General features: G+C 33.6%; 11 protein-coding genes and 1 pseudogene across 13 annotated transcripts; 8 read left to right on the forward strand and 4 right to left on the reverse strand.

Moving 5' to 3' along the window:
- Positions 1–2,678: 2,678 nt before the first annotated feature.
- On the reverse strand, positions 2,679–2,767 carry BDCG_17958 (annotated as a pseudogene). Its single transcript has one exon. The product of its transcript is annotated as a tRNA-OTHER (tRNA).
- Positions 2,768–12,137: 9,370 nt separating this feature from the next.
- BDCG_17959 (uncharacterized protein) lies at positions 12,138–12,680 on the forward strand (the record flags this gene model as incomplete). Its single annotated transcript, XM_045426998.1, has 1 exon — positions 12,138–12,680. A coding segment is annotated over one exon (543 nt), but the record flags the coding sequence as incomplete, so codon positions are not given.
- Positions 12,681–27,504: 14,824 nt separating this feature from the next.
- Positions 27,505–28,163, forward strand: BDCG_17960 (uncharacterized protein; the record flags this gene model as incomplete). The annotated part of the gene is made up of 3 exons (XM_045426999.1): positions 27,505–27,582; positions 27,722–27,787; positions 27,837–28,163. 3 exons carry the CDS (start codon positions 27,505–27,507, stop codon positions 28,161–28,163), a joined length of 471 nt encoding a protein of 156 aa, XP_045282898.1.
- Positions 28,164–28,208: 45 nt separating this feature from the next.
- Positions 28,209–29,811, forward strand: BDCG_17961 (the record flags this gene model as incomplete). 2 transcript variants are annotated; one of them, XM_045427001.1, is made up of 3 exons in its annotated part: positions 28,209–28,697; positions 28,755–29,094; positions 29,201–29,798. In XM_045427001.1, 3 exons carry the CDS (start codon positions 28,209–28,211, stop codon positions 29,464–29,466), a joined length of 1,095 nt encoding a protein of 364 aa, XP_045282900.1. In that variant the 3' UTR covers positions 29,467–29,798. The 2 variants fall into 2 exon arrangements, with proteins under 2 accessions (XP_045282900.1, XP_045282899.1); XM_045427000.1 differs by having other exon boundaries at positions 28,209–29,094; positions 29,201–29,811.
- Positions 29,812–30,236: 425 nt separating this feature from the next.
- BDCG_17962 (uncharacterized protein) lies at positions 30,237–30,470 on the forward strand (the record flags this gene model as incomplete). Its single annotated transcript, XM_045427002.1, has 1 exon — positions 30,237–30,470. One exon carries the CDS (start codon positions 30,237–30,239, stop codon positions 30,468–30,470), a length of 234 nt encoding a protein of 77 aa, XP_045282901.1.
- A 182-nt stretch (positions 30,471–30,652) lies between these two features.
- Positions 30,653–31,030, forward strand: BDCG_17963 (uncharacterized protein; the record flags this gene model as incomplete). The annotated part of the gene is made up of 1 exon (XM_045427003.1): positions 30,653–31,030. The coding sequence occupies one exon, from the start codon at positions 30,653–30,655 to the stop codon at positions 31,028–31,030; it is 378 nt and encodes a 125-aa protein (XP_045282902.1).
- A 770-nt stretch (positions 31,031–31,800) lies between these two features.
- Positions 31,801–32,016, forward strand: BDCG_09309 (uncharacterized protein; the record flags this gene model as incomplete). Its single annotated transcript, XM_045425098.1, has 1 exon — positions 31,801–32,016. One exon carries the CDS (start codon positions 31,801–31,803, stop codon positions 32,014–32,016), a length of 216 nt encoding a protein of 71 aa, XP_045273661.1.
- Positions 32,017–32,597: 581 nt separating this feature from the next.
- Positions 32,598–35,786, forward strand: BDCG_17964 (uncharacterized protein; the record flags this gene model as incomplete). Its single annotated transcript, XM_045427004.1, has 7 exons — positions 32,598–33,351; positions 33,421–34,426; positions 34,494–34,673; positions 34,740–35,050; positions 35,104–35,290; positions 35,336–35,408; positions 35,457–35,786. The coding sequence occupies 7 exons, from the start codon at positions 32,598–32,600 to the stop codon at positions 35,784–35,786; spliced, it is 2,841 nt and encodes a 946-aa protein (XP_045282903.1).
- Positions 35,787–36,664: 878 nt separating this feature from the next.
- Positions 36,665–37,201, forward strand: BDCG_09312 (uncharacterized protein; the record flags this gene model as incomplete). The annotated part of the gene is made up of 1 exon (XM_045425099.1): positions 36,665–37,201. The coding sequence occupies one exon, from the start codon at positions 36,665–36,667 to the stop codon at positions 37,199–37,201; it is 537 nt and encodes a 178-aa protein (XP_045273662.1).
- A 703-nt stretch (positions 37,202–37,904) lies between these two features.
- Positions 37,905–39,696, reverse strand: BDCG_09313 (uncharacterized protein; the record flags this gene model as incomplete). The annotated part of the gene is made up of 6 exons (XM_045425100.1): positions 37,905–38,225; positions 38,405–38,788; positions 38,850–38,914; positions 38,966–39,145; positions 39,202–39,601; positions 39,685–39,696. The coding sequence occupies 6 exons, from the start codon at positions 39,694–39,696 to the stop codon at positions 37,905–37,907; spliced, it is 1,362 nt and encodes a 453-aa protein (XP_045273663.1).
- A 17,932-nt stretch (positions 39,697–57,628) lies between these two features.
- Positions 57,629–58,400, reverse strand: BDCG_17965 (uncharacterized protein; the record flags this gene model as incomplete). The annotated part of the gene is made up of 2 exons (XM_045427005.1): positions 57,629–57,916; positions 58,248–58,400. 2 exons carry the CDS (start codon positions 58,398–58,400, stop codon positions 57,629–57,631), a joined length of 441 nt encoding a protein of 146 aa, XP_045282904.1.
- A 2,690-nt stretch (positions 58,401–61,090) lies between these two features.
- Positions 61,091–61,357, reverse strand: BDCG_17966 (uncharacterized protein; the record flags this gene model as incomplete). Its single annotated transcript, XM_045427006.1, has 1 exon — positions 61,091–61,357. One exon carries the CDS (start codon positions 61,355–61,357, stop codon positions 61,091–61,093), a length of 267 nt encoding a protein of 88 aa, XP_045282905.1.
- Positions 61,358–72,089: the final 10,732 nt, after the last annotated feature.

Here is a 72,089-nt window from a genome sequence, read left to right on the forward strand (position 1 = left end):
GTTACTATTTTTAGACATTTTAAGGTTTTTTTTAGACTATTTTTAATTTTTTAAAAAGTAACGCTTTTTGGTAACACTCAAATGAGATTTAAAGTCATTTAAAGTAATAAAAATAATTTAAATTGAGAAGTGGAAATCATGGTCTCATTTGAAAAATGTGACAAGAGTAGACAGTAAGTCCCACTGAGACAGTATGGGACTACTATCTAATGTTAAAACCGTGTAATGGGATCAGTCGAATTGGTAATGGGACTATTAAAAAATCTGGTCCTGGTCCCAGACACGGTCACACGGTCAGTCTACCTGCGAGATTGATATGAACTCATTTCATCACATGTAGAGCTCATAGCATAAGAGTCTGTGAGAACTTTCATGTCATACCCACCTTGACACAGCTATCACAAAAGAAGCTTGTCTTGAGATCTCTAATTCATATACTAAATAGAGGATTCTTTGCTAGTGCTATGATAGCTTTTATATAAATATAGTCTAGATTAGCATGCCATTCTGTGAGTATCTTAATCACTGAGTGATCATCAGATTAATTGTCAGATTGATTGATAAGCTTCTGATTCAGATAATTATTAATTGTTACAAAAGTCAAAGAGCTACTGTATTCATATAATTTCATGATATAATGAATTGCCATGCTCTCATGATTTAAGTCAACTTCTTGCTCTCACTTGATGATTCTATAGATATTAGTCTTGAGAGTGTAAATAGTGTTAAGAATCACATCATTGAGAAATCTTATGATGAAGTAGAATGATGATGAGAAGAATAGTTCAAATCAGAAGCCTTGATCTTCTAGCTTCATAAACAACAGTAGATTAACTGTGAGATTGAGAATTCAATGAATCTCACAGACAATGATATCATTATCTTTTAATTTTAGAATAATCTCTTCAATCTCCTTGATCTGTTCTTTGTCATCATCTGCTGTAGTAACTTTCAAATCACTCTCATACATCTTTCATCTGCTAAGTGAATTCTTCTCATCTGTCATGTTAAAGCTCACACATGTATCAAGATATCAAGGCTTGAACATGATCTCATTTAACATGGAGAATGCAATAGCAGTATTCATATTAAGTTAAGAGTTTAGAAGGTCTGAGTTCTCATTCTTCTTAAGATCTGAGTTCTTATTCTTATTCTTCTTCTTATTTCTTCATCTGCAGCTGTCAGTGTTCTCACTACTCACTGCTGTGATAATCTTATTCTTATTCAACTCTCTTCAACACTCTGTTACTAACTCAGAGTATAATCACCAGCATATATTCTTCACATATCTAGATAATTCACAGATCTTGCACTTGAGAGTGAATGAGTTAAATGTAGTTATATTCAATGTAGTGATAGTAATATTCACTCATTGAGACTTCAGACACTCTGTGTCTTCTATCTTGCTTATATGATTTATCAACTGCTTCATCAAATCATCAATGTTGATATTTGAGATAGAGTCTTGACCTGTGGTAAAGAAGTCATCTAGCTTAGTCTTAACAAATATCTTTTGATAGTCTCACAAGTCATTAAGAAACATATCATGATAGAAGTCATCATGATCATCCATGAGCTTCTTATAACATGTAATAAGATAGTAAAATCTCCTCTGATAAATGAGATAGTTATTATTCTTAACATATAACATGACCAGCTCCTTGATAACATTCATACATTTCTCTGCTAATGAGATAGTATACTCTGTCTCTATCTTCTCTTATAAGGCTGCTGCATTATCTGGCTCTAGAGTGTCAATAGTAGTTCAGACAGGTTCTAAGAGTGATTATATTATACATTAATATAGAGTCTTCATACACACTAATCAACACTCATTCTCTAGAGCTGTCAATTCTTCAGATGACACTTGCTGATTCTTTATTAAGATATCAGTTTCATCAATCATCTTCATGTCTGTCAAGATATCAATCTTTCATGTTTAATAGTTAATTTCATCAAATGTAGTAACAGTTTTTGTATCTATCAAGATCTGTATCTTCTTTTAATATTTACAGATCTTTCACTTCATGTTACTTACTGAGATTTCACTGTCATTGCTATCAGAGTTCTGATGTGTAGTCATTATCATCTGCTAGCAGAATGTAAGTAGGTCTGTGACAGTCATGATTATAGTGTCATTAGCACTGAGAATAGACATTATAGACATTGTAGAGCAGAGTGTTTTATCTGAGCTATCAGTAATCTCAGAAGCTTTGCATTCTGATTGTTTATCAGCATATTCACTTTCACTTGAAATCTCTATGATATCATCTTCTTTCACTAAATTATATTGTGTACATTCTTCTTCTTCTTCAGAACTAGACTTGTTCTCTTCTTTAACTGAGTTAAATTCTGAGACTTTTGAATGTGATCTGAGTGTTCTTTTATACTCTTATTATTATTATTATTATTATTCTTTCATTATACTCATATGCAAGCGGAGCTTATGATGAGTCCTTGCGTGATGTTAAATACAGGCCAAGTGTTGGTTATACAGGAGGAAATACAGGTGTTGAGACCACATCAAGATAACAAGAACATAGGAAATACAAAGAAGTGACAATTAGATACATGCGATAATAACTTCTCAGCCCAGAAACATAGAGCAATTTATTGAAGCGATTTGTACACCTCTGTATTTATTAGAAACCTGAGGTGCTTGAGTTCCGGATTTAATGTATCCCCTGCGGGTTTCGAACCCACATGCCTTGGTTTCCCACGCCAAGGCACTACCAGGTGGCTGCATTAACCATTCGGCCACCGGGGCTCTTTTATACTCTGATAGAGGTGTTGAGAGCAGTCTGCTCATTGAGACCTTTAAAGAGAGATGAAATAAGAGATAAGATAGCTCTTAACTCTTCAAAAGATTGTGTACTACTGTTTTTGAGTCAATGTTTATCCTGCTAACACAGGTCAAAACAAATTCTCTTAATATGCAGTAATATCATATTCTTTTGAAAAAAAAAAAAAAAATTCTCAAATCATCAATGAACTCATTCACTTGCTAATACAGCATTTTTAATGAAAAATGTGTAATTCTTTTAAAAATGTGCTATTCAGGCCATAACCTGTGAAATGGTTGATCTGTTGTATTCATGTAGAAACTAGCTAATCTATATACGCTACGCTACGTCACGTACCACGTTCGCTAGGGCGACCGCTAGGCGGCTTCCGCCCAACAAAGAAAAACCAACTTTTCCGTGCAAAAAACGCTGTAACGTGACCTCATGTGACATCACATGCACCCCATCAAAAATCCATGAATACGTAGTGGCGCCTGTCAATTGCATCACTCTATCTACTCTCTATCATCATCACCGCCTCTAATGCCCTGTAGCACTTTCTATTACTTTCACTTCATACTTCTTTCTTCATCTTATTACTCACTCTTATCATCTCTATCACCTCTATTATCTCTATCACTTCTATTATCTCTATCACTTCTATCATCTCTATCACTTCTATTATCTTTATTATCACTGTCTCTATCATCTCATAGTTCTCTCTATCACTTTCACTTCATATCTCTACTCTACTCTTATCTTATCACTTACTCTCTTATCATCTCTATCATCTCTATTATCTCTACACTTCTTTCACTCTGACTCTCTCTTATCATCTCTTATTATCTCTTACTACCTCTATCATCTCTATTACCTCTATTATCATTACTGTCTCTACTGTCTCATAGCACTCTCTATCACTTTCACTCTCTATCTCTACTCTTATCTTATTATTCTACTTCTCTCTTATTATCTCTATTATCTCTCTCATTTCTATTATCTCTATCACTTCTCTCTATCATCTTTTTCACTCTCTAGTCTCTCTATTATCATTATTATCTCTACTACTCTACAGTCTCTTCTATCACTTTTACTATCTCTACTTCTCTCTTACTATCTCTATTATATTTTGATCTCTGTATTTATAGTATATACTGCTAAATACTCTGTAATAAAATCTCATATAATGTTATATATATCTCTTTGAATTCATGAATAAGATTAAATAGCTGACTCTACAGTCTGTACAGCTCTGATTAATCTGATAATAATGATAGAGATAATACAGAGTGAAAGAGAGTAGTAGAAGAAGTAGAGATAATAATAATAATAATAATGAGAGAGTAGAGAGTGAAAGAGATAAAAAGAGTAATAACAGTGAGTAGAGATAGAGAATGAAAGTAATAAAGAAGATTGTGAGATGATAGAGATAATAATAATGATAGAGAGAAATTACGAGGCAGTAGAGGTAATGATAATGATAGAGAGAGTAGAAGATGAAAAAGATGAAAGAGATAAAAGAGATGAAAGAAGTGAAAGAAGTGAAAGAGATAATAAGAGATAATAAGAGAGAAATAGAGAGTGATCTGAGAAAAGAGTGAAAGTAATAGAGAGATAGTGAGACGGTAGAGACAGTGATAATGATAGAGAGAGTAAAGAGTAAGAAGTGAAAGAGATAGAAGAGATGATAGAAGTGATACAAAGTAATACAGAGTGAAAGAGAGTGATAGAGAGAGAGAGTAATAGAGATGATAGAGATGATAATAATAGTAGAGAAGATAGAGAGTGATTCAGAGAGAGAGTGAAAGTGATAGAGAGACTGTGAGACAGTAGAGATGATGATGATAATAGAGAGAGTGAAGAGTAAGAGATGATAGAGATGATATGAAGTGATACAGAGTGAAAGAGAGTGATAGAGAGAGAGAGTGATAGAGATGATAGAGATGATAATAATAATAGAAAGAGTAGAGAGTAAGAGATGATAAGAGATGATAAGAGATGAAAGAAGTGAAAGAAGTGAAAGAAGTGAAAGAGGTGATAAGAGAGAGTAAAGAGAGAGTAGAGAGTAATTGAAGAAGAGAGTGAAAGTAATAGAGAGAGCTGCGCAAGCAGAAAAGTGAGTGTAAGTGAGCATTTGATGCTTGTTTTAATTAAGAAATCTATTTCAATTCAGTTCATTTCTGAAGTTAATTATTATTATTATTATTATTCTTCAATTATAGATGTATGCAGTCAGAGACTATGACATCTACCTGAGAACTTTAGTTCTCAGGGTTTTTTCTATGTCTGTAAAGTTAACTATTATACATTCATCAATTTCAGATATGCAAAATCAGAAAATTCCAGCCCAGAATACAAAAACTGTTTACAAATTGCAGTGTTTTAACATCTTTTGATACTTTGAAACCATTTGACAATATCATGACAAAAGAAAAGAGAAAAAGAACACAGTCTCAAAGATAGACACATTAAATAAATAGATAGAAAGAAATTGAAAGAAAAAGATAAAGAAAAAGATAAAGTAAAGAGAGACTATAACAAAACAAATTATTAAAAGAGAGTGTATAGCTGTTTTAATAGACTATATCTGATTAATTTCCTCCTCTTCATACTCAGATAATTCTGAATTTAGCCATTTTCTTATAGCTGCTTGAGTTTCTGATAGAAAGTCTATTAAGTATTTAATTCCTGTCTCAGTTAAGAATAAGAATCTCATATTTAATTGATTTAGATCATACTTCTCTTTCAATCTGACTCTGAGACTATTGTATAATGCATAGTACATTATAATATACTCAGAATTCTCATTTATATTGCAGAATAAGCATTCTATTAAGTCAAATCTATCATCAAATCTTTGTATATAAGATTTGAAATAGCCATGTCCTAGTTTCAGCTGTATTATAGATGAGAATATTTTCTTTTTATATTTAATTAAACAAGATTTTCACTTGAGTTTTGTTTCAAATCTTGAATAATGTATACTCTTCTTTTGTTTCTGTCAGCTTTCATTTCACTTGTCTAAACAAGATTTTTTTATTTTTCTCTTTATAAAAGACCAGGATATAATTTTTTGAATAGATCTGCTTAATTCTGCACCCTTTTTTACAGCTGAATCAGCCAATTCATTATCATGAATATTCATATGAGCAGGAACTTAGTGCAGATGAATTATCAGCTTTGATATTCTTCTCTTTTGAATTTTCAAAACAGAGTTTAAGATCAGTTCAAGATTCATTTGATCATTATGAATCTGACTATTTTTAAGTCTTTTTAAAGCAGCTTGACTATCAGAGAATATCTATATCTCTTTCAAATAATTTCCTCTTTTATAAGATTTTATTTCAATGAGTTTGAAAGCTTTCACTATTGCAAATAGTTCAGCATCAAAGACTTCATATTCAGAGTCTAGATTTCAGACATCTGAGATAAAATTAATATTATCTTCAGTATAAGCAATGTCTGCATCTAATCTATTCAAGTTCTCATTTTTTAAGTCATCTGAATAAACCAGAATAGAGTCTTTTATATTGATTGTAGAAATTCTCTTCAAATGCTGTTCATATTCTTTCTCTTTTGATAGTTCACTTATTTGTAAGTCTATAAGAGATTCAAGCTTTTCTCTTCAGAGAGATAACTTCTCATGATCAACTTTTTCAACATTTAAAGAAGAAAATTAATTTTTAATCAGAGAGTATAGTCTGTACAGTTGAGAAGACATTTTCTTTAAAGAATTATTTTCATTTCAATCAAGAAATCTATTTCAATCCAGTTCATTTTCAGAGTTAATTAATGAAAATGAAGAAGAGACTCTTTCTCTGATTATATAATTTAAGCTCATCTTTACAACTCTCAGAGTATAGTTTATATAGGCCTTTTCAAATCTAATAGCAGGAGAAGAAATTGAAGCTTCAATTTTCATTGTTTTAATAGAAGATGATTTGAATACTTTCAGAATTCTTCTCAAGACTCTTTTTTGCAGACTTTGAAAGAGTTCAGTGAAATTCTCTTGATTATTTCATCAAACTTGAACTTCATAAATCAGCTACTGATGTAATACAGGCTATATATAACTGTCTTATAGCCTGGAAGAATAGATCTCTCTCTGTATTTGATAGTCTGATTATGTTGTTCAATAGTCTTTCTGTCTTGACAGTTCTTGTTGAATGTAATATTTAAAATTCAACTTGAAGTTTAATCATACTTCTAATTATTTGATATTTACACTGAGTTTAATCTCTCTATTTAAAAGAGTTAGAGATAGTTCTTTCTCATTGAGTCTAGAAAAGAAATGAATTTACTCAGTTTTATTCATATCAAATTGAATTTGATTGATATCTACTCTAACAAAGATTTTCTTTACAGCTTCTTCAATTACTTTCAAATTCTCTTTGATAGTTTTTGAGCTGTAGACTAGATCAATATCATTCATATAACTCAGAGATTGCACTATTCTCATATTTCTATTTTTGAATAGATATGCAGTGTATATTATAAATAAAATGAGTGAGATTAAAGATCTCTGTGATACTTCTATTTTTATCTCAGTCTTGTCTTATTTCATTCCATCAAAGAAGAGTTGTATAATTCTTTTAGATATAAAACAGTTAACTCATTTTATTAGAGAAAGTGACAGTTTTAATATCTTCAATGTCTGAATTAACTTTGACTTTGAAACATGATCAAATGCTCTCTTTATATCAATAAAAACTGCAGTTGAGACCAGATTCTCATGTTTTACTATTTGAATATTATAAACAACTGAGAGAACAGTGTCAATTGCAGAACACTGTTTTCTATCTCTCATTTATTCACTGAATAAAAGAGAATCATCTATAGAGCTTATAAAAGATAGTTAAGTAGCTATTATCTTTTCTAAAATCTTTTCTAAACAGTTCAATAGAGATATTACTCTATATAACTTAGAAATTGAAGTTTTTCTATTAGATTTTATAAGAATCACTTCAGTGACTTCTCTTCAGCATTCAGAATAATATTCATTTTTCAAGAGATTGAAAAAGAGCTTAAAATATTCATTCTTTAAGTAGGAATATGTATTTTAAATAATCAAGTAATTAATTGAATCAGGATCTGCAGCAGTTTTAACAGAACTTGAGAAGATAGCTGACTCTAATTCATCTTATATAAGATCAGATCATTCTCAGTTATTTTCATCAATGTAGTTGAGAAGTAATATATTCTCTTTCTCTGAATCTGAATCTGAGTCTGATGAGTTCTGAAAGAGAATTCTCATGAAAGCTTGACATTTTTTCTCAAAAGAGTTTGCTGTATATAATTCATTCTGAAACTCATATTCTAAGGCTGGAAGTTTTGCTACACTTCTTATTTTAGTATAGTTAAAAGCTTTAAAAATTTCCTTCTCTTATGCTTCTTCAAGAAATTTATTCCAGCAGTCTGTTTTAGCTCTTTTGATATCTGAAAAATATTCATTTCTGACAGCTTTGAACTCTTCATCAGATATTATATCATTTTTTCAATCTCTTCTAGCAGTAGCTAATTCTTTTCTTTTAGATGAGATATTCTCATTTCATCAAGATTTTGAATACTCAGAAGATTTTCTTTTTGAAATATTATCTCTAACACTTGTTAGAATAATAGATGTAATAAGCTTCACTCTATTCTCAAGTATTTCATTTGAGATATCTTGATCAGAATTTCAATATAGCTCATTCTGTCTTTCAGATTTTAGCAGTTTTATACTTTTTTCAACTGCTTTTCAATCAGCTTTTTCAAAGTTATACTGATTAGAGAGAAGAGGATTTTCACTCATTTATTTTTCACTTAGTTTAATATCAAATTGAATAATCTCATGATCTGATCCTGATGTCTCATTTGAATTAATAAATCAGTTTACAAGTCTTCTTTTCATTAGATTTTATGATATGAAGATTAGATCTATAATAGACTTCTGTTTCATGTCTTTTCTAAAGAATGTTTATTAATCAGACTTATTAACCAAATCTATTGAATGCTCAAAGATTTATTCAATCAGATTATCAGCTCTCACTGCTCTCTTGCATTCTGAATTTCATCAGAGATAATGTGTATTGAAATCTCCTGCAATTATAGAGTTTCTTGATAAAGTTATATTCAGAAATCCTCTATCAATTATTCAGATATTGTTATTTTTCTTCAATGACTTTTTATTATAGATATTTATGAGCTGTATAGTATCAAACTCATTTTCTTTATCTATAATATCACTCACCAGAATATCAGAGTCAGACATGATATCAAATCTTAGATTAAATTAATATCTTGATCTCTTTCTTTCATAGATCACTACTCTTGACTTTATCTCAGACTTTTGAGATAAAAAGCAGTAGTAGCTTGAATGAGAAATAATATATTTTTGCTCAGCATCAAAATTCAGCTCCTGAAGCAGTATAAAATCAACTTTTTATTCAAATGCAATTTGAAGACAAGAATAAATACAATTTGAGTTTCTATTCACATTATTTTGAATAAATGTGATTTTTAAAGAGTTTTTAAACTTTTTTTATTGTTTTTATTGTATATTTATACTAAAAGAGAGTAGAGTAGAATCTAATCACTATCATCAGATAGTAGATTATAACTATTCTGAAAAGTAGAAATCTCAACTGCTTACATTATATCTAGTTTATTATCAGAGTCATTTCTCAATTCTCTAATCTTAACAGAAGTTTGAGAATTCAAGTTCTATTTACATTTAGCTGAAGAGTTGAACTTTGAAGACTTAGATAATTGAGAGTTTCTTCTTTTTGAGCTTGCAGTTATGAGTTTACTGACTTAACTCTTCTCTTCAGTTCTAGATTAACTTTGAGCTTCATCTTTTCTTCAGTTCTTTTGAGTTCTAGAAGTAAACATACATTCTTTTGAGCTAGATGCATGTTTTTCTTTACAATTAGAGCACTTAAGCAGAGTATATTAACAAATTTCATCTCTTTTTAAGTATATTTCATATTTATACTCACTAGTTTTATGATCTCTGGCACAGAATGCACATTTTAAGTCTCTAAAATATGAGATTATAAAGTGTTCATATCTTTGACAGTTTGAACACTGTGTTTGAGCTTTGAGATTCATTCTTGAGTCTTTGTATTCATGAACTCTCATTTTCAAACCTGCTACTCTTACTTCAGAGATCTTTGACTGTTCAAGTATTTTTATATATACTAGAACAGAGGCATTTCTTCTGCTTTATCTGAACTCAATTGAATTTAATCATACAGACTTCTTTCTCAGTTGAATAGAGTTGTATTCTTTCAATTCATTTTTGAGAAGTAGCATTTCTTCTTCACAGTCAAAAATTTCAACTGAAATATTATAAAGAATGAATTTATCTCACTTTTCATCTCTTTCAGATAGAATTGTTATATTTAACAAAGATTCTACTGTTGACTTTCAGAGATTCTTATTCTGAATAAGAAATTCAGCACTGAATTCAGACATTGTAGTCAGAATGATGAAGTTTTCAAAGAATGATGATTCAATTGAAGTTATAACTGATTTTTGAACTTTAATATCAGTCATCAACTGAGAAAAGAACTGCTGATTAATTTTATTTCTAATTCTGAAAATGAGATTTAAGTTTAGCTTGTTTCTTTGCAGAATGTCCTGATTTGAGACTTTGAGAATAAGTCTTCTATTTTTGAAGATTTCAAAGTTTTTCTCTTTTTACATTTTCTTTTTCACTTTTCTATGAATAGAGACATGAGTAGTATTCTTCTCAGTTTTCTCAGGATTTTGAGCAGATTTTAAGACAGCAGATTTAGAGATAGCAGATTTAGAGATAGCAGATTCAGCTGCTTGAGCATATGTTTTCTTCTGATTCAAAGAAGAAGAAGAAGAAGAAGTAGAAAAGAAAGAAGAGTAAACTGAAGAGTCAGTGATTGTATTAGAAATTTTCAAAGTTTTTTAAACTGTGTTTGAAATTTCAAGTTTGAACTTGATCACTTTCTGTAGTTGTCTAGCCTGAGTATGAAGAATTAATAGAACTTCTTCATTCATCTCACTCAGATACTACTTTTCAAAAATTTTACTTGCTTTTTCAAGTTTCTGTATTTCAAGAACTTGTTGTTTCTCTATCTCTTCTTTCTTTCTTCTCTTCAGAATTTCAATCTCAGAAATAGTATTTGAGAAAGCATCTTTCTTTACATTAACTGAGTGTACTTCTGAACTCATTATTCTTACTCAATGAAAAGTTGGTCAGACTAATTCAATTGAGATATTTATTAAACTCTTTTTGAATTGAAAAGTTGATCAGACTGTTTCAATTAAGAGGTTTCTAAGTCTGTTTTCAATTGAAAAGTTAATCAGACTATTTCAAAAGAAGAATCACAGACTTTTGTGTATAAAACACCTGATTTTTTTCACACTAGTTCAGTAACTAGGTTAGATTTTTGAAGAGAATCTAATAAACTAAAATTGATTTTTAAGATAAATTAATAAAATCTTTACAATCTCTTTCTTGAGATACAATGAGAAAAAGTATGATATTAATTGATAGTAAATCAGATGATATGACAGTTTTTGAGAGAAAAACTGATAAAAAATAAATCAATTTTTTACAGAGAAATTGATTAAAACTATTCAATTTTATTCTAAATTATTCAATTCTTCTCACACAACAGGTGTGCAACTCAAATCAGTTAATAAAAAGTGTAAAAAAGAATTAAGTATTAATGAAAGCTCTTCAGTCACTGAAAAAGTAATTCTTACTTAAAAGAATATGAAATTATGACAGAAAACAACTCTGTTTTTAATTCTTTGTAAGAATATTGTATAAAACTCAGAGAAAAATACCTTACTTTTTTAAGAGAAGTAAAAAACTATTTCTAAAATCTTTTTTTTGTATTAACTGCTGTAGAAGAATGAGATAGAAACTGTTAAGATATGCACTACTATATACTCTCTATCAAGACTTTCTCTCTTCAGAGTCTTGATATTATAGAGAATATAAGTCTGTTTCTATATGATAATATAAATATTGTCAGCAGAATGTAGAGGAACTGATTATTTATATCTCAAAATAGAAGACTTTGTCAATGATTATATCAATATAGAGTTAATTCTCAAATTCAATAGAAATCTAGTATTGCTGTTCTCAATTCCTTGCAGAATCTATTGAATATTGAGATATTAAAACTAGATTTAATATATCTCACTGTGCAGGGATCAAAGACTCAGTCAGATCTTGAAATATACTGATTTTATAGTTGTCATATCTGCTTATTATGTATTGAGTACAGTTGCTGAGGTATCTTTTTGTACTTTTCTGTCAGAGATGAGCCAGATTGAGAGAGGTGGTATAAGGGTGAGACTTGGTGTTGATGTTCAGATGCACTGAAGACAGACTGCGGAGATTGCACTTCAGAAGTGACTGTTGATTATATGCTTGATATTATCGTCAAGGTATCTTTTTGTATTTTTCTGCCGGGGATGGGCCAGATTAGGAAGGGCGGTACAATGGTGGGACTTGGCATTGGTGTTTTGAAACATCAAAGATGGACAGGGTTTTCGCGGAGGTCGCTCCTCAGATATCTCCACAACTACAGATCAGGGATCTTCCAAAATCGAGAAGATTGGTGCATATGGCTAGGTCTCTTCACCTTACAATTTGTATGGCACTTTGGCCCGGGGTTGTGGTGTGGTAGGGGAGAATGGGGGATACTCCCACACAGGAGTTTCGAACAACGTCCGGTTCACATTTGGCTGGATAACTCCACCACCACACAGGGTATGCGGTCGGCGATGGGGTCAGAATGCTCGTATGATCGAGGGCTTTTCGATGGATCTATCGGCGGGTTCTTATTCGAAAAATTGAGCGAGTTCGTGGTGGAGCGGTTGAGTGTAAAGTGGGCTAGCTCTATTAGTTACATGAGAGATGTCTGAAGTTAATTAATAAAAATGAAGAAGAGACTCTTTCTCTGATTATATAATTTAAGCTTATCTTTACAACTCTCAGAGTATAGTTTATACAGATCTTTTTAAATTTAATAATAGAAGAAGAAATTGAAGCTTTAATTTTCATTATTTTAATAGAAGATAATTTAAATACTTTCAGAATTCTTCTTAAGACTCTGTTTTACAGACTTTGAAAGAGTTCAGTGAAATTCTCTTGATTATTTCATTAAACTTGAATTTTATAATCAGCTACTGATATAATATAGACTATATATAACTGTCTCATAGTCTGAAAGAATAGATCTCTCTCTGTATTTAATAGTCTGATTATATTATTTAATAGTCTTTCTATCTTAACAGTTCTTTATTAAATATAATATTTAAAATTTAACTTAGAGTTTAATTATACTTCTAATCATTTGATATTTACACTGAATTTAATCTCTCTATTTAAAAGAGTTAGAGATAGTTCTTTCTTATTGAATCTAGAAAAGAAATAAATTAACTCAGTTTTATTTATATTAAATTGAATTTAATTAATATCTACTTTAATAAAGATTTTCTTTACAGCTTCTTTAATTATTTTTAAATTCTCTTTAATAGTTTTTAAGCTGTAGACTAGATCAATATTATTTATATAACTCAGAGATCACACTATTCTTATATTTCTATTTTTAAATAGATATACAGTGTATATTATAAATAAAATAAGTGAGATTAAAGATCTCTATAATACTTCTATTTTTATCTCAGTCTTATTTTATTTCATTTCATTAAAGAAGAGTTATATACTTCTTTTAGATATAAAATAGTTAACTTATTTTATTAGAGAAAGTGATAGTTTTAATATCTTTAATATCTGAATTAATTTTAACTTTAAAACATGATTAAATACTTCTTTTATATCAATAAAAACTATAGTTAAGATCAGATTCTCATACTTTACTATTTAAATATTATAAATAACTGAGAGAATAGTATTAATTATAAAATACTATTTTCTATCTCTTATTTATTCACTGAATAAAAGAGAATTATCTATAGAGCTTATAAAAGATAGTTAAGTAGCTATTATCTTTTCTAAAATCTTTTCTAGACAGTTCAATAGAGATATTACTCTATATAACTTAAAAATTGAAGTTTTTTTATTAGATTTTATAAGAATCACTTCAGTGACTTCTCTTCAGTATTCAGAATAATATTCATTTTTTAAGAGATTAAAAAAGAGCTCAAAATATTCATTCTTTAAGTAGAAATATATATTTTAAATAATTAAGTAATTAATTGAATCAGAATCTGCAGCAGTTTTAACAGAACTTAAGAAGATAACTGACTCTAATTCATCTTATATAAGATCAGATTATTCTTAGTTATTTTCATTAATATAGTTAAGAAGTAATATATTCTTTTTCTCTGAATCTGAATCTGAATCTGATAAGTTCTGAAAGAGAATTCTTATAAAAGCTTAATATTTTTTCTTAAAAGAGTTTACTGTATATAATTCATTCTGAAACTTATATTCTAAGACTGAAAGTTTTATTATACTTCTTATTTTAGTATAGTTAAAAGCTTTAAAAACTTTCTTCTCTTATACTTCTTTAAGAAATTTATTTCAGTAGTCTGTTTTAACTCTTTTAATATTTAAAAAATATTCATTTCTGACAGTTTTAAACTCTTTATTAGATATTATATTATTCTTTCAATATTTTCTAGCAGTAGCTAATTCTTTTCTTTTAGATAAGATATTCTTATTTTATCAAGATTTTAAATACTCAGAAGATTTTCTCTTTGAAATATTATCTTTAATATTTATTAAAATAATAGATGTAATAAGTTTCATTCTATTCTTAAGTATTTCATTTGAGATATCTTAATCAGAATTTTAATATAGCTTATTCTATCTTTCAGATTTTAATAGTTTTATACTTTCTTTAACTATTTTTTAATCAGCTTTTTCAAAGTTATACTGATTAGAGAGAAGAGAATTTTCACTTATTTATTTTTCACTCAGTTTAATATTAAATTGAATAATCTTATAATCTAATTCTGATATCTTATTTAAATTAATAAATCAGTTTATAAGTCTTCTTTTCATTAGATTTTATAATATAAAGATTAGATCTATAATAGACTTCTATTTCATATCTTTTCTAAAGAATGTTTATTAATCAGACTTATTAATTAAATCTATTGAATATTTAAAAATTTATTTAATTAGATTATCAGCTCTCACTACTCTCTTATATTCTGAATTTTATTAGAAATAATATGTATTAAAGTCTTCTACAATTATAGAGTTTCTTGATAAAGTTATATTCAGAAATTCTCTATTAATTATTCAGATATTATTATTTTTCTTCAATAACTTTTCATTATAGATATTTATAAACTATATAGTATCAAACTTATTTTCTTTATCTATAATATCATTTATCAGAATATCAGAGTCAGATATAATATTAAATCTTAGATTAAATTAATAACTTAATCTCTTTCTTTCATAGATTACTACTCTTGACTTTATCTCAGACTTTTAAGATAGAAAGTAGTAGTAGCTTGAATAAGAAATGATATAATTTTACTCAGTATTAAAATTCAGTTTCTGAAGTAGTATAAAATCAACTTTTTATTTAAATACAATTTGAAGATAAGAATAAATATAATTTAAGTCAAAAAATTCAACCGCTCCACCACGAACTCGCTCGATTTTTTGAATAAGAACCCGCCAATAGATCCATCGAAAAGCCCTCGATTGTACGAGCATTTTGACCCCATCGCCGACCGCATACCCCGTGTGGTGGTGGAGTTATCCAGCCAAATGTGAACCAGACATCATTCGGAACTCCTGCGTGGGATTATCCCCCATTCTCCCCTACCACACCACAACCCCGGGCCAAATTGCCATATAAATTGTAAGGTGAAGAGACCTAGCCATATGCAGCAATCTTCTTGATTTTGGAAGATCCCTGATCTGTAGTTGTGGAGATATCTGAGGAGCGACCTCCGCGAAAACTCTGTCCATCTTTGATGTTCCAAAACACCAACGCCAAGTCCCACCCTCGTACCGCCCTTCCCAATCTGGCCCATCCCCGGCAGAAAAATACAAAAAGATACCTCAGCGATAATATCAAGCACATAACCAACAGCCACTTCTGAAGTGCAACCTCCGCGGTCTGTCTTCAGTGTATCTAGACATCAACGCCGAGTCTCACCCTTGTACCACCTCTCTCAATCTGGCCCATCCCCGACAGAAAAGTACAAAAAGATACCCCGGCGATAATATCAAGTACATAACCAACAGCCACTTCTGAAGTGCAACCTCCGCGGTCTGTCTTCAGTGTATGTAGACATCAACACTGAGTCTCACCCTTGTACCACCCCTCTCAATCTGGCCCATCCCCGGCAGAAAAGTACAAAAAGATACCTCAGCAACTGTACTCGATACATAATCAGCAGTCACAATAACTATAAAATCAGTATACTTCAAGGTCTGACTGAGCCTTTGATCTCTGCACAGTGAGATATATTAAATCTAGTTTTAATATCTCAATATTCAATAGATTCTGCAAGGAATTGAGAACAGCAATACTAGATTTCTATTGAATTTGAGAATTAACTCTATATTAATATAATCATTGACAAAGTCTTCTATTTTGAGATATAAATAACCAGTTTCTCTACATCTCACTGATAATATTTACATTATTATATAGAAACAGACTTATATTCTCTATAATATCAAGACTCTGAAGAGAGAAAGTCATTATTATTATTATTATTATTATTATTATTCTTCCATTATACTCATATGCAAGCGGAGCTTATGATGAGTCCTTGCGTGATGTTAAATACAGGTCAAGTGTTGGTTATACAGGAGGAAATACAGGTGTTGAGACCACGCCAAGATAACAAGAACATAGAAAATACAAAGGAGTGACAATTAGATACATGCGATAATAACTTCCCAGCCCAGGAACATAGAACAATTTATTGAAGTGATTTGTACACCTCTGTATTTATTAGGAACCTGAGGTGCTTGAGTTCTGGATTTAATGTATTCCCTGCAGGTTTCGAACCCACATGCCTTGGTTTCCCACGCCAAGGCGCTACCAGGTGGCCGCATTAACCATTCAGCCACCGGGGCAAAAGAGAGAAAGTCTTGATAGAGAGTATACAGTAGTGTATATCTTAGCAGTTTCTATCTCATTCTTCTACAGCAGTTAATGCAAAAAAAAAAGATCTTAGAAATAGTTTTTTACTTCTCTTGAAAAAGTAAGGTGTTTTTCTCTGAGTTTTACACAATATTCTTACAAAGAATTAAAAACAGAGTTATTTTCTGTCATAATTTTATATTCTTTTAAGTAAGAATTACTTTTTCAGTGACTGAAGAGCTTTCATTAATACTTAATTCTTTTTTACACTCTTTATTAACTGATTTGAGTTGCATACTTGTTGTGTGAGAAGAATTGAATAATTTAGAATAAAATTGAATAGTTTTAATCAATTTCTCTGCAAAAAATTGATTTATTTTTTGTCAGTTTTTCTCTCAAAAACTGTCATATTATCTGATTTACTATTAATTGATATCATACTTTTTCTCACTGTATCTCAAGAAAGAGATTGTAAAGATTTTATTGATTTATCTTAAAAATCAATTTTAGTTTATTAGATTCTCTTCAAAAATCTAATCTAGTTACTGAACTAGTGTGAAAAAAATCAGATATTTTATACATAAAAGTCTGCTATTCTTCTTTTAAAATAGTCTGATCAACTTTTCAATTGAAAACAGACTTAGAAATCTCTTAATTGAAACAGTCTGATCAACTTTTCAATTCAAAAGAGTTTAATAAATATCTCAATTGAATTAGTCTGATCAACTTTTCATTGAGTAAGAATAATGAGTTCAAAAGTACACTCAGTTAATGTGGAAAAAGATGCTTTCTCAAATGCTATTTCTGAGATTGAAATTCTGAAGAGAAGAAAGAAAGAAGAAATAGAGAAATAACAAGTTCTTGAAATACAGAAACTTGAAAAAGTAAGTAAAATTCTTGAAAAGCAGTGTCTGAGTGAGATGAATAAAGAAGTTCTGTTAATTCTTCATACTCAGACTAGACAACTACAGAAAGTAATCAAGTTCAAACTTAGAATTTCAAACACAGTTCAAAAAACTTTGAAAATTTCTAATACAATCACTGACTCTTCAGTTTATTCTTCTTTCTTTTCTACTTCTTCTTCTTCTTCTTCTTTAAATTAGAAGAAAATATATGCTCAAGCAGCTGAATCTGCTGTCTCTAAATCTGCTATCTCTAAATCTGCTATCTCAAAACCTGCTTAAAATTCTGAGAAAACTGAGAAGAATACTGCTCATACTTCTAGTAATATAAGAGTGAAGAAAAAAATGTAAAAAGAGAAAAATCTTCAAATCTTCAGAGATAGAAGACTTATTCTCAAAGTTTCAAATCAGAATATATTACAGAGAAATAAGCTAAACTTAAATCTTATTTTCAGAATTAGAAATGAAATCAATCAGCAGTTCTTTTCTCAGTTAATAACTGATATTGAAGTTCAAAAATCAGTTATAGCTTCAATTGAGTCATTCTTCTTTGAAAACTTCATTATTCTGACTACAATGTCTGAATTCAGTGCTGAATTTCTTATTCAGAATGAGAATCTCTGAAAATCAGTAGTGAAATCTTTGTTAAATATAATAATTCTATCTAAGAGAGATGAAAAGTAAGATAAATTCATTCTTTATGATATTTCAGTTGAAATTTTTGACTGTGAAGAAGAAATGCTACTTCTTAAAAATAAATTAGAAGAATATAACTCTATTCAACTGAGAAAGAAGCCTGTATGACTAAATTCAATTGAGTTCAGATAAAGCAGAAGAAATACCTCTATTCTAGTATATATAAAGATAATAAAACAGTCAAAGATCTCTGAAGTAAGAGTAGCAGATTTGAAAATGAGAGTTCATGAATACAAAGACTTCAGAATAAATCTCAAAGCTCAAACACAGTATTCAAACTGTCAAAGATATAAACACTTTACAATCTTCTATTTCAGAGACTCAAAATATGCATTCTATATCAGAGATCATAAAATTAGTGAGTATAAATATGAAACATGCTTAAAAAGAGATAAAATATGTCAATACACTCTGCTTAAATACTCTAATTGCAAAGAAAAACATGCATCTAGCTTAAAAGAATGTATATTTATTTCAAGAACTTAAAAGAACTGAAGAAAAGATGAAGCTCAGAGTAAATCTAGAACTGAAGAAAATAGTCAAGTCAGTAAACTCACAACTGTAAGCTTAAAAAGAAGAAACTCTTAATTATCTAAGTCTTTAAACTTCAATTCTTTAGTGAAATGTAAACAGAATTTGAATTCTCAAACTTCTGTTAAGATTAGAGAATTGAGAAATGACTCTGATGATAAACTAGATATAATACAAGCAGTTGAGATTTCTACTTTTCAGAATAGTTATAATCTACTATCTGATGATAGTGATTAGATTCTACTCTACTCTCTTTTAGTATGAATATACAATAAAAACAATAAAAAAAGTTTAAAAACTCTTCAAAAATCATATTTATTCAAAATAATATGAATAGAAACTCAAATTGTATTTATTCTTATCTTCAAATTGTATTTGAATAAAAAGTTAATTTTATACTGCTTCAGAAGCTGAATTTTAATACTGAGTAAAAATATATCATTTCTCACTCAAGCTACTACTGCTTTTTATCTCAAAAGTCTGAGATAAAGTCAAGAGTAGTGATCTATGAAAGAAAGAGATCAAGATATTAATTTAATCTAAGATTTGATATCATGTCTGACTCTGATATTCTGATGAGTGATATTATAGATAAAGAAAATGAGTTTGATACTATACAGCTCATAAATATCTATAATGAAAAGTCATTAAAGAAATATAATAATATCTGAATAATTAATAGAGAATTTCTGAACATAACTTCATTAAGAAACTCTATAATTGTAGAAGACTTCAATACACATCATCTCTAATGAAATTCAGAATGTAAGAGAGTAGTGAGAGCTGATAATCTGATTGAATAAATCTTTGAACATTTAATAGATTTGATTAATAAGTCTGATTAATAAACATTCTTTAGAAAAGATATGAAACAGAAGTCTATTATAGATCTAATCTTCATATCACAAAATCTAATAGAAAGAAGACTTGTAAACTGATTTAGTAATTTAAATGAGACATCAGAATCAGATCATGAGATTATTTAATTTAATATTGAACTGAGTGAAAAATAAATGAGTAAAAATCCTCTTCTCTCTAATCAGTATAACTTTGAAAAAGCTGATTGAAAAGTAGTTGAAGAAAGTATAAAACTGTTAAAATCTGAAAGACAGAATGAGCTATATTGAAATTCTGATCAAGATATCTCAAATGAAATGCTTGAGAATAGAGTGAAGCTTATTACATCTATTATTCTAATAAGTGTTAGAGATAATATTTTAAAGAGAAAATCTTCTGAGTATTCAAAATCTTGATAAAATGAGAATATCTCATCTAAAAGAAAAGAATTAGCTACTGTTAGAAGAGATTGAAAGAATGATATAATATCTGATAAAGAGTTCAAAGCTGTCAGAAATGAATATTTTTCAGATATTAAAAGAGTTAAAACAGACTGCTGGAATAAATTTCTTGAAGAAGCATAAGAAAAGAAAGTTTTTAAAGCTTTTAACTATACTAAAACAAGAAGTGTAGCAAAACTTTCAGTCTTGAAATATGAGTTTCTAAATGAATTATATACAGCAAACTCTTTTGAGAAAAAATGTTAAGCTTTTATAAGAATTCTCTTTCAGAACTCATCAGATTCAGATTCAGATTTAGATTCAGATTCAGAGAAAGAGAATATATCACTTCTTAACTATATTGATGAAAATGACTGGGAATGATCTGATCTTACATAAGATGAATTAGAGTCAGCTATCTTCTCAAGTTCTGTTAAAACTGCTGCAGGTTCTGATTCAATTAATCACTTGATTATTCAGAATATATATTTCTACTTAAAGAATGAATATTTTGAGCTCTTTTTTAATCTCTTGAAAAATGAATATTATTCTGAATGCTGAAGAGAAGTCACTGAAGTGATTCTTACAAAATCTAATAGAAAAACTTCAATTTCTAAGTTATATAGAGTAATATCTCTATTGAACTGTCTAGAAAAGATTTTAGAAAAGATAATAGCTACTTAACTATCTTTTATAAGCTCTATAGATGATTCTCTTTTATTCAGTGAATAAATGAGAGATAAAAAACAGTGTTCTGTAATTAACACTGTTCTCTCAGTTGTTCATGATATTTAAATAGCAAAGTATGAGAATCTGATCTCAACTGCAGTTTTTATTGATATAAAAGAAGTATTTGATCATGTTTCAAAGTTAAAGTTAATTCAGATATTGAAGATATTAAAACTGTCACTTTCTCTAATAAAATGAGTTAACTGTTTTATATCTAAAAGAAGTATACAACTCTTCTTTGATGAAATGAAATAAGACAAGACTGAGATAAAAATAGAAGTATCACAGAGATCTTCAATCTCACTCATTTTATTTACAATATACACTGCATATCTATTTAAAAATAGAAATATGAGAATAGTATAATCTCTGAGTTATATGAATGATATTGATCTAGTCTACAGCTTAAAAACTATCAAAGAGAATTTGAAAGTAATTGAAGAAGCTGCAAAGAAAATCTTTATTAGAGCAGATATCAATTAAATTCAATTTGATATGAATAAAACTGAGTTAATTCATTTCTTTTCTAGATTCAATGAGAAAGAACTATCTCTAACTCTTTTAAATAGAGAGATTAAATCCAGTGTAAATATTAAATGATTAGAAGTATAATTAAACTTTAAGTTGAATTTTAAATATTATATTTAACAAAGAACTGTCAATTATTATTATTATTCTTCAATTATAGATGTATGCAGTCAGAGACTATGACATCTACCTGAGAACTTTAGTTCTCAGGGTTTTTTCTATGTCTGTAAAGTTACCTATTGTACATTCATCAATTTCAGATATGCAAAATCAGAAAATTTCAGCCCAGAATACAAAAACTGTTTACAAATTGCAGTGTTTTAACATCTTTTGATACTTTGAAACCATTTGACAATATCATGACAAAAGAAAAGAGAGAAAGAACACAGTCTCAAAGATAGACATATTAAATAGATAGATAGAAAGAAACTGAAAGAAAAAGATACAGAAAAAGATAAAGTAAAGAGAGACTATAACAAAACAAATTATTAAAAGAGAGTGTATAGCTGTTTTAACAGACTATATCTGATTGATTTCCTTCTCTTCATATTCAGATAATTCTGAATTTAGTCATTTTCTTGTAGCTGCTTGAGTTTCTGATAGAAAGTCTATTAAGTATTTAATTCCTATCTCAGTTGAGAATAAGAATCTCATATTTAATTGATTTAGATCATACTTCTCTTTCAGTCTGGCTCTGAGACTATTGTATAATGCACAGTGCATTATAATATGCTCAGGATTCTCATTTGTATTGCAGAATGAGCATTCTATTGAGTCAAATCTATCATCAAATCTTTGTATATAAGATTTGAAATAGTCATGTCCTAGTTTCAGCTAGAACTGTCAAAGCAGAAAGACTATTGAACAATATAATTAGACTATTAAATACAGAGAGAGGTCTATTCTTTCAGGCTATGAGACAGTTATATATAGCCTGTATTACATCAGTAGCTGATTATAAAGTTCAAGTTTGATAAAATAATCAAGAGAATTTCACTGAACTCTTTCAAAGTCTGTAAAACAGAGTCTTGAGAAGAATTCTGAGAGTATTCAAATCATCTTCTATTAAAGTAATGAAAATTGAAGCTTCAATTTCTTCTTCTACTATTAGATTTGAAAAGACCTGTATAAACTATACTCTGAGAGTTGTAAAGATGAGCTTGAATCATATAATCAGAGAAAGAGTCTCTTCTTCATTTTCATTAATTAACTCTGAAAATGAACTGGATTGAAATAGATTTCTTGATTGAAATGAAAATAATTCTTCAAAGAAAATATCTTCTTAACTATACAGACTATGCTCTCTGATTAAAAATCAATTTTCTTCTTTAAATATTGAAAAAGTTGATCATGAGAAGTTATCTCTCTGAAGAGAAAAGCTTGAATCTCTTATAGACTTATAAATAAGTGAACTATTAAAAGAGAAAGAATATGAATAGTATTTGAAGAGAATTTCTACAATCAATATAAAAGACTCTATTCTGATTTATTCAGATGACTTAAAAAATGAGAACTTGAATAGATTAGATACAGACATTGCTTATACTGAAGATAATATCAATTTTATCTCAGATTTCTGAAATCTAGACTCTGAATATGAAGTCTTTGATACTGAACTATTTATAATAGTGAAAGCTTTCAAACTCATTGAAATAAAATCTTATAAAAGAGAAAATTGTTTGAAAGAGATATGAATATTCTCTGATAGTTAAGCTGCTTTAAAGAGACTTAGAAATAGTCAGATTTATAATAATCAAATAAATCTTGAACTGATCTTAAACTCTATTTTAAAAATTCAAAAGAGAAGAATATCAAAGCTGATAATTCATCTATACTAAGTTTCTGCTTATATAAATATTCATGATAATGAATTAACTGATTCAGCTGTAAAAAAGAGTGCAGAATTAAGCAGATATATTCAAAAAATTATATTCTAGTCTTTTATAAAGAGAAAAATAAAAGAATCTTATTTAGATAAGTGAAATGAAAGCTGATAGAAATAAAAGAAGAGTATATATTATTCAAGATTTGAAATAAAATTCAAGTGAAAATCTTGTTTAATTAAATATAAAAAGAAAATATTCTCATCTATAATACAGCTGAAACTAGAACATGACTATTTCAAATCTTATATACAAAGATTTGATGATAGATTTAACTCAATAGAATGCTCATTCTGTAATACAAATGAGAATTCTGAGTATATTATAATACACTGTACATTATACAATAGTCTCAGAGTCAGATTGAAAGAGAAGTATAATCTAAATTAATTAAATATAAGATTCTTATTCTCAACTGAGACAGGAATTAAATACTTAATAGACTTTCTATCAGAAACTCAAGCAGCTACAAGAAAATGACTAAATTCAGAATTATCTGAATATGAAGAGGAGGAAATCAACCAGATATAATCTGTTAAAACAGCTATATACTATCTTTTAATAATTTGTTTTGTTACAGTCTGTCTTTATTTTATCTTTTTCTTTCAATTTCTTTCTATCTATCTATTTAATGTGTCTATCTTTAAGACTGTGTTCTCTTTTCCTTTGTCATGATATTGTTAAATGATTTCAAAGTATGAGATGATGTTAAAATACTGCAATTTGTAAACAGTTTTTGTATTCTGAGCTGAAATTTTCTGATTTTGCATATCTGAAATTGATGAATGTATAATAGTTAACTTTACAGATATAGGAAAAACTCTGAGAACTTTTAGTTCTCAGATAGATGTCATAGTCTCTGACTGCATACATCTATAATTGAAGAATAATAATAATAATGTCTAAGAAACTGAGTCTTGTTAAATGTAACTATGAAATCTATAATAAGAAACTTCTTATAATTGTATACTATTTAGAAGAATGAGACTCTGAACTCTGAAGTATCTCTGAATTTGAGATAATCATAGATTATAAAAATCTTAAGTACTTTATAATTATTTATAAACTTATGAAATAATAGATATAATAATCTAAGTTTTTAAACTGCTTTTATTTTACAATATACTATTATTCTAATAGTCAGAACTTAATAACAGATGCTCTTTATTATTAATATTATTATTCTTCAATTATAGATATATACAGTCAGAGACTATAACATCTACCTGAGAATTAAGAGTTCTCAGAGTTTTTCCTATATCTATAAAGATAACTATTGTACATTCATCAATTTCAGATATGCAAAATCAGAAAATTCCAGCTTAGAATACAAAAACTGTTTATAAATCACAGTGTTTTAACATCTTCTGATACTTTGAAACTATTTGACAATATCATGACAAAAGAAAAGAGAACACAGTCTTAAAGATAGATATATTAAATAGATAGATAGAAAAGAATAGAAGAAAATAAGTACAGTAAAGAGAGACTATAACAAAATAAAATTATTAAAAGATAGTATATAGCTGTTTTAACAGACTATATCTAATCAATTTTCATCTCTTCATATTCAGATACTTCTGAATTCAGTCATTTTCTTATAGCTGCTTTAATTTCTGATAGAAAGTCTATTAAGTATTTAATTCCTGTCTCAGTTGAGAATAAGAACTTCATATTTAATTAATTTAAATCATACTTCTTCTTTAATCTGACTCTGAAACTATTGTATAAGACATAATATATTATAATATACTCAGAATTTTCATTTATATTACAGAATAAGCACTCTGTTGAATCAAATCTATCATTAAATCTTTATATATAAAATTTGAAATAATCATATTCTATTTTCAGCTGAATTATAGATGAGAATATTTTCTTTTTATATTTAATTGAACAAGATTTTCACTTTAATTTTATCTCAAATCTTGAATAATGTATGCTCTTCTTTTGTTTCTGCCAGCTTTTATTTCACTTATTTAAATAAGATTCTTTTATCTTTCTCTTTATAAAAGATCAGAATACTGTTTTTTAAATAGATCTGCTTAATTCTGAACTCTTTTTTACAGCTGAATCAGTCAATTCATTATTATAAATATTTATATGAGTAGAAACTCAATGCAGATGAATTATCAGTTTTGATATTCTTCTCTTTTGAATTTTCAAAACTGAGTTTAAAATCAGTTTAAGATTTATTTGATTATTATAAATCTAACTATTTCTAAGTCTTTTTAAAGTAGCTTAATTATCAGAGAATATTCATATCTCTTTCAAACTATTTCCTCTTTTATGAGATTTTATTTCAATGAGTTTGAAAGCTTTCACTATTACAAATAGTTCAGTATCAAAGACTTCAGATTCACAGTCTAAATTTCAGAAATCTGAGATAAAATTGATATTATCTTCAGTATAAGCAATGTCTGTATCTAATCTATTTAAATTCTCATTTTTTGAGTCATCTGAGTAAATCAGAATAGAGTCTTTTATATTAATTGTAGAGATTTTCTTCAAATACTGTTCATATTCTCTCTTTTTAGATAGTTCACTTATTTATAAGTCTATGAGAGATAATTTATAAACACTCTTTAAATAAGAATCTATCAAATTCTTAAAATTATATACTATCTATTAACTGTCTATTATTCTGAGACTGATAATATATTAGAATAAATAATTCAGACTGTAAGAAATTATCTTTATAAATTTTATAATTATTTATAAAATAATTAGTATAATCTGCTTTTATATACAGAAATTACTATTAATGAATAAGATGTTATTTTAATAGATATAAGCTTATTCTTTCTTATACACAGTTATTATATAAAGATATTAAATCTTTTAAAGACTGTATAATTTATACTAAATCTCTGCAGTTTAATTCAGATTACTGATAATATAGTAATAAAGCTTTAAGATATCTGTATCTGAGCAGAGATCTTTATAATAACTAAAAAATAAGATTAAGAGAATTAAATTAATATTCACTGAGACTCTACTGAATAATATAAGATAAAAGACTTAATATAATTAAATCTTAAAAATATATAGATTATATATTTATCTTATACACTGAATTATTATTATATCAAGTATAAAGTAATAGAAGTTCTAGATAGTTATAACTACTATCTTAATATATTATCAGAGATTTATAATATCTTTTATATAAGCTTACTCTGCTGTATTATTACTGATCTATTCTCTTCTTAACTAACTTCTAACTAACAGTTATCAGATATTATAGAAGAAGATAATAAGCTTGAGTAAGAGACTAAGAATATTCTTAATAACAGATCTCACAGCTGTAGTTAATAATATCTTATAAAATGAGCTAAGTATAATTATCTGATCTAAACTCTGAGTTTTATATTATTTAAAACAGTGATTCTTGACTGATAAGAACTGCTTCTGAAAAGAAGGAACTAATGTAATGAGCTGTGCTCAATCAATTATATAAACTATTTCATTACACTTCACAGATTTCAATCACTTCATTCTTGAACATGTCTACTCTGATTCTCAGTCATTCTCAATCACTGATCCTCAGCCACTACTAACACATATAGATTCTTCCGCCCCGAAGCTCCACTGCGTACACCACCACATACGCGTATAAATATCCACTTCAATCATCAATTCTCACACTTTCTCTTTCTTTTCCTTCTCTAACATTTTTCTCTTTGTTATATAAGACCTATAAATATTATACCGATCTATTCGGCGTAGGCCTCTTACACTCAGAAGCCTGTTTGAACAGCAGAGACCCTTGCTTATACATAGACATTTGAGTCTACTCAGTTCATGACATCTGCATTATTGTTCTTTGACACAGGTGTATGAGTGTAATGTCTTCTATCACTGTTCTATATATCCTTGAGCTTGATAAGACAGTCATTCAATGTCTGGAGTTGTATGCAGAAGCCTTCATAAGTCTGGTCTTTTGTCTACACTTTGCGCGTGCCAAGCCATAATTGGGAAACAGATGTCAACACCTCGAAGAATTCATATTTGAAAACCAAACATGCAACAATGGACCTTTCTGAAAGTCTTAGGCATTCTAGCGAAATAATAAATAATGTTGTATGACATCAACACTAGCGCGAGCAACCAAAATGCCAGACAGTCAAGACACAATCTGGACACAGTCGTGCATTAGGAATGTGGAGGCCCGTAAAATTATCGAAGGATCAGTACGTACGGGGCCTCCACTCTATTGTCCCTAAACACAACACCCAAAAACCTAACTCACTCCAGCTTCAACATGGAAAGGCATGAATGGGTGGGTAGTTCCATCCTGATGACATGTATGGGCTGGCTAACCATCCTTAGAAAGAGGATATTCGACGACGTCTATTTGAACTGGGTCAAGTCCTTGAGGGACAGAAGGAGTCGAGAGTTAGTAATCATCTGTCCTGATTAAACTGGGTACTGATTGAAATGCCAGACCCTTGGTGAATATTTCAAAGGTGTGAGTGCCGACCTGGTTAGGGACAGGACTTTGAACTTCGATGATTTTCAGCAATACTGGTCTCGTCACAAACGGCGTGCTGCTTTAAGGGATGTGAAAAGGCGAACCTCAACACGCGACCGACATGCTCGGGACGACAATACATCCAGACAATTTGAAGACGAGAGCGATATTGATGAGATACTTTCCATCACAGATACTTGGGATGTGCGATCAGATGAGCTGGAGGCATTGAAGGATGATGTTCGGCAATGTCTGGATCAGGATCGAGACTTCTTCAAGCTTTCGGAGGCATCTACGTAACACCAGGTTAGAGAAAGGTCTTTCTCTTCAGCTGAGGATGAACTAATGAATGGGAATCAGGTCGAAGATACTTCTGAAGATGATCTTGTTGAGGCAGTAAAGGCTTTCAATTCAGTTGAAAAAGACGCGAATGGTGCCTACCGGGTTTTCAGAAAGCAGGTACTGGCCTTGAAGCTTCGGGCATTAGAGGCTAATGCCGGAAACTATTGTGCTGGGAAAAGTATTAAGCGCGATTCACGCGTAATAGTTTACGTTTCGGAGAAGTGCTGGTCGAATCTTCCTTCTACAGCACAAAAATCAAAGACAACAAATCTCGCACGCTGGCGTGGTCATGGAGAAAAATGGCTTTCACTGGTAGAACCTTCAATACCTATGTCTTTCCGCCATATCCCAAGTGACCATCGGTGCTTTGGCGACTTTGAACGACGACGTCGGCAGACTCCAGAATTCGATGCTGTTATCAGCACGTTACAGGCCGTGTGTATCATTCCTGACTTGAGGAAACTATGGTGTCGTCAATTGATCCGGAAGCGTGTAGAGTCTGAGCATCATCCAGGGCGCTGTTTTTGCAAGAATACTGACTGTCCGGAGACTGAATCTATAGGGCCCCAACAGTCTGATCCTGCCATGACAACCAATGCTGAGGACTTAGCCGCGCAATCCAGCCATGTTAGCATCACATTCATGCCCACTGGGGGGCAGATGCGGCGTCCCTCGAACAGGTCACATCATTCTTTTATGCGTCAAAGGCACATTCGATCCGCACTGGCAGGATCCAAGCGCCCGCGTACCCTTTCTGATGATGATGAGGAGGAGGAACGCGGTCCCTCTCCCATTGTTGGTGGTGTGAGCATTTCGCTTGCCAATAATAACGGTCGGCCTTTGGTCTCGAACATTCCAATGCCATCAGCTGAAATGCTGACATCTCACGGTAAGTCCCAATTTATCCCCACACTACAAGAGGCGCAGAGCGGTTTGTGTCCTGGATTGTCACGCCTGTTGCTTCTTGCGAAGCATAAATTAACTAAAGCATATAGTTCCGCCATCACACGTCGATCCTTGTGGGGCTCTTGCTCAGCAAGACTCATGTATTGAGTCCATGCGACGAGCAGAGTTCTTTGACCTTATGCGGCAAACGAACACAGCAGACTCTTTATCACAGATGAACCTCGATCTTTCACGGCAAACGAACACAGCAGACTCTTTACCGCCGGTGGACTTCGATCTTTCGCAGCAGATGAACATGTCAGACTCTTTGCAGCATGAGTTTGATCTTATGCAGCAATCAATGCTGATGCAGTAGACAGATAATGAAATTTCATTGACTCAGGAGCCAGTTAATATTATTATGTACAAGGAATGGACTGATCATAAGGCGCATAAACAAGCCAAAACATCCCGTAAAACATTATTCAACATCCAGTATAATGAATGGCCCCAGTTTACCGTCTGTCGGGATCTCAAGATTGCACCGCCCGTAAACATCATAACATGACCTTAGCTCCACAGATGTTTCATTAATCTTCACATCTCCGCGCACATAGAAGGGTATGAGCATCATGTATGGTTTTCCAACAGTGTGTATTCCCGGGAAAAAGACCGTAACATTACGCCTGCATTTTTTTGACTTTCTCGGCCTATATTTGCTTCGATCGGCGGTGGCGCTCTGTATAACAGTAAGGAATGGCCGCTTGTTGCATCATGGGCGCGCTTACTTCTTGGTATATTTTCTCGGCTTCGGTCAAGAGCTGCCACCCAGATCCGAAAATGGCAAGAACCACATAGTCATAGCCAGATGTTTTAGGGTGTGTGAGGTCATTCGCGATACTTTCATGGTTGTAACTTCGCAAATTGCTCACTCACTGTGTTAAATGAGCATTTTGGCGGTTCTACGGAAATGCCATCAAAGATGAGGTCACGTTTGGTTTCGATCGCGTGACCGCAAAAGCTTGGCGTGCCTCTTGACCAAATCAAAAACAACTGAGAACCCTATCAATGCATAACATACCTTCGATGCTTGCATTCCGGGCCGTGCCACACAAGGCAACATCTAGGGCTATTTTCCATCCAATCATGTCACTGAATCTCTTAAGCATTTATTGTCTTGGCATTCAAGATGGCTGTGTACAAGCAGAGGTTATTGGATATCGCGATATCACCAACATTGCTGAACTTCGGGGCGGTTTGATCTTTGAACAGCGCCACAGCTTTCAAAGCACACCCTCTAGCACCAAATCCTCTTTGAACCAATCATTCGCATGGCCTTCCACTCGGCCTCGTCCGAGTACCAGCGAAACTTTGTCATAGCTGAGGGCGAAACTGCATCCGTGACATGCGTGGTCAAGATCATGCGCTGAGAAGCTGTGTTTTGGTAGTTCGACAATAGAAAGAGACAGCGTATTGACAGAGGTTGCCGTGAAACAAGGCCAATGTGCGGAAATTTGATTGTTAAAATGAAAGGCATGGGAAATCGTACCTCTTAGTTAACCATGATAGAAAGTCGAAAACTTCTGGGGACTGGCGAGCGATGTTCAGCAATCGGTTTGGATGTGGGTTCGCTGGGAGGTCACCAAGCTACAAGGTCAAAAGCTGAGGTAGTCCAGTGTTCAGAAAGAGCGAATGGGGCCCCAGGGCTTTCCACTCCATGGTGCACGACAGTTGGGCAGCAACCAGTTTCGCCAGCAAAATTGGTTGGGGTTGGATCAATGCCCAACTCTTCTCCCAAGTATCGAAGGCGGGGCACAATCGACTGCATAATGCTAGACTCCAGCGGAGCTCGAAAATATGTCGAAATTAAGTCGAAAAAGTATCAAAATGTCCATCTTCAAAAGTTCAAGTGGGGAACGGAACAATTCTCGTCCCACTGAGGCTGGATGGGAGACAACGGCAGCTTTGGGGTGCCTTTCAAAGCCAAAAGATGATTGTCTTTTGTCCATCTTCTGCCATTGGAGATACCATCTCGGAATTTGGTCACGACATAGTCTCATGTACACACAGAAAAGGCTAAGCGATAGTACTGTTGGATGGAGCCAAGGACTTCTGTCTTCACGGCCTAGAATGTTTGATTTTCATTGGGTGGTTTTGCAATCTCAGGCGACAGATGCGGGATGACGGAGCAGGCTGGAACATGCCATTAGAAGAGTCTGCAGCGTCTCCAGGCACCTCAGGCAAATACGGTACCACCAAGCGGGCCGCAACTGGATTTTGACTTGCCCTGTTCTTCGGACAAGCTCGCCAAAGAAGGCCTAGGATGATGTCCTTGTCCACGATGACACTTGAACATAACGACAGGCCATCCAGAGCAATACGCGATGCGATGGAAAAAACTAGCCCCAATCAAAATAAATTTGTTATCGAGGGACCGGTATGATGTGTTCTCAGCCAATCATGCCATTCCAATCATGCCATTGCATCTTTGAGGCATAACCTCATTTATTATCCTGGCATGCAAGATGTTTGCATACAAGTACCAGTCTTGGGTTGGTCAGCACGTCACTGTCGATGAACCATGCCATGGTGAAGCTATAAATCATCTGCCAGCTCAAGAGGCACCTGTTCATCAGTGTTATTGTATTCTTCAGACACTTACCCACCTTAGCCAGACTTTGTGACAACTTCACCACTGCATCTACCCACAATGTCTGGCATTGATCCCAATACTCGAAGGGAAGTCAATAAAGCAATCATCGACTCCGGGGCCGCCATTGTTGGACAAATGGTTGCCGCTGCCAACTCCTCTGTTGAGAAACGTCGTAGGAACAAAGAGGAGCGAGAAAGACGCGAGGCTCAAGTGAAGGCTGCCAAGGAGAAGGCAGATGCCGCTGTTCGTGCTCAACCCCGCCCTTTCAAATGACCTTGGCATGTACTGACAGTTTCTAGAAGCGCGGCATATCTGGCTAGACATGGGCTACTCAAGAGCCTGGGCAAGACCCATGGCCTCACGTGTGGTCTGCACTCTTGCCTTTACCAATCTTGTCAACCTAAGTGGCTAACAGCGGAAAGCACCTGCAGCAAGAAGGCTCTCTCTACTGTCGTGCCCGCAACATTCTCATCATTTGATACTGTCTTTACTGTCTCGGACATTTTACTTTGCAGCCTGGCTGGGAGAGGGAGAACAAGGGCTTTGGTAAATCTGTGCTCCTTGGGCAACCAATATCAACTGTTTCTCTCTGAAAGTACTTCTCCATTTCAATTTAGTCAATAAAATGGGCAACTTTAACCATTTCCAACACTTTAAAATGTAAGAGGATACATTTAACCAAATTCGTACGGTCAATCTAGAGTCTTTGAGCATTTTCAAATTGGTTTATTGCTGCAGGGAAGAAATTCCTTGGCGTAGGGTCTGGTATCTCTTGCGACTACAAAAAAAATACTTGGGGCACTACTTTCTGTTTTAACCCACACCGCCAGGGAGTTTTTCCGCCCGAAGTTTGAATGCACGCCAAAACCTCTCACGTCTCGCAACCAGCTCCCTTACCAGATTTGTGTTCACCCCAGTGCGTGCTTAACCCCAACCATTTCTCCGACTTTATGGATACCAACGCGGTTATCGATCTCGTCCACGAGGTGCAGGGCCAGCTCTGGGTCGACAAGGTGAACGAGACTCACAGAACAGGCCGACTCTGCCGGTGGGTGTCGACTTTCCATCCCCACAATCTTCCCTGTCAACTCGACGGCACCTTTCACCATGGTGCATTTAATGCCGGCATGAAGATGGTCTTCAGCGACGGCACTGCCTGGATGATCCGTTTCCCTCGTGTAGGGATGGTCAGTGACAATTACGCCGACGAGAAGGTTGCCATGGAGGTGACCGCCCTGAGTCTTATTCGTAACAAAACTACCATTCCTGTCCCCAGAGTCCAGGCATGGGGTGTTGCTGCCGGCAACCCACTTGGTTTGGGTCCGTTTATTATGATGGACTTTATCAACGGTGTGAGCCTCAGCGACCTTCTCAATAATCCCAATGCCGAGCGCCCTACTAGACTCATGAGGGAGGATATCAATGATAGTGATATTGAAATTATCTACCGGCAATTGGTGAATTATCTGCTTCAGCTTTTCAAGCTTGATTTTGACCGGATTGGTAGCTTGCCATGGCCGGGGGTTGACGCCCAAAGCGCGACACTGGCACGCCCGCTAACCTTTAAGGCACATAGTATCCTACAAAATGGAGGAGTCAACACTTTTGGTATGTCATGTTGCTTTCCCCTTCTCTCTCTAAGCTTGGATGTACATTCACTAAACAAATGATTTATAGGCGACCGACGCCAGGGGTATACAACAACAACTGAGTATTTTCAATATGTTGTTGGGCAAGACTGGGCGCAGCTTGTTCAGCAGCCAAACTCGACTGTTGGTTTATACGATGCGAAAAACAAATACATGGCGTTTCAGGTTCTAAAAGCCCTGATACCTGACTTAGTCAATGCCAAGTATGACCGTTGCAAGTTCAAGTTGATTTGCGATGATCTTGGTTTGGCCAACCTGATTGTTCGAAGCAAGAAAGATCTCACCGTCATTGGAGTAGTGGATCTTGAGTGGTCATACGTTGGGCCTGCCCAGTTGTTTGGCTCGGCACCGTGGTGGCTTCTTCAAGACAGACCTGTCAACAGCGCATGGGATTGTGAGGATGACAAGCCGCCCAAGATTGCCGCCCGGTACTTTAAGTGCCTAAAGTCTTTTATACGAATTTTAGAGGAGGAAGAGGAAAAAATTCCAGGACATGAAGAGAGAGAGCTCTCTAGTCTTGTCAAGTGGTCACAAACCTCTGGAGCCATGTGGCTGCACATGCTCCTCTCTTCCGGCTTTAATGATTATTGCAGCTTTCCTTTTACACAGCTGCGCCGACATTTTCACACTGAGTGGCTGAAGCGCGAGGAGGAATTTAACAACACGGAAGAGCTTGAGGCATTTGCGGTGCGGAAGGTGAGCGAGTTGGAAGAGTATGATCAGGCCTTGGAGAAGAGAGAGAAAGATAAAGCGCTTGTCGACAGTGGGATGATGACAAAGGAGGAATTTGTTGCCAATACTCTGACATCAGAGTCAGACTCTCCCGCCTGGTCCTCATCGTTTGTAGTCAACAATGAGGCGAGAAATGACAAGGGGCTGTTCCAGAAGGTAGCAGCTACCTGGCTCTGGTCAGTCTTCTTCTGGCTCGAAGAAAGGCCACAAGCCCATGTCTCGCCACACTGCACCTTTGCAAAGCGATCTCTACAGCAGCTTTCGACCCTCAAACGAAAGTTCCTATCATGCGTGCAGCGCATGTGGGCAGCAATCATCTTAGCCTGTTGGAGGATTAGTGCCACCATTCGCCCAACGTGCAGACTCTAGCCATCGCCGTGGGATGTCCATAATCTCGAAGTTTTACGAGCTCGGCTGCACTTACATCGACTGTGACGGGAGATCTCTTGGGAAGGCTGGAACTCATATCATGATTGAGAAGTTTCAGGCCTGCGGCCCATCCATATGCTGCCAGCATTTCCACTCGAATACCACCCCGATCAAGCAGGGGTAAGGCAAAAGTGTATTGAATGCGGGAAGAAATTTTGTGGGCTAGTTAGGACGCATATCCGGCAGTGTAACGGAACAGCATTTTTCATGCACAAAGGGAAGCCAGTGCAGGTCAAGGTCAACAGACATTGGCATCGATGCCGCATTCTTCTACGAATTTAATCCCAATTATTACCGCCCGCGTGTTGAAATATCTAGCTCAATGAGGTCAGACACCAACGGAAATATTTGGTTTGACTTAGGCGAACTCGAGGAGGAGCAGCATATGAAAGAAAAGGAGAAATTCAGGAGGACAGACAGCCTCAACATGACTGATGATGATTATCTGATATGTTGTCCCTCGGTTCCCGGCTTTAGTTTCGCGGAGAATGATTTCTGTAAGCCCTACCCTTCCATCCTAATTTTCATAGCAAGCCTGACACAGTTCTAGACGAGTTTGCTGTTGATGACATTTGTGATGTCAAGTGGTCACCTGGTCTTCTTGGGAACCTAACAATTCCTGACAAGAAGAAACGCACACTAATGGCCCTTGCAAGAACCCGCCTGGAGGTTGTCCCTTCCCTTCCATTTGATGATTTTGTGGCGGGTAAAGGGCGTGGCTTGAATGTTCTTCTCTAGTATGTCTTATAGCCTTTGATTTGTTACGCATGCTAACGACTCAGTGGCCCGCCGGGAGTGGGCAAGACTCTAACTGCCGAAGCCATGTCGGAGTATTTTGAGCAGCCTCTTCACCTGGTAAGACCAGTTCCCGTCGAGGGCCTGTAATGTAGACTAACCTTTTAGATACCCGCTGCCCAATTGGTCGCGAATCCTACTAAAGTTGAGGACAATCTCACTCGTATCTTTCAAATCGCTAAGCGGTTCGATGCCCTTCTTTTGTTAGATGAAGGCGATGTCTTCCTCGGACGCCGGGCATCTATCAACGCATGCAAGGACGCTACTGTTACAATATTCCTTTGCAAGCTGGAGTACTTTCAAGGAATCTTTTTTCTCACAACGAACCGGGAAACAGAGTTCGATGAGGCAGTCCTTAGCAGGATTCATCTGAAGATCAGATACAAAAAGCTGAGCCAGCCTCAACAAAGGGATATATGGAGGCACTTTATCTCTTGAGCATGTACGCATCAAGGACCAGCAGAGGTGGGTGATATGGACCGCCTCGCGAATTTAGACCTCAACGGGCGGGAGGTAAGTCTGAAGAAACCGTTTCGGTTCGGGTCCTGGCTAAAATTGCAAGTTAGATCAAAAATCTCATGTCCATTGCACATGCGCTTGCGACGGATGATGGCGGCTGTGTTAACTATAAATATATTGAGCAAGCCTCAGTCTCAAACGAGGAATATTCTCGAGAGTTTAATCGTGTCAGTACCATGTACAGCTGACGGATCTTTGTATGGTTTCACATTCCTCTTGGTTCATTCTCCTTATTTTTTTTGTTCTGATGATGGACTCGTCCACTAGTTCTGAGCTGTAACTAGTGTCTTTTGCGGAGCTAAAATAGTACTGGTTTATACTGAATGCGGCCCTGGAGAATTTGCTGTGAAAGATGTCGAGCCTAGCCGTTTCTCAACCACAGCATTCGACCTTTCACTCTCCCTGGGGATTAGAAAGAAGTGATTCAGTGCCTCACTGAGAGCCGAGTCAACGTGCCGAATGAAGCAAGCTTTGACGATGTTATTGAAGATCTTGCCAGCAAAGCTCGTCCGCTGATTGAGACGCTCAAGTGCGGAAGGCTGCTTGCGACTATGGGTGTTCGATTGCCTTGGAGGAATAGCGTCAGAGAGCTTTGATATCAACAAAGAGAGCCTCTGGTTTGTTTCTGTTGTCCTTGAATTTCTTCTGGTGAACCGCGAGCAGCTCGGATTCGACCCTACCGTCGTCACCCATGGAACAAAGCGTTACATCACAATCAAGAAGGACGGCGGGAAGTAACAGCTGGTCATTGACGAGGTCATTGGGCGAGCGCGCTGTGTCGCCGGCCGGGCTACCACATGCTGGAAGGTACATCGCGAGGACGAGCTGCAAGCCCGCAGTATCCAGAGCGCGACGAGGAAGGGGAGCTTTTGTATGAAGCAGCGGCTCATGGGGTGACCCATGTCGCCCGGTACTACCACCATGAGACCGTCCGCGTCGACGGCAGGGCTGATGACGTCTTGGGTATTCGAAAAGGCCTACTCATCCCAACGACAGGCCAAAAGAGAGCTGGCGCAAAGCCTGCCTCGGGCCGGAGCAGGTCCCGCCAAGCACATAAGGACTCAAACAGCATTACAGGGCAGAAACGGTCTTCGGAATGTGTGGACGCAGCGTTACCCCCGCCACCCAGCAAACGCACCCAGTCAAGCTCTCCGACGAAACACCTGACCGACGGAAAACCACAGAATCGTGTGCACCGCCGCGTTGTTGTCCGGGACTACGGGAAACATATCTTTGAGAGTAGCTCAAGGATCGCGTTGCTTGTGGGTATATGTCTCTTTACCAGAACGCTGGCCTCGTGCAAAGTGATATCTCCCACCGAAATCTACTTGTGAATGAGGACAAGGATAACCCTTCCTACCGGGCATTCTTGATTAACCTCGACCTCGCGATCAGAGTGGAACGGGATGGCTTCTCCCAAGCGCGCGGTAAAACCGGCACAAGGGCATTCATGGCGATCGGCGTGTTGTTTGGAGAAAAGCACTCCTTTATGCACGACCTTGAATCTTTTTTTTGGGTGCTCTTTTGGGTATGCATTCACTATGATGGCCCTGGGAAGGGAAGGGACGGGTGGTCAAGGACTTTGAAGAGTGGAACTACGTCAACACAGACAAGCTGGCCGGGGCGAAGAAAAGAGTGATCAGCAATGAAGAAGACTTTCTCAGGATTGTAGAGGATAATTTTACTCTGTTTGATCGGCCATTGGTCCGTTGTGTCAACCGGTTACGCCGACTTGTCTTCCCTGATGGCGGACGGTGGAAGAAGTTGAATCCCGATCTACCAGGAAGCCATGATCAAAGAGCTGCAACGTGTGCAGGAAGAGCAGGATGTTGTAGGCGAGCAGTGATATTTCTTGAATCATTGTTCTGGAATATCTACAGGCCAAAGTTCTCTATTACTGTACATTTCATAGTCGTACTCTCGATGACATTCCCGATGCTTCACAGCCAGGGGCCTTTCTAGCGGCACACATCAAGTAGATGTCCAGCCACTGCCAGAAACCAGCAGCAGAGAATTACATCTCTGCCCCTGCATCATCTATCTTATCACAACTGGTAGCGCGGGTGTGGCAGCAGCGGGTTCCTTCGAATGAGCGCCTCTCTCCGCGTCTTTGTTTCTAAGTATCGAGTGCCGCTGGCGCAGCACCGCCGCTCCTTGAGCATACCCAGTAGGTGTTTCCTCCTTGAGAGTCCATCGCCGCGGCCTTTCTCCATATCCCTTCCTCCTCTTGCTCTGCCCGCACCGGATCACCTCGGTTTTCTCACCCAGACCTGGACTGACACTCGGCCGCACACACTCTCTGAGTCTACGCCACGTCGACAGGAGCACTGGCTCCGAAAACGTGTTCAGGAGGGTGATCTACAAGTTGAATGGATCCCCAAAAATTCAATGCCCACGGACGGCGCATAGGGACATAAGTGAGTCTTAAAAGAGAGTTTTTTAATCTACTTCTCTACCCGGGCCTTCCTTGGCCTGCCTGCTTTCTTCGCCACTCTTTTTACATGAGGGCTCCTGCACACAAGTCTCACTCTTTCTACCTCGTCAAGGGGGAACTCGTCTGCGGGCTCCCAGGTGGAGTGCCACGCAACGCGAACGAATGGTTTTCCATCTCTCACCTCATAGCCGATGAGGCCTCTGTATTGCCAAACCAGGCTGCTTCCATTCAGCGGACGGCTGCCCCTTGACGTGCCATGATGTTCAGCAGGGGAGATCGGTGGAATGTCCCTCTTTGGCCGCTTTGGTTTGCGAGCAGTATCGTTGGTCGTGCAGGTCATATCAACCACCTCGATGGTGTTGTATTCACCACCCTCTAGCCTGGATGCATGTTCACGCTTGCGTTTGGACGCCCGAATGAGGGGGACTGCATCATCTTCTTCCGATCCATGCTCTTGCTTGACCATGCGTTCCAAAGACACCTTGGACTGTTTCTGGTTACTTGGACCATCCAGTAGTCTTCCCAGAGATAGTATCTGACTAGGATACATCGCCCCTGGTGGTGGTCCCGTCTTCCAAGCACAGGGTGTCATCGGTGATTATGATCGGCGTATCTGGTGTATATTAGAATCATAGAGACCAAAAATATGAATAGACATTATTACCTTCAGAGGCTCCAGGCTCTGCCGGTGTATGAGGGTTTATGGTTCGCAGGGCGGATTCCACATCTTTAGAAGAATGCCGTGCAGGTGGTGAGGGTAGCGACATGGCCAGCGTGGTTCTCTCATTAAGGGTCTCATGCAAAATACTGTCATTGGTACCAGCATCCCTAAGGATCGCTTGATCTGATATGTTTAGATTAGAATTGCAGAAATAGATTCACAGCTTCGAAAAGACCAACCTTGGCTGTCTTGAAAGCAGGGAGCCTGAGTCTCCGGTATCTCCTCATCGTACATTTGGTCATTCCAGCCCCTATTGCCAGACGACACATGGCCCTGTCGAGCGCCCTTGTGTTCATCGGGGAAACTGGTACATATGAGAGAATTACGAATGGCGTCGGCCGAGACGGTGGTAGCTCGTGTATTCGTCCTTGATTTTTCATGGCTATTTTTGCCGGCCCAAGGGGAGCACATTCGCTGACGGGACGTTTCGTCAGAATCAAAATAGGTATCAACATCTGGCATGCCACGATCATCATCATCGGAGAAAAGGCCGCAGAGTGGATCTTCATCATCGCTGGCTGGCCCACAGGCTGGCCCACAGGCTGGCTCTGAGGCAGTGAGGGCGGTGGCGATTCCATACTTGACGTTTTTATAATTTGTATAGGAGATGTTTCGTGAGACTCCGAGGCCTTTTTTGTAGAGTGACTGATTTGGAAATTCACAGTATCGTTCATTTTTACGGCCTTTAGTGGTTCGTACGGGATGAAACGAAGGGCTGGCTGAGAAGCAGGAAACACCATCTGAAAGCTGTCCATCTTCTCAATGGTGCGTATGAAAGATTGAGCAGAAGAAATGTAAAAGTGGCGGAAAACACAGCAGTTTTATGTTGCTATTGAGGTTGGACGTCCTGGCGGCAGAGAACTCTCTCAGTTCCTCCCGTTCCACAGGCCCTAGAACTAAAGCTATTTCAATGTAACCACATGTTGAGTGCCTCCATTCCTGGACGGAAAAGCTGCCCCCAGGCGAGGTAGAAATGGCGACTCATCCAATCATGACCCGACCGTCCCACACTCATTGATCCATGGCGAGCTGAGCAATCCCGGGAACGACAAAAATGCCTTGCGGTCTCCGCGGAAAGGAAGGACTTTCGGGCTTTGTCCGGGAAATGAAAGGCGGCGCAGCCGCTGGGTTTCAATACTAATGCAGGAAACCCACCTTGCAACGCAAGCTCGCTTGCGAATCACAAGGTAAGAGCAAGTTCTCGTGACAATGTGCGTGAGGGGCTAGCCAGGTAGTCTCTGCAAGCCTTCCAGCTACACCCTTGTGACAGCTAAAAAGGGGTAGCGTGACCAGAGATTCGCGTCCCATGATTCAAAGTCGATCCGAATGAAGAGGCCACGTCAGCAGTCAGGGCCATCGCCCGGATTCTGCCAGGCAGCCTCAATTGTCCATCCCTGCGCTGCGACAATAGCCACTCTGATCGGAAAAGGGGTTTTGATTGCTCTCGATGTAGCCAATGGAAGCAGGGCTACAGCTGCAAGTCGTACAACAGTGCGCCATACCCTGGCAAACCCTGATGAAACCTGAATTCCAGGGTGAATGGGGGCAGAAGCGGTACGATTCGGACGGCGGAGACATCAACAAAGTAGTAAGAATGATCGATGGTCAAGGCATCAAGAGCCAACTAAATTCTTAACATAGCAGTAAGAAAATCAGAGCAACCAGAGGACATTTAATGTAGGATGAAAACCAAACCAGTGGTGGACAGCGTGCAGATGTTGTTTTGAGGCACGCCGCGGCGGTGGTTGGGCGGGAAGGTAGTGTGGGCAGTGTACCACGTACGGTGAGCGTAGGCTGAGGCGGCGGGAAGAAAAAGAGTAAAATGGACGATCGAGCGAAACGACAGAAGCAGCGAGGGGATGGCGGTATTTATAGGCGGGCAAAAGGAGTGAGGGCTGTAATTAACGCTAGGCCCGATCGGGGGCGGCTGTATCTGGATCGGAGGCCGTTTCCCGACGCGGCGACGGTCAAAGGTGAATAACATAAGAGATAGAAATAGAGATAAAGATGTTGGGGGTCCCGCGGTTGGTCGGCCCTTCTACCAGCAGTGCGCTGGTGGTGATCGAGCTCTTTTGCCCCAGTAGCCTACAGGTTATGAGACCGTTGAGCGTGAGCCCCGCTGTGGTCAACATGCATGGGTTTGATCCCAGAATGGACTTAAAAATTCCTAACAAATACCCTGGACATTTTAGCAGTGCCAAGAGACATCCCAGGAGTGTGCCCTAGAAGTCCCTTTGAGCCCTAGGACTGAGTGGTCCAGTCCATTATTAAAAGGAGCCATTGTGAGAAGGCCACTGAAGGGAGCCACTGAGGGGAAGTACTGTACTCTGTGATAGCTGGTCCGAGAGGGGGTGTTAGAGGTTCTGTGGTTGATCGGCCCTTCTACCAGCAGTGCGCTGGTGATGATCGAGCTCTTTTGCCTCAGTAGTCTACAAAAGAATCTGTGAGAAGTGAGATGTCTTACATATCTCTTTCTCTCTAAGATATTATCTGTGAAGTCTTTTACTGAGTGATTTCATAGAATCAAGCTCAGTACTGCAGTAATACTCACTAAAAACTCTTCATATCTATAAAAAATCTCAGTGAGAAAGAGACTATGATATCTATCTGAGAACTTTTAGTTCTCAGAGTTTTTCTAATATCTATAGAGTTAACTATTATATATTTATCAATTTCAGATATATAAAATCAGAAAATTTCAACTCAGAATATAAAAACTCTTTTATAAATTACAGTATTTTAATATCTTCTAATACTTTGAAATTATTTAGAAATATTATAATAAAAGAAAAGAAAATAAAGTCTTAAAGATAGATATACTAAATAAATAGATAAGAAAAGAATAGAAAAGAAAAAATAAAGTAAAAAAAGACTATAATAAAATAAAATTATTAAAAGATAGTATATAGCTATTTTAATAAATTATATTTAATTAATTTTTATCTCTTTATATTTAGATATTTCTGAATTTAGTTATTTTCTTATAACTGTTTAAGTTTCTGATAGAAAGTTTATTAAGTATTTAATTTCTATTTCAGTTAAGAATAAGAATCTTATATTTAATTAATTTAAATTATACTTCTCTTTTAATCTGACTCTGAAACTATTATATAATATATAGTGTATTATAATATACTCAGAATTTTTATTTATATTATAGAATAAGTATTCTATTAAATTAAATCTATTATTAAATTTTTATATATAGAATTTAAAATAATTATATTCTAGTTTCAGCTAAATTATAGATGAGAATATTTTCTTTTTATATTTAATTAAATAAGATTTTTACTTAAGTTATATTTTAAATCTTGAATAATATATACTATTCTTTTATTTTTATCAGTTTTTATTTTATTTATTTAAATACTATTCTTTTATCTTTCTCTTTATAAAAGATTAGAAAACTGTTTTTTAAATAAATCTATTTAATTCTAAACTCTTTTTTACAGCTGAATCAGTCAATGTATTATTATAAATATTTATATATAAGTAAAAACTCAGTATAAATAAATTATTAGTTTTAATATTCTTTTCTTTTAAATTTTTAAAACAGAATTTAAAATCAGTTTAAGATTTATTTAATTATTATAAATCTAACTATTTCTAAGTCTATTTAAAACAGTTTAATTATTAGAGAATATTTATATCTCTTTTAAATTATTTTCTCTTTTATAAGATTTTATTTCAATGAGTTTGAAAGCTTTTATTATTATAAATAGTTCAGTATCAAAGACTTCAGATTCATAGTTTAAGTTTTAGAAATTTAAGATAAAATTAATATTATCTTCAGTATAAGTAATGTTTATATTTAATCTATTTAAAGTCTTATTTTTTAAGTTGTGATTCGGAAGAATGTACAACTGCTGAATAATAACACAGCTGCTTTCAAACATGCTTATAAATATAAAGAGATTATAGCAGTCATTAATTAATTTAGTATACTGTATATAAGAAGTCAGTGTATATCTGTAATTGTACACTAACTTAAGAAACCTTTGAATCACATCTGATAGTATGTTTAAAAACTGATGAGAAGTGCAGACTTCTTCAGAGTGTAATAATTCTGTTTACAAAGTAATTCATAGTTATTATATCAGTGTAATTCTAAAACATTTTAAAAGATAGTGTATAAAGAGTGATAAGCAGAAGAGCATCTGATTAATACTGTTTCACTTATTAAGAAAAAAACTTCACACTCAGGCAAATACTATGTATATGAATAGAAGAGATGTGAAAAAGAGAATGAGAGTAATAAATCAGATTCAAAGAAGTCTGCTCTCTACTTAAAAGAAGAATAAAAAGAGAGATAATTATTATCAGAGTTATATAATAATAACAGAAAATAAAAATCAGAAATTATATAATGATATAATAATATAATAATAAACATTGTATAATTAGTAAGAAATCACTGAAATGAATATCTTCTCTAGTTAATATAAACACTCTTCCCTGCTATATGAACTGAAAGATATACAGAATCTCTCAGAGAGTTTATTCAAAGCAGTAAGAAAAGCAGCTAAGACTATTAAATCAGAAGTGAAACTCTGTACATATACAAGAATTCTAAATGAGATTAAGATCTTATATACATAGTGACAGGCTGAGACAGAAGCTAAGTAACAATTAATATTCACTGTGAATTAAGTATTTACTATGAAGAGCTTCACTGATACAATCATTATCATTAATAAAAATAGAGAAAATCAGGTTTTAGACCTGTAGTAAGAGATTAAATATTTACACAGATAGTGTAATGTGACGGAACCGAAGCAGTGACTAGTTAGCGGTGACATGTAGAAGTAGTTGTTTGAGAAGCTGTATAAGTGAGCTTGACTATCTTACTTGAATAGTGAGCTCATATGCTACAGAGTTATTGTGAGAATATCACAGATATGATACTTAGTATACTAAGAAGATTGTATAAGACATGCAGTAACTCTTGTATATATTTCTGTAGAAGTAAAAGAAACAAATCACTGATTTCTTTGATAAGAAGTCAGTATCTAGCTATTCTATATAGATAATGAGCAGATACTCTTCTCTCATTTTATAAGTGAGAATAGCTGAAGTGATATCTCAGCAGCATCTCATTGCTAAGAAAGAGTAATCTGCTGATCTTGTATAGAAGTGAGATTCTTATATTTATCAATTGAATCTTTCTATGATATATCTGAATAATATCATAGAGTGATTGAAAACTGATTCAGTCAGTCTGCAGAAGAAATGAAATTATTCACATGAAAGTGATGAGCTATGTGAAACTATAACAGAGTCTTGATATAACTGAGAGTATGATAATACTCTTCTCTTTAAGAGCATAGTCTCTATACTCTCAAGATTATCAGATTAGAAATTATCTTTATTATATAGTAATAGTTATCAACTGATTAACAGTATATATACTGTGTATGATATAAAGAAATAGATGAGTTTTTCTGCTAACTGTGTAGATCTTTCTTTTCTCATCTTCATTCAAATCAAATGTGTGATAAGTGAGTTCCTTATATATCAATTTAAAATATGAAAAACATAATTAATAAGTGACTTACAGATCTCTTAATATATTCTATTCTATATATGAAATTCTCTGCAAAAGTGATGTATTTTTAGAGACAAAGCTAACAGTAGTGATAGGATTTTTCAAAAAGATTTTCTCTCTCTGTGATACATTTTTCTTTCCTCTCTCTCATCTGCAATAGTAAGTGTATGAGAGTATCATTCTTGAAGAACAGTAGAGGGCTTATTCTGACATTTTCTAGTGAATAAATGTCTTCATGGTGCAGCGGCGGTCTCTGTAACTGTCAAGAAAGTCAGATTGAAGGTGAAGACAGTGTCAATGAGCTGTGAGAGTATCACTCTCATTGTCACACCTTCTCCTGCTTCTCTCATGATCACAGCAGTAGTTGCTGTGTCTTGTAGTGAGATGTTATCTCTTCTGCTGATCAGTGCATCTGTGTCTGTTTCATTTCCTGCTTCTCTCATCACTGTTATGATGCTGCTCTCTCTCTCAGCTAATACAGTGATATATGACCCTGTGTGATCATTCAGAGAGGAACTCAGAGAGAGCTTGATTTCAGAGACAGTGACTCTGAGAAGCTCAATTCATAGTTTCTCTTCTGCAGCACATTCAAGCCCTGCTCAGAATGCTGCTGAGTTGAGTCTGCAGAGTTTTATAGTTTCTTCATCTTCTCTCTGTGAAAAGGCTCTGATGCAGTCTCTGACTAGTATCACTACTTGTCTGTGCTGTGCTAAGCAGCTGAAGAAGAGGAGAATTCTATGCATTCATCTCTTCTCTCACTTCTGTTGTTTTCATTGTATCTGTAACAATAACTTCTATCTCTCTGTAAGTATCATCTACTCTACAAGAAGGCATTATATCAGCTCTGATAAGAAGCTCAGATGTTTAAGCAGTACAGAGTAAGAGTCTCAGAGCTTCAAGTATTGACAGATTCTGTTAAGACTGAAGAGATTCTTCTTACTTATCTGCAAAAGAAAGTGAAAGCATGAATCTCTGAGATGAAAAAACACCTCAGAATGACTGATCTCAAGAAGAGATCAGCTGATGCTGAAAGCACTGCAGAGATTAATTGCTGATTGAAGAGAATCTCACTTCAGTTGAAGCAGATGACTGAGATACTTTGTAAGTTAATAAGTTGATACTTTCAGTATCTCTCATACTCTTCTGCAGCATGCTTCTCTGTGATACTGCAGTGCTAACTTCTCAGCAGATAAAGATGTCAGTGTCAGAGACTTCAACAGTGAAGAATAAGTTTGATGAGAATGTGATTATTAATAAGTAAGCTCTGATTTCTCTTTTTACTTTTTCAGTGAGCTGCAGCCTCATTAGAATAGCAGCAGCTTATGAGTCAATAATATTAATCTTTTTATTGATTTCAAATATTTCTTTTCTTTTAATCACTTCAGAAACATTACACTTGTGTAGTCTTATTAAACTTCTAAAAACTCTTTAAGAGAAAATAGAAGAAGAGTGTTACAGAGTCTATAAGATATCAGCTCATCACTATAAGATTATCTCTAAAAAACTCTTTAAGAAAAATGAGAAGTCTTAAGTAGTATTTCTTACTCAACATCTCTGATATATAACAGAGTGATCTCTACTAGCTGTCTTATAGATTGCAATCTCTTTCTCAGTATTTTTCAAATGCTCAAGCAGTTTTCATGAATTCTCTGACAATAAATAATCTTCTTATTTAACAAGATATTGAAGCTTATCATAATATGTTCACTTATTCAATATTTTCTTCACAAGATATTCAGTATCACTCTCAATCTTAATATCATTCAGCTGAGACAGCTCTGTCTCAGAGTATTACTTATAGAGCTTCAAATAGAAAATGTGAAAAATAGAATGAATTGATTTCAATTCTGTGAATAATTTTAACTTATATATCTACTTACTTATCACTCTTATTACTGAGAAAGATTCTAGTCATCACTCACTGAGCTTCTTACATAGTCTTATTATCTTGATATTCTTTGCTGAAAGTAGCACTTAATTCTCTATTAAGAACTTCATCAGAAGATGTTTTTAATTATAGTATTTTATCTACTGCTTCTAAGTATAATGAATACTTTTCACTGTCTTCTTATAAATTTTATTCAAAAGTTTCAATCTCACTTTTACTTCTGATACTGAGAAATACTTCATTCTCTGTATCTGTTTAACATTCTGACTATCTATCTCTCTCTTTGAAACATTGTCTGTGATATCACTGAATAACAAAGAATTATATTCATAATAAGTATAGAAAGAAGATATCTTTAAGATTGCATTCTTTACATTATTATATACAAATTCAGTGATTAGAAGATGTTTGAGTCAATTATTCTGATAATATAAATAGAATACTTAAAGATACTGTTCTAGTATCTGATTCTAGTATTCAGTCTAATTATCAGTCTGCAGATGAAATGTGATACTGAGAAGATATCTTATCATAAGATGATAGTAAAAAGCTAATCAGTATTTGCTGATGAAGAGAGATTCTCAATCTGTTATCAATGATTTCAGAGCACTGTGATCACAAATAATGATATCTAAAAACAGATCAGTTAATTCAGAGGCTTTAATCTTTTTATAAGTAGAGATATATCTGATTATCTTCATGAAGTGATTAACAATGATTAAAATTGAGTCATATTCTTTGACTCTTGTTGACTTCAGCAGATCAACTATGAAATTCATTGATAGATTCTGTTATAAGCTCTTTGAAACAGACAATGACATCAACTTACTGTATTACTTATATCATGAGATCTTTATTCTTTGACAGATATTGCAAGTTTTAATATACTCTTTGACATCTGTCTGAAGCTTGTCTTAAGTATATTTATATTTTAGAAGCTTTTCAGTCTTCTCTAACCTGAAGTGCTCTGCATGAGAATTATTATGATGAATTCTCAATAACTTCTGATACACTGTTCTGCTATGAGGGACAAAGACTGAATTATTCAGCAGTAGAAGTTCATATTCTTCTAGTTATCAGTGACTTGATTTCTTAGCAGCACTGCTCTGCTCAGAGTCTGTTTCTTTCAAGTTTAAATCAGATTCTTTCTTCTTCAACTTTTGAATTTAAGCTGTAGTAGAGACATCTCTCTTCTATAACTCATCAATAAATTTCAAAAGTAGTCAGATTGAAAGACTATAGACTGTTTCATTCTTTATCAATTCAATGATTGTAAGATATAATACAAGAAGCTCATAATCTTCAGTGTCAGTTCTCTGCAGAGATTCAGGTTCTCTTTCATCTTCTATACTGAGTCACACAGCTGTCTCTTCAGCATCATTTCTGAGCTTTAGAGAACTTCAATTCTCTGCAGCCAGCTTCTTCTGCAGTGATGACAGAGATTCTTTTATAGAATTCTTCTTCACATCAATAATATTATAATCAGATCATCTAGACAGCATGTCAGCAGAGTTAAGTTAATCTGAATAATATCAGATATAGAAATCATACTCTGAAAGCAGCTTCACTCACCTGGCTTGACATTCTGTCAAGCTCTTTGTTGTCAAGAAGTAACACAGATTTATATGATTAGTGAGAACTTACACTGAATACTTACTACTCTGAAGATAATGTTACCAGATCTTAAAGAATTTAACAATTACTAACATTTTCTGATTATGAGTATTATATCTTCTCTGCATAAGTAATAACTTCTTGAAGAAGAAGATCACTGATCTTTATTCACAGTATCTTATAGACTTTATGAAAAAGTCTTCTCTTACAGACAATTCATTATCTATTTCTTCAGAAGTGATTATTCTCTGATTCTTTTAACATTGAAAGATCTTCAGTATCAACTGTGAAAAGATTTCACAGATCTCATTCTCAGATATATCAGTCTCACACTGACTGAGTAAGTCAGGGTTAAAATAATTCAGTATCATAACATCTGTAAAAGCTTATTTCAATTTCACAAATATCTGCATGATATCTTGAGTGAGGATAAATGATTCTATTTTTCTGTCTTTCATACTTCTCTTCAACAGATCTGTAAGAGAGACAGTAATTCATGAATATGCATAGATGAATTATCTGTAGAAATTTGCAAATTCTAGAAATATCTGCATCTCACAGTACATCTGCAGTGCTGGCCAGTTCTCAATAATGAAGACCTGACTTCTGTTCATTAAAATGCTATTCATCTCAATAATATAATCTAAGAAATCAATCTCCTGCATGTAGAACAAGTATTTTTCAGTGTTTATATAGAGTTGATACTGTCTCAAGTGACTTAACACTTCTTAAACATGAATATCATGTTCTTTCTCTGATTTTGAGAAGATTAAAATGTTATCCAGGTATACTATGCAGAAGATATCAACAAGGCCTCACAGTGTCTCATTTATATAGGTCTGAAAGATGGCTGAAGTGTTATAAAGATTAAAAGATAAAACAAGATATTCAAAATTGCTATACTTGGTATAAAAAGCTGTTTTTCAAATATCATCTTCATTAACTCTGATTCTATGATAGACATTCTGTATATTAATCTTTAAGAATATCTTTACTTCAGATAATTGATTAATTATCTCATCAATTAACAGTAATGAATAGCAATTCTTAATCATCATCTTATTGAGACCTCTGTAGTCTATATATAGACATAGTCTATTATTCTTCTTGAGTATAAAGAGTATAGATGTCCCTGCTGAACTCTTTAATAAATATATTCAGTTCTTTGATTATGCTTCTTCAAGATATTTGTGCAGAACATTCAACTTCTTTATAGATAAGTTATAAAGAGATCTGTACAGTGCTGTTACACTATCTTCAAGATAAATCTTATATTGTATCTTGATATCAGGAAACTCTGCTGCTTCTCTTTTCAAAAAGACATTCTTAAAATCTGTAAAGAGACATTGTATATATTCATCTTTAATAACAGATACTGCTGCTAATCTTACAGTAAGAGTGATGACTTCTTCATCTATTCTCAAGTCTTAATTATCTGCTACACAGTATATTGACTCAATCTTTTTCTCATGATTCTTCTGATGAAACTCTTCAGATTTCTCTATTACTGTCTGTTCATCAGTGAGACAGTACTATCATATCTGAGTGACTTAGTCAATGAGAGAATTGTTTTCTCTCAATTATAGAAGATTTAGAATAACATTCTCATCTATGATATTGACTGTGTGAAGAAGCAGACTACTCTTCTTAAAGATTTCTTCTAAGTCTGTGATCATACACTTTGCTTAAATTATGTCAAAATAGTGATATTTCATTTCATCAGTAAATTTCATATAATCTGATAGATCTATCTTCTTTCAACTCTTCATCAAAGAAAAGAAATAGAATATGAAGTTAGTATTCACTCTGAAGTTGAGTAGATATCTCACTGATATCTTCTCATTCAGAGTATATATTATAATCATAATATGAACTCAGAGATGTGAGAATTATCAATTCTTTATTTCTTTCTCTTCATTATCTTCTACAGATACATTTGTCAGAAGAGAAGTTAACTTTGAGAAGATATCTTCTCAGTTTCTTCTCTTCTTCAGCTTCTTACAATCACTGACATAGTATTCATCAGCTTCACAGTTGAAATAGAGATCTTTGTCAAATCTTTTTTAATATTTCTTCACAGTGAGTGAAGAATCAGAATACTTGAAATTCTTCTTTACTTTTTTTATACTGAAGTCATCACAGCACTGTTTAGATCTTATTATTAATTATTTAGAAGAGATCTTATTAATCTTTTTCTCAGAGAATTGATTATTCAAATAGATCTGAGAAGTCAGATTGACAAGCTCAGTGTGATTAATTAATGAACTCTGATATTATAATATCATTATTCACATCTTGTGAGTCAGCTTCATGAGATAAAGCTATATTCTTAATTCATTCAAATCATCAGTTAATTCCTCTCAATATTCTTTGAATCTTATATTGAAATCAGAAGGATTTTCATCATCTCATTAATATAATGAGTTGAATCACTACACTGCTGTGAAGCTGCAGTTACAGTGATCTTCAATTTAATTCAGTAGAAAGTTCTTAAATTCTTCTCAAGTCATGACAGTATTGATATACTCAAGCTCTCTCTTCTTAGTGACTCAAGTAGTCACAGAGATGCCTTCAAGAAGGTTAACAGTGTATATTACTCATATCTCATGAGTATTATACTGACTCAGATTAAGGCAGAATTTCTGTTCAAGAGTATGAATAAAGCTGTGAAATTCAGACAAGATGTTTCTCTTATATCTCAGTGAATCTCTGATCTTAATCTCTCTATCTTTATAATAGATGTAGGTGTGTAGAGGCTGTGGCAGTGATAGAGCAGTTGAAGAGCTCATGTTAAAATGCACAGCAGGTTCAGAAATCTTGAATTTCTGCTGAGATAGAGATGTACACACTCTAGAAAATGATGTAGTATTTCTCTCAGAGAGTGAGATCAGATCAGTCTCAGTATAAGTGCATAAGGTCATATCAGTCTGTTAGAGCTCAACTGATTCAAACTTGTAATCAGATTAAGCAATTTGAATTGTAATATAGTGAAATCAAAGCAGTGACTAGTAGACTGGCCGCCGGGACCATGAATTTCACATTTGGTCCCATTTGATCTGGTCCCATACATTTCTTGGCGTGAATCCCGCTGGGACTGGCTATCAAAAAAACATGCAAAGTGACTATATATCAGATTTTAAAATGGAACCATGACTTGAAAAAAATGAGAAAGTGGTCCCATTTGGTCCCATTTAGTCCCATTCTTGGCATAAAGTTACTATTTTTAGACATTTTAAGGTTTTTTTTAGCCTATTTTTAATTTTTTAAAAAGTAACGCTTTTTGGTAACGCTCAAATGAGATTTAAAGTCATTTAAAGCAATAAAAATAATTTAAATTGAGAAGTGGAAATCATGGTCTCATTTGGAAAATGTGACAAGAGTAGACAGTAAGTCCCACTGGGACAGTATGGGACTACTATCTAATGTTAAAACCGTGTAATGGGATCAGTCGAATTGGTAATGGGACTATCAAAAAATCTGGTCCTGGTCCCAGACACGGTCACACGGTCAGTCTAGTGACTAGTCAGCAGTGACATATAGAAGTAGTTGTTTAAGAAGTTATATAAATGAGCTTGACTATCTTGCTTGAATAGTGAGCTCATATGCTACAGAGTTATTATGAGAATATCACAGATATAATACTTAGTATACTAAGAAGATTGTATGAGACACACAGTAACTCTTGTATATATTCTTATAGAAGTAAAAGAAACAAATCACTGACTTCTTTGATAAAGAGCCAGCATCTAGCTATTCTATATAGACAATGAGTGAATACTCTTCTCTCATTTCATGAGTGAGAATAGCTGAAGTGATACCTCAGCAGTGTCTCATTGCTAAGAAAGAGTAATCTACTGACCTTGTATAGAAGCGGGGTTCTTATATTCATCAATCAGATCTTTCTATGATATATCTGAATGATGTCATAGAGCAGTTGGAAACCGGTTCAGTCGGCCTGCGGGAGGGATGAAATCATTCACATAAAAGTGATGAGCCGTGTGGAACCGCAATAGGGCCTTGGCGCGGCCGGGAGCGTGACAGATAGATAATCACACTGAATCTGAAGATCTTATTATAATTATTCACAATCTCTTCAGAAGTATATACATTATCAGAGATTACTACACAGAATAAGAATTCAAATATGAAATATATCAAGTCAGAAGATCTGCTGAAATTATCAAGCTTTAATAACAACTGAAAAAATGATACTGTAATCAGCTGACTAAGTCAGATATAATTATATTATTAAATTGAATGTGAACTCATAGACAGACAGTTAACAGAATTTTAACAAGTCTTAGAATTTTAACAAGTCTTAAGATCTGTTATGTTTCTATACAGAAAAGCAAAGTTATTATAAATAACTGATAAAAAGATAAATCTTACATAACTTTGAGAAAGTGAATGTATAAGATAAGTGTTATAAATACTTTACTAAGTGTAAATAAGTAAGTAATCTTATATTATACTTCACACACTTCAGTTTACACTATTCTGTATTGAATAAAGAGCTTTCAACATTTTTCTATTTATAGATCTTTATTCATGATCTTATATCTGAGTTAAGAGTGAAATGAAAATACTTAATCTTATAATCAGATATAGTGAAAGAAGTATATAATATTCTTATTATATAGAAATAAATAAGTCAATTGTAATAGAAAATACTGCAATTGAGTATATCTTAATAGAGAATAGATAATCAGACTTCTATTATCACGCTTCCAGCCGCGTCAAGACTCCGTTGCAGTTTCACACGGTTCATCACTTTTATGTGAATGATTTCATCTCATCTGAACTAGTTTGTAATCACTCTATAATATCATTCAGATATATTATAGAAAGATCTGATTAATAAATATGAGAACTCTGCTTTTATACAAGATCAGCAGATTACTCTTTCTTGATAATGAGACACTGCTGAGATATTACTTCAGCTATTCTCACTCATGAAATGAGAGAAGAGTATTCACTCATTATCTATATAGAATAGCTAGATACTGACTCTTCATCAAAGAAGTCAGTAATTTGTTTTTCTTCTACTAAAATAGATACAAGAGTTACTGTGTGTTTTATACAATCTTCTTAGTATGCTAAGTATCATATCAGTGATATTCTTGTAATAACTCTGTAGTCTACAAGCTTACTATTTAAGTAAGATAGTCAAGCTCACTTATATAACTTCTTAAATAACTATCTCTATATAATATTACTAACTAGTTACTGCTTCAGTTTTATTACATTATAATTCAAATCACTTGATCTGATTACATGTTTAAATCAGTCAAGCTCTAACAGACTGATATAATCTTATACACTCACACTGAAATCAATCTGATCTCACTCTCTGAAGAAAACACTATATCATTTTCTAAAGTGTATACATCTCTACTCTGACAGAAATTCAAGATTTCTGAACTCACTGTATATTTTGATATAAGCTCTTCAACTGCTTTATTACTGCTGCAGTCTCTACACATCTATATCTATCATAAAGATAGAGAGATTAAGATTGAAGATTTTCTAAGATATAAGAGAAATATCTTATCTGAATTTCACAGCTTTATCTGTATTCTTGAATGAAAATTTCACCTTAATCTGAGTCAGTATAATACTTATAAGATATAAGTAATATACACTGTCAATCTTCTTGAAGATATCTCTGCAACTACTTGAGTTATCAAGAAGAGAGAGCTTGAGTATATTAATACTATTATAACTTAAGAAGAATTCAAGAACTTTCTACTGAATTAAATTAAAGATCACTGTAATTATAACTTCACAGCAGTACAGTGATTTAACTTATTATATTAATAAAATAATAAGAATTCTTTCAATTTCAATACAAGATTTGAAGAATATTAAGAGAAATTAACTGATGATTTGAATTAATTAAAAACACAGCTTTATCTTATAAAGCTGACTTATAAGATGCAGATAATGATATCACAATATCAGAGTTTATTAATTAATCACACTGAGCTTGTTAATCTGACTTCTTAGATCTATTTAAATAATTAATTCTCTGAGAAAAAGATTAATAAGATCTCTTCTAAGTAATTAATAATAGAATCTAAACAGCATTATGATGACTTCAGTATGAAGAAAGTAAAGAAGAATTTCAAGTATTCTAATTCTTCACTCACTGTAAAGAAATATTAAAAAAGATTTGATAAAGATCTCTATTTCAACTGTGAAGCTGATAATTACTATATCAGTGATTATAAGAAGCTGAAGAAGAAAAGAAATTAAGAAAATATCTTTTCAAAGTTAACTTCTCTTCTGACAAATATATCTACAGATAGACTGGCCGCCGGGACCATGAATTTCACATTTGGTCCCATTTGGTCTGGTCTCATACATTTCTTGGCGTGAGTCCCACCAGGACCAAGCCTCAAAAAAATCTGAAAATGGACCATTTCTGAGAGAAATGGTGTGAAAAATGACCAGATTTAATTCAAGAACAGTGAAATGGGAGTAATTTTCCAGGATAAACTGTGAAAGATGATCATTCTTTCAAAATCAGAATGAGACTGGGACTGAAGGTCAAAATCAGTCTCATTCAGTTCATTCAGTGATTGCTTATATAATCAGAATTTGGTAATGATTATTGATAATGCTCATGAAACAACTAAATACATTCTTGTGCAAGTTTATTCTTCACTTTCTCATGAAAACTACACTTCTCTGATATACTGTGATCAGAGGTATTAAACTGTCTGATAATTCCATGTTTTACAATCATGAGTTTCTTGATTGTTTCTTCTTGTAATTGTCCCCAGCAATAGTGACAAATATCTCAACTTGAGTTGAACTTTCACTTCATTCTCACCTCTGCCAATGGAATTGTCAGAATATCACATGTCATCAGTGCAACAGTTGAATATGTACTCTCAATAATTTTTCATAACTCTAGAATTGATTTGGCGTGTAAATTTGTCGGATCATCTTGAAGATAGCAGTCAAATTCAGTTTTACAAGCATGTAGTTTTGCCTGATTTTCGGTTGCAATCAATGTATGCAAGTCCTGTTTCAAAGTTAGTATTATAGTTCTATGTGATATGGAGTGTTATCAAAGATTGTTACTTACTAGGGAATTGTATTTCACTGTCTTCACATCTCAAACATCTGCTCATTCAAATCTCTGATAGTTGGCATTGTAGTAGTCTCAGGCTAATTTGACATATGAGTCTCATTTCTTCTCTGTTCAATCTTGAGAAGTGTAGATGTTAACTTGACAGAAGGGATCTAGTAGAGCTGCTACAGCATAGTACTCTGCAAAAGATTGTTCTGTTTTGCTGTAGTAATATGCCAGTTTATTCCTTACAGCAACAATAGCCTGTGCTATAGCATCATCTCAGACTGAATTTCTTTTTGAGTGATTCAACTGCTTCTCAAGATGAGTAAATAAACTGTTATACACTCACCAGGCTGACTGCAGCATTGGTGTATGAGTGATTAAGACTGTCTTTATTATCTTATAAAACTGAAACAGTAAATCAATCACATATTTCAACTGAGTTCACTTCATATCAGAAAGTTTCAATATCTGGATCTTTTTCTGATCAGAGTGTTACACTCAATGATCAATCATCTGATACAATTGAAGAGCCTGAACAGTCATCTCATATGTTGAACTTCACTGTGTTCTAACATTCTGTATCATATTCAGTGGTGTGACTGATTTGTTTGTTTGTTGAATATCATGGAATTGTTGTTGTTGTTTAGAAGAGGTACAAATTGCATTAGCAATGTTTTAAATCTATGATATTTAAATTATTAGTCAATCTATTCAAAATTAACAGTAGTGTTATCAAAAAGTGTTATCAAAAAGCAATATCAAAAAGTGTTATCAAAAAACATTATCTTTTACAAAGTGAATGCAAAAGTTACTTGAGTAATTACTTTCATCTCATTCTCATCCCAAGAACCAGCCATCTCATTATTCTTCACCTTGATGTTAAGATTCTTTACCAGTGTTTACATCACAAGTTGAACCACATGAGCAATGCAGGGGATATGACCTTGTTTATCATTTCATGAATGCAAAGCCAATTTTTGCTCCAAGCTCTTCATCATAGTGTAGTTATTCGCAGCATTGTCAGTTGTAATTGTAAGAAGACTGGGACTAATATCTCAATAGTCATTTTTAATCACAGTCATTAATACCTCTGTCATATAATTCCCAGTATGACTACTGATCAATGATTTAAATTCAATTAATGTCTCTTGATAAGTTCAGTTCTCATCAATGTAATAACATGTAACTCTCATAAATGCAAGATTGTTTGTACTAGTTCATGCATTCACTGTGAGAGACACTCTTCAATGATTCTTCAACTCTGATTCTAGATGTTGCATATTGACTTTGTAGTGTGTCTTGAGGTTGAACTGAAGACAGAATCAATGTGAAATATGAAGATTTGAATTAAGCATTTGAAGAAGTGTTCAGAATTCAGGGTTTTCAATTGATCAAAGAGAAAGATTCAGAGATATACACATGCGAAGTAATTGTTCACAGAAGTTATCAGATGAGAGTTGTGAAATCAGAGTACTGATATAAGGTCATTTTCACATGATTTTCTTCAAATTAGAAAGTTAGTGTTATCAAAAATTGTTATCTGGTAGAGCAACTTACCAGCCCAGTAGTAATTTTCTGATTATTTTTCTTTTATTGTCTGCATTCTGATGACTTCAGATGTCAGAAAATTTCTTCAGAGTCATGACCAGTTCATGATGAATGTTTCTGAATGAAGTTGCAGTGATTGTAGCAGAGAGATGACTCTTCAGTAATCTGCAATGCAATCTGTTGATAATTATTCCATAGTTCATCTCAATGTTTGTGTTGAGTTTTTCATAAATTTTGTGACCTGGAATCAGATGTGAAGAATGAAGTGATCATTTATCATGATTGAAAGAGAGCATTCTGTGTTGAATTGTAAACAACATAGACTTTGTGATTCACAGTGATTTCTTGAAGAGTTTGTGAATCTTCAATAGAAGTAAAAGAAGTGAAAGAAGTGAATTCAGAAGACATGATAATAATTTAAGAAAGATGATAATTTATTTTCAATAACTGATCACTGATGTGTGTAAGAAGAATTAATATAAGAGAAAATAATCTTGTTTCTTAGCTTAGTTATAATTTTAGTACTAACTCAGATTGAATATCATCAATGTATAAAAGTAAACAAATAATCTTGATTAATCTCTGTCATATTTCTTGAAATATATTAATATTGTGAAAGAGAGCATTACTAAATTGCATTATCAGATGATATCATTAAAAATATATTAATATTGTGAATATCAATGTTGAAAAAATGTTGATACTTATACATTATAGTGATTTGTGAATCATGATAGTTAAATATATATATATATATATATATTGTTCCTGACTTGATTACAACTTGTACAATAATTTTTAAAAACTCAAAATTAATTTCAATTATTAATAATTATGAACTTACAACTAACTAATATAAAAAGAAAAAAACTTTTTCTACTCATCATCTTTCTTCTCTTTCTCATTCTTCTTATCATTCTTCATAATTCACTTCTCATTCTTCTTCTCCTTCTTCTTCTCCTCATCTGAGATGATAATCATCTCAAAATCTCTCTTCACTGCCTTCTCAGAGGAGGGTTCCTGCTGCTCTTCCTCAGCCAGGTCAACCTGCATCTCAAAATCCCGCATTTCCTGGTCTACTGCCTCGGGTTCCACCCCAGCAGCAAGCAGATTGGCATGCTCAGAGAGCAGGGCTGCCTTCTCAATGTCCTGAATCATGGAGTGCATTTGAGACCTGAACAAGGCCTCAATTCCCTCCTTCTCTGCCAGCTCCTGCTAATCAATTAGAGAACAGAAGCATTATCAAAAATTGTTATCTCTCAATAAATAAAAAACTTATCAGTTTTGACTTCTTTGTCTCTCACTTCAATATTCTCTCAATCTTCTTCTGCTGCTGCTTATTTGCAGCAACACTCTTCTTCTCTCTCTCTCTCTTCACCTTGGCTTCAAATCATTCTCAGGACTTCTTCTGATCTCACTGCTGCTGCATGAGGCTCTTCACTGTCTTCTTCTTCAATCTCTCACAGACAGTGTCATTCACATTATTCCTATACTTAGTTCAGTCTAAATCTATCAGAAGTATTACTTAAAATCATTATCATTCTACTCTCTTGCAGAGTCTCTTCAAGGCATCATAATGTGTCTTGTGATCTGTCTCTCCTTGCTTGAACATCTTCTTCTTCTCTCTCTTCAATCTGTGACAGCGCTCACACGCCTTGGTGGTCTGCAGGACCGCAGAATATTTGAAGAGAGATAACATGATTGGTTTCAGTGAGTATTGAAGAGAGATGAAGGCAGGAGAGGCAGCCAGAAATGATATGATGATGATGATAATGATGATGATGATGATGGTGATGATGATGATAGTAATGATAATAATGATAGTGATGATGATGATGATGATGATGATGATGATGATGATGATAATGATGATGATAATGAAAGAAGAAGTGCATTGAAATATATTACTGACTTATCAAATATAAAGAGACTCAAAGAAAATATTAACAGCTTTCAGCAATGTACAGAAACAGCTACAGTGTTGTATAGCAATATCATCTTCATTCAATGCATGCACTGTTGATATTCTTTGTATACAGTTATCATATAATCTGTATCAGAGATACATGCAGAAAACAGATCTTTGTTACTAGAATAAATAATTACAGCAATTCTCTGTTTTCATATCATAAAGATAAGTTATTCTCATTTCTTTCTTCTCTCTTTTCTCTTCTTCAATCAATCACTAATTCCAAGCTGGTATAAAAACTATTAAAACACTCTCAGAAACTCTCAAATTGAAGAGTATAGACTAATCAAATTTCAAATGCAGAAGAAACCAAATTATCTTCTACAGATTCAATTACTCATCCCCTCTCAAATAAAACAGCAGTCGCGTCCCCTCCCCCCCCCTCAATCAAACAAAACATGGCCTGTGAAAAGCGAGTACCACGCCAGGCCATAATGGCCAACACGGCCTCAGCACGCAGGGCTGCATATGCACAGCATGTGCTGAACTGAGAGACTGCATGGGTTGCAAACTGGCAGCAGCATCCCAGGGAGAGCCATGCAGCGTGAGAAAGTCGCAACTCTCAGCCATGTGTGCAGAGGGTGAATTGCTGCAGTAAGTGCATGTGTATTGAAGTAACACTTTTTAGTAATACTCAGTCTCTGATATGATGAAAATAGAGTCTCTTCATGAGATCTGTTTCTACCAGAAGTCTGAGAATCTTATATTCCTCAAGACCACCTTCACACGCCTTGTCCATGAAATCAATGAGAGAAATCATCAATTTCAGCATTCTGTTCTTGATGTTATTCAAGTGACAGCAGAGTTCACTCTGATCACACTTTTTAAGTGTATGTTTTCTAATTATTCACATTTATATAGATATATACTGATTATTTGTTAGATAATGTTAAGACAATGACTCATCATGACTGTGTTACTCTCACTGTGAGAGATACACAGTTGATAATGAACATTACAAAGACTCTGAGAAGTGAGTATTTTAAGAGTACTGCAGCTCTGTGATCTTGATTTTTTTTTGTTTTTATTTTTTATTTTTTTCTTTTCCTTTTCTTTTTTTTTTTTTATTTTTCTTTCTCTTTCTGTCTCTTTTTTTCTTTCTCTTCTTTTTTTCTTTCTCTTTTTTTTTTTTTTTTTTTTTTTTTTTATTGTGATTTTTTCTTGTTATTTTGTTGTTTGTTTTTTTTATTATTTTTTATATTGTACATTTTTTTTTTAATTAAAATGATATTGATTATGATCTGTGTTCAGAAAAGTAACAATATTTAGTAATACTCTCTGTTGAATTTTCAACAAATAAGCACTATGTTATGATATTATGTAAGTGAGAAATGATTTCATGGTCTCATTTGATGTCATTTTCAATAATGAGATCAGAATGAAAATGTGACTAAGAATTCAAACATATTCTTTATCTGAGACTAGATTTTTATTTGAAAAGTGAATCTGAGACCTTTAATATTTGAAATAACAGGATTTGGGATCAATGTGATGAACACAAACCATGACCAGGAGTAATGCTTTTAGGCAACATGACAACTGTAAAGTTTGGTCCTGGTCCCAGACACGGTCACACGGTCAGTCTAGTAACTCTTGTATATATTTCAGTCAGAGTAAAATAAATCACTGACTTCTTTTATAAGAAGCCAGCATCTAGCTATTCTATATAGACAATGAGTGAATATCTTCTTCTATTTCATGAGTGAGAATAGCTGAAGTGATACCTCAGCAGCATCTCACTATCAAGGAAAAGTAGTCTGCTGATCTCATATAGAAGCAGGGTTTTCATATTCATCAATTGAATCTTTCTATGATATATTCAAATGATGTCATAGAGTGATTGAAAACCAGTTCAGACAGTCTGTGAAATGAATGAAATTATCTGTATGAAAGCAATGAGCTGTGTGAAACTGCAGCAGAGTCTTGACACAGCTAAGAGTATAACAATGCTCTTCTCTTTAAGAGTATAGTCTCTATACTCTCAAGATTACTGAATTAGAAAGTATCTTTGTTGTATAGCAACAGTTGTTAACTAATTGACAGCATATATACTGCATGTGATATAAAGAAATAGATGAGTTTTTCTGCTGACTGTGTAAATCTTTCTTTTCTCATCTTCATTTAAATTAAACATGTGATAAGTGAGTTTCTTATATATCAATTTGAAATGTGAAAAATATAGTTAACAAGAGACTTACAGATCTCTTAATATATTTCATTCTATATATGAAATTTCCTACAAAGTGATGTGTTTTTAGAGACAAAGTTAACAGTAGTAGCAGGATTTTTTAAAAAGATTCTTTCTCTCTGTAAAACATTTTTCTTTTCTCCCTCTCAATTGCAACAGTGAGTGCATGAGAGTATTATTCTTGAAGGACAATAGAGGACTTATTCTGACATTTTCTAGTGAGTAAATGTCTTCATGGTGTGGCAGTGGCCTTCATGACTATCAAGAAAGCCAGGTTGGAGATGGCAGTGTCAATGAGCCGCGGGAGCACTGCTCTCATTGTCACATCTTCTTCTTCTCCTGCTTCTTTTGCAGCCGCGGTGGTAGTCACTGTGCCTTGCAGTGAGGTGTCATCTCTTCTGCTGATCAGTTCATCTGTGTTCAGTCTGTTCTTCACCCCTCTCATCACTGTTGCAACACCACCCTCTCTCTCAGTCAATACAGTGATGTATGACCTCATGTAGTCATTCAGAGAGGAACTCAGAAAGAGCTTGATTTCAGAGACAGTGACTCTGAGAAGCTCAATTCATAGTTTCTCTCTCATGATATGCCTGAGCCCTGCTCAGAATGCTACTGAGTTGAGTCTGCAGAGTTCTGTAGTTTCTTCATCTTCTCTCTGTGAGAAGGCTCTGATGTAGTCTCTAACTGATATCACTACTTGTCTGCACTGCATCAAGCAGCTGAAGAAGAGAGAGATTTTATACATTCATTTCTTCTCTCACTTCTGTTATTTTCATTGTATCTGTAATAATAACTTCTGTCTCTCTGTAAGTATTATCTCACAGAAAGACATTGTGTCAGTTTTAATAAGAAGTCTAAATACTCAAGCAGTACAGAGTAAGAGTCTCAGAGCTTTAAGTATTGACAGATTTCATCAAGGCTGAGAAGATCTCTCTTACTCATCTGTAAAAGAAGATGAAAGCATAAGTCTCTGAGATAAAAAAACATCTCAGAATAACTGATCTTAAGAAGAAATCAGCTGATACTGCTGTTGAAAGCACTGTGAAGATTAATCACTGATTAAAGAGAATCTCACTTCAATTAAAGCAGATGACTAAGATACTTTATAAGTTAATAAGTTAATATTTCATGTATTTCTTCTGCTCTTCTGCAGTGCTGCAGTACTAACTTCTCAACAGATAAAGATATCAGTATCAGAGACTTTAACAGTGAAGAATGAGTTTGATGAGAATGTGATTATTAATGAGTAGACTCTGAGATTCTCTCTTTTTACTTTTTCAGTAAGCTGCAGTCTCATTAGATTAACAGCAGTCTGTGAGTTAATTAATATTAATCTTTTTATTAATTTTAAATATCTCTTTCTTTTCTTATTAACTGCTTCAGAAATTTTACACTTGTATAGTCACATTAAACTTCTAAAAAATTCTTTGAGAGAAAATAGAAGAAGAGTGTTACAGAGTCTATAAGATATCAGCTTATCACTGTGAGATTATCTCTAAAAAACTCTTTGAAAAAAATAAGAAGTCTTAAGTAATATTTCTTACTTAATATCTCTGACATGTAATAGAGCAGTCTCTACTAACTGTCTCATAGATTGCAATCTCTTTCTCAGCATTTTTCAAATACTCAAGCAGTTCTCATGAATTCTCTGATAATAAATAATCTTCTCATTTAACAAGATATTGAAGCTTACTGTAATATGTTCACTTATTCAATATTTTCTTCATAAGATATTCAGTATCACTCTCAATCTCAATACTATCTGACTGAGACAGCTCTGCTCTGAAACATTGCTTATAGAGCTTTAAATAGAAAATATGAAAAACAGAATGAATTGATTTCAATTCTGTGAGTAATTTCAACTTATATATCTGCTTACTTATCACTCTTATTACTGAGAAAGATTCTAGTCATCACTCACTGAGCTTCTTATATAATCTCATTGTCTTGATATTCTTTGCTGAAAGTAGTACTTGATTCTCTATCAAGAACTTCATCAGAAGATGTTTTTAATTATAGTATTTTATCTACTGCTTCTGAGCATAATGAATGCTTTTCACTGTCTTCTCATGAATTTTGTTCAAAAGTTTCAATCTTACTTTTATTTCTGACACTGAGAAATACTTCATTCTCTGTATCTGTCTGACATTCTGACTGTCTATTCTCTTCTTTGAAATGTTGTTTATGATGTCACTGAGTAATAAAGAATTATATTTATAATAAGTATAGAAAGAAGATATCTTTAAGATTGCATTCTTTGCATTGTTATATATGAATTTGATAGTTAGAAGATGTTTGAGTCAATCATTCTGATAATATGAATAGAATACTTAAAGATGCTGTTCTAGTGTCTGATTCTGATATTCAGTCTAGTCATCAGTCTGCAAATGAAATGCAGTACTGAGAAGATATCTTATTATAAGATGATAGTAAAAAGCTGATCAGTATTTACTAGTGAAGAGAAATTCTCAATCTGTTATTAACAATTTCAGAGCACTGTGATCATGAATGATAATATCTAAAAACAGATCAGTCAATTCAGAGGCTTTAATCTTTTTATGAGTAGAAATATATCTGATTATCTTTGTGAAGCAGTCAATAATGACTAAAATCAAGTCATATTCTTTGACTCTTGTTGACTTCAGCAGATCAACTATGAAATTCATTAATAGATTCTATCATAGACTCTTTGAAACAGGCAGTGATATCAACTCACTGTATTACTTATATCACAGAATCTTTATTCTTTGATAGATATTATAAGTCTCAATATACTCTTTGATATCTGTTCAGAGCTTGTCTTAAGTATATTTATATTTTAGAAGCTTCTCAGTCTTCTCTAATCTGAAGTGCTCTGTATGAGAATCATTATAATGAATTCTTAATAACTTCTGATACACTGTTCTACTATGAGAGACAAAGACTGAATTATTCAGCAGTAGAAGTTCACATTCTCCTAGTTATCAGTGACTTGATTTCTTAGTGATATCACTCTGCTCAGAGTCTGTCTCTTTCAAGTTCAAACTAAATTCTTTCTTCTTTAACTTTTGAATTCAAGCTGCAGTAGAGATATCTCTCTTCTATAACTTATCAATGAATTTCAAAAGTAGTCAGATTGAAAGATTGTAGACTGTTTCATTCTTTATCAATTCAATAATTGTAAGATATAATATGAGAAGCTTATAATCTTCAGTGTCAGTCTCTCACAGAGATCTGAATTCTCTTTCATCTTCTATACTGAGTCACACAGCTGCCTCTTCAGCACTGTTCTCAAGCTTTAGAGAATCTCAATTCCCTGCAGCCAGCTTCTTCTGCAGTGATAACAGAGATTCTTTTATAGAATTCTTCTCTGTATCAATGATATTATAATCAGGCTGTTTAGACAGTGTGTTGACAGAATTAAGCTGATCTGAACAGTATCAGATATAGAAATCATACTCTGAAAGCAGCTTCACTCACCTGGCTTGACATTCTGTCAAGCTCTTTGTTATCAAGAAGTAACACAGATTTATATAATCAGTGAGAACTTACACTGAGTACTTACTACTCTGAAGATAATATTATCAGATCTTAAAGAATTCATCAATTGCTAACATCTTCTAATCATGAGTATTATACCTTCTCTGTATGAGTGATAACTTCTTGAAGAAGAAGATCACTGATCTTCATTCACAGTGTCTTATAAGCTCTGTAAAAAAGTCTTCTTTCACAGACAATTCATTATCTATTTTCTCAGAAGTAATTATTCTCTAATTCTTTTAATATTAAAAGATCTTCAATGTTAACTGTGAAAAGATTTCACAGATCTTATTTTCAGATGCATCAGTCTCACACTGACTGAGTAAGTCAGAGTTAAAATGATTCAGTATCATAATATCTGTGAAAGCTTGTTTCAATTCTGCAAATACCTGTGCAGTGTCTTGAGTGAGAATAAACAGTTCTGTTTTTCTATCTTTCACACTTCTCTTCAACAGATTTATAAGAAGAACAGTAATCTGTGAATATACATAGATGAATTATCTGTAGAAATTCACAAATTCTAGAAACATCTGCATCTTGCAGTACATCTGCAGTGCTGATCAGTTCTCAATGATGAAGACTCAGCTTCTGTTCATTGAAATGTCATTTATCTCAATAATATAATCTAAGAAATCAATCTTCTGCATGTAGAATGAGCATTTTTCAGTGTTTATATAGAGTTGATGCTGTCTCAAGCAACTTAATACTTCTTAAATATGAGTATCATGTTCTTTCTCTGATTTCAAGAAGATTAAAATATCATTCAGATATACTATGCAGAAGATGTCAATAAGACTCTGTAGTGTCTCATTTATATAGATCTGAAAGATGACTGAAGTGTTACAAAGATCAAAAGATAAAACAAGATATTCAAAATTGCTGTACTTGATATGAAAAGCTGTTTTTCAAACATTGTCTTTATTAACTCTGATTCTATGATAGACATTCTGTATATCAATCTTCAAGAACATCTTTACTTCAGATAATCAATTGATTATCTTATTAATTAATAATAATGAATAGTGATTCTTAATCATCATCTTATTGAGACCTTTATAGTCTATACATAGATGTAGTCTATCATTCTTCTTGAGCACAAAGAGTATAGACATCTCTACTGAACTCTTTGATGAATATATTCAGTTCTTTGATTATACTTCTTCAAGATATTTGTGCAGAACATTCAACTTCTTTACAGACAAGTTGTAAAGAGGTCTGTACAGCACTGTTGCACTGTCTTTAAGACAAATCTTATATCATATCTTAATATCAGAAAACTTTGCTGCTTTCCTTTTTAAAAAGACATTCTTAAAATCTGTAAAGAGATGTTGTATACATCTGTCTTCAATGACAGATACTGCTGCTAATCTTGTAGTGAGAATGATGACTTCTTCATCTGTTCTCAAGTCTCAATCACCTGCTATGCAGTATATTGACTCAATCTTTTTCTCAAGATTCTTTCAATGAAACTCTTCAGATTTCTCTATTACTGTCTCTTCATCAGTGAGATGATACTGTCACATCTGAGTGACTCAGTCAATGAGAGAATTGTTTTCTCTCAATCATGAGAGATCTAGAATGATGTTCTCATCTATAATGTTAACTGTATGAAGAAGCAGACTGCTCTTCTTGAAGATTTCTTCTAAGTCTGTGATCACACACTTCACTTAAATTATGTTAAAATAGTGATATTTTATTTTATCAGTAAATTTCACATGATCTGATGTATCTATCTTCTTTCAATTCTTTATCAAAGAAAAGAAATAGAATATGAAGTTGATATTCATCTTAAAGTCAAGTAGACATCTCACTGATATCTTCTCATTCAGAGTATGTATTGTGATTGTAACATGAACTCAAAGATATGAGAATTATCAATTCTTCATTTCTTTCTCTTCATTATCTTTCACAGATATATTTGTCAGAAGAGAAGTTGACTTTAAGAAGATATTTTCTCAGTTTCTTCTCTTCTTCAGCTTCTTACAATCATTAGTATAGTGTTCACCAGCTCTGCAGTTGAAACAGAGATCTTTGTCAAATCTTTTTTAATATTTCTTCACAGTGAGTGAAGAATCAGAATACTTGAAATTCTTCTTTACTTTCTTCACACTGAAGTCATCACAGCATTATTTAGATTCTGTTATTAATTACTTAGAAGAGATCTTATTGATCTTTTTCTCAGAGAATTGACTATTCAAATAGATTCAGAAAGCCAGGTTGACAAGCTCAGTGTAATTAATTAATGAACTCTGATATTATAATATCATTGTCTGCATCTTATAAGTCAGCTTTATAAGATAAAGCTGTGTTTTTAATTGATTCAAATTATCAGTCAATTTCTCTCAATATTCTTTAAATCTTATATTGAAATTGAAAGAATTTTCATCATCTTATTAATATAATGAGTTGAACTGCTGCACTGCTGTGAAGCTGCAGTTGCAGTGATCTTTAATTTGATTCAGTAGAAAGTTCTTGAATTCTTCTCAAGTTATGATAGTATTGATACACTCAAGCTCTCTCTTCTTGATGACTCAAGTAGTCACAGAGATGTCTTCAAGAAGGTTGACAGTGTATATTACTTATATCTCATGAGTATTATACTAGCTCAGATTAAGGTGGAATTTCCATTCAAGAATACAGATAAAGCTGTGAAATTCAGATAAGATGTTTCTCTTGTATCTCAGTGAATCTCTGACCTTAATCTCTCTATCTTCATGATAGATGTAGGTGTGTAGAGGCCGCGGTGGTGACAGGGCGGTTGAAGAGCTCATATCAAAATGCGCAGCAGGTTCAGAAATCTCAGATTTCTGTCAGAGTAGAGATCTCAGATATACACACTCTAGAGAATGATGTAGTATTTCTCTCAGAGAATGAGGTCAGATCAGTCTCAGCATGAGTGCATGAGATTATATCAGTCTATTAGAGCTTGACTGATTCAAACTTATAATCAGGTCAAGTGATTTGAATTGTAATATGACAGAACTGAAGCAGTGACTAGTCAGTAGCATTATGTAGAGATAGTTGTTTTAAGAAGCTGTATAAGTGAGCTTGACTATCTTGCTTAAATAGTGAGCTCATAGACTACAGGGTTATTGTGAGAATATCACAGATATAGTACTTAGTATACTAAGAAGATTTGTATGAGACATGCAGTAACTCTTGTGTATATTTCAGTCAGAGTAAAATGAATCACTGGCTTCTTTCATGAAGAGTCAGTATCTAGCTATTCTATATTGACAATGAGCAGATACCTTCTCTCATTTCATGAGTGAGAATAGCTGAAGCAATACCTCAGCAGTGTCTCACTGCCAAGGAAAAGTAGTCTGCTGACCTTGTATAGAAGCGGGGTTCTCATATTCATCAATCAGATCTTTCTATGATATATTCAAATGATGTCATAGAGCGGTTGGAAACCGGTTCAGATGACCTGTGAGATGGATGAAATCATCCGCATGAAAGCGATGAGCCGTGTGGAACCGCAGCGGGGCCTTGGCGCGGCCGGGAGCGTGACATAATTAATATTTAATATCATTGATAAGAGTAAGAGTTCTCTTACACTTTGAAGAATAATCTTGCTATATTTAAGTGTGAGAGCTGCAGAACATGAAATACAATCTTATTTTCAGACTTAATTAATTTCAAAGATTCAATCTGCAGATTCAATAACATATGTATCATATATAATTAACTGATAAAAAGAAAACAGTTCATACAATTCTATTAACTGATATGAGAAGAACATTTCATATCTCTGATATAGAAGAGTTAAATCTGCTTATATATTAATAAGTAAAGAGAAAGATTTACAAGATTTCATCTGAAAGCATTCTGTATATTATATAGAACTCAGAAGTAGAGAAAATCAAGATAAAGAATAGATATATAAATAGATATATGAAGAAACTTCTGAAGAAGTATGAGAAGATCTTCTGAATAGATCTTTTATTAGAATTACTGCTAAAACAAGGATTTGTACATGAGATTGATATGAGAAATATGAAATCAGTCAATCAAAATGCATAGTCTCTGTTATAAACATATTTTAAAGAACAGAAGTATCAGATCACAGATGTTCTAGAACATGATCTCATATAACTCTTATCAAATATATAAGACTTTTCAGTTCCATTTATGAAAAAGACAGATGAGAAGTGATAAATGTGTATTAATTATCAAGTACTTAACAAGCTTATAATCAAGAATAAATACTCATTATCACAGATTCAACAATAGTTGAATATAGTCAGAATATCTGATATCTATCAAAGATTAATCTTCTCTCAGAATATTAGCAGATCTGTATAGATAAACTATCAGTACTGTAAACTGTGTTTAATATATAATAAGAAAAGTTTGAATTTCTGATAATATTATTCAGTCTGATAAATGTATCTGTTATCTTTCAAATAATAATAAATATAATTCTTTATAAATAGAATAAAATCTTATATCTTATATATCTGAATAATATTCTAGTCTTTTTAAACTTATATAATAAATATCTGAAGTATCTTAATAAAGTGTTTATAACTCTGACAGAGTATAAGCTCTATGTTAAATTGACAAAGTGTGTATTTGAAATAGAAGAGTTGAAGTTCATAGAATATATAGTAAGTAATAACTGTATACATCTCATCTCAGAGAAATTGAATGTTATAGCAAATTGATTACAGCTGAGAAATATACACTATATATAACAGTTTCTTAAGTTAATCTTATATTACTGCAGATTCATCAAGAACTTTATATAAATAACTGCATCACTCTTAGATCTCTTAAGAGAAATGAATACTAATCTGCAGAAGAAGAAGTTTTATTCAATTATCTAAAACACTGTATATAAAGAGGCTTTTCTCACACTGAGAGAATGTGTGATAATATTCTCAGTACTTATTCAATTAGATTATAATAAATCTTTCTACATTGAGATGAATATATCTGAATAAGCTATCAGAGATGCTTTTCTACAGATGAGTAAGAATAGTAAGCTGTATCTAGACTGATCAGCGAGACTATAAATTTCACATTTAATTTCATTTGATCTGATCTCATACATTTCTTGACATGAGTCTTATCAGAATCAAGTCTTAAAAAAATCTGAAAATGAATCATTTCTGAGAGAAATGATGTGAAAAATGACCAGATTTAATTCAAGAACAGTGAAATGAGAGTAATTTCTCAGAATAAACTGTGAAAGATGATCATTCTTTCAAAATCAATCTCATTCAGTTCATTCAGTGATTGCTTATATAATCAGAATTTGATAATAATTATTGATAATACTCATGAAATAACTAAATACATTCTTATATAAGTTTATTCTTTACTTTCTCATGAAAACTACACTTCTCTGATATACTGTGATCAGAGATATTAAACTATCTGATAATTCTATATTTTATAATTATAAGTTTCTTGATTATTTCTTCTTATAATTGTTTTCAGTGATAGTGATAAATATCTTAACTTAAGTTGAACTTTCACTTCATTCTCATCTCTGTTAATGAAATTATCAGAATATTATATATCATCAGTGTAACAGTTGAATATATACTCTTAATAATTTTTCATAACTCTAGAATTGATTTAGTATATAAATTTATCAGATTATCTTGAAGATAGTAGTTAAATTCAGTTTTATAAGTATATAGTTTTATCTGATTTTTAGTTATAATTAATATATATAAGTTCTGTTTCAAAGTTAGTATTATAGTTCTATATAATATGAAGTATTATCAAAGATTATTACTTACTAGAGAATTGTATTTCACTGTCTTCATATCTTAAATATCTGCTTATTCAAATCTCTGATAGTTAGTATTATAGTAGTCTCAGACTAATTTAATATATAAGTCTTATTTGCGGAGCGAAGCGAAGCAAATATATGATGAAAACCCTGGTCATTAAAAGTGGAGAATTTCCTTTTTGAGGTTCTTGGCACGAATACAGCCCACTGATTAATGTAGAATTAAGCGAAGCGCAATCCCGTGACATTGCACTATCATTCATGGATATCATCTACTCTGTACAGATTCTTGAATAATAGATCATGCATCTCATCAACCACCTCTCATAGATTCTCAAAAATGAATAATGTGTCAAAAGCCTGTGTTCACTGCTTGCAAAATCAGTCTCTTGATTAATTCATTTCTTTACAGTGTTCTACTACTTCTACAGCTATCTGTCTTCAATATCACACTCAGAGAACTTAGATATTGTAATCTTCTCTCATTACATCTTTTCTATCACTGATTATCTCTTTACACTGTGTAGAACTGTAAATGAATATATATAGTAAAATCAGATTCTTCTACAGTTATAGATTCTATGATAAATGAGTCTGAACTCTCTCTATTATTCTAGATATATTAACACTTTATATAATTAATAGTAGTCTCTTAAGTCTGTGAACAGTCTATTGAAACAGATATATTATCAAAGAATTAGAGATTAAGTTTTATCACTATGAGATTCATAGTTCTGATATATTTTCATTGACAGCAGTCTGTAAAAAGAAAACTATTATTCAAAGAGCTTACTGTATTATTAGATATTATAGAGAACATCTCTTATTAACTTTATTCTTAACTCAATTAAGAAAACAGCTGCAGTCATTATCTTTGATAATTAATTTATCTCTTAGTTCTGTAGATCTCTCTTCAGTCTTTCATTAATCATCTATATTATCATTTAACTCATTCTCAAGTCAACCTTATTTCACTTTATAGATATGCTTTTACTATAGTTACAGTTCTATCTCTTCTATTAATAAGCTGTAAAATCAATCTTGCAGAGTCTTCTGTTTTGAGCTTAGCTCTGCAATGTCTTTGTACACAGAGGCTCGTGTGTATTAAGATATTTTTTCTTCTCTATTCAATCTTAAGAAGTGTAGATATTAACTTAATAGAAGAAATCTAGTAGAGCTACTATAGTATAGTACTCTGTAAAAGATTGTTCAGTTTTACTGTAGTAATATATCAGTTTATTTCTTATAGTAATAATAGTCTGCACTATAGCATCATCTCAGACTACAACCGCTCCACCACGAACTCGCTCGATTTTTCGAATAAGAACCCGCCGATAGATCCATCGAAAAGCCCTCGATCATACGAGCATTTTGACCCCATCGCCGACCGCATACCCCGTGTGATGGTGGAGTTATCCAGCCAAACGTTGAACCAGACGTCGTTCGGAACTCCTGCGTGGGATTATCCCCCATTCTCCCCTACCACACCACAACCCCGGGCCAAATTGCCATACAAATTGTAAGGTGAAGAGACCTAGCCATATGCACCAATCTTCTCAATTTTGGAAGATCCCCGATCTGTAGTTGTGAAGATATCTGAGGAGCGACCTCCGCGAAAACCCTGTCCATCTTTGATGTTCCAAAACACCAACGCCAAGTCCCACCCTCGTACCGCCCTTCCCAATCTGGCCCATCCCCGGCAGAAAAATACAAAAAGATACCTCGGCGATAATATCAAGCACATAATCAACAGCCACTTCTGAAGTGCAATCTCCACGGTCTGTCTTCAGTGTATCTAGACATCAATACCAAGTCTCACCCTCGTACCACCCCTCTCAATCTGGCTCATCCTCAACAGAAAAGTACAAAAAGATACCTCAGCAACTGTACTCGATACATAATCAGCAGACACAACAACTATAAAATCAGTATATCTCAAGATCTGACTGAGCCTTTGATCCCTGCA

The sequence above is a fragment of the Blastomyces dermatitidis genome (genome assembly GCF_000003525.1).
Source record: "Blastomyces dermatitidis ER-3 genomic scaffold supercont1.15, whole genome shotgun sequence".
Classification (NCBI taxonomy): domain Eukaryota; kingdom Fungi; phylum Ascomycota; class Eurotiomycetes; order Onygenales; family Ajellomycetaceae; genus Blastomyces; species Blastomyces dermatitidis.